The sequence below is a fragment of the Pantherophis guttatus genome, chromosome 6, assembly GCF_059756535.1.
Source record: "Pantherophis guttatus breed Tessera chromosome 6, ASM5975653v1, whole genome shotgun sequence".
NCBI lineage: Eukaryota > Metazoa > Chordata > Lepidosauria > Squamata > Colubridae > Pantherophis > Pantherophis guttatus.
The window spans coordinates 74,403,261-74,475,349 of NC_142068.1; the positions used below are offsets into that span (position 1 = coordinate 74,403,261).

Sequence of the window (72,089 nt, forward strand, 5' to 3'; positions counted from 1 at the left end):
AGGGGGAGCCTGTTCCCGGTGCACGCATGCACAGAGCTTTCAGAAGGCGAGAACAGTTAAGACAAAAGGGGCAACTTGGGAGTAAGGCTTGGAGATGATTGGCCCCTCCCATAAGACATAAAGGTGGAGCAAAGGGACATGAGCCTTTGCAGGAAGCAACTTTGTTCGTTTTGGTCGGTTTAATTTCTGAAGCTCTGCTTTGACTCTGTGCTCCATGTGGCCTTGCAAAGCTAATTGGCAATTTGGCAGCGTGTCAAGGGAGATAAAGGTGGTGCTTATCAGCCTTATCCCGAAGAACTGTAGCAGACTTCTGCCGGACTCTTTACAAACTATTTGTGACTCATTACGGGCTGTGAATGAACATAATTCACAGCCGTTGAAATAAAAAGAGGGATTTGGGACTAATTGTGTGCTTTTTACTGTTTCAGGAAGCCTAGGTCAGAATAGAACTATGAGGTGTGATGGCAGATTGAGACACACAGAGAGCACAAATTTAGAGACTTCAGTCAATGGAAACGGGCATTGTTCAATGCAACCAAACTTGGAAGAAATGGCTGAGGTTTGGGAGCAAACAGAAGTGATTAGCTTAGTGAGGAGTTAAAATGAGGAGAAAGTTTTCCAATAGGAAGAAAAATAAGAGAAGTCATCTGTGAGTAAGAGGTAAAGAAAGAACACATTCTGCATGACCTCATGATTCAGGACTGCTGGTATAGCAACTATGCTTGGATAAGTTCAAAATGAGCAATAATTGAAACAGGATTGAGAATTCCCACGATGCACCGTAGCAAAAAATAGAAGCGAGGTCTGAGTTCTAGAAGATGATAACTGCATGAATAGCACTCATTGTGTTTTGCACAAGCTTGTAAATTGTTTTACCAAGTGGGTGTCAATGATGCCAACAAGGAGTACTGGGAGTAGATCAGGTTTGGCAGAGACAAGAAGTTGACTGAAACTGGAGGATCAGAAAAGGATGTCTATGAAGCTGCAACAGTAAGACTTTCTGCAAGGTAGAAATATTTGCCAAGGAAAGAGTTGGGTTGAAAGTACTTGGCCCTTTAAGGAAATTGCTGGAATGGGTAAGTGAAATGCTGAATAATTCTCCAGATACTCAGAGTCCAAGTCATTGAATCAGTGGTGAAATTTGAATCAGTTTACTATCAGTTCGCTGGCTGCACACCACACACCAAATGCGAGGTGCGCGCATATGCAGTGCATGCCAAAAGGAGGCATGGGGTAAGTAGAACAGTGCACAGGGGTGTGGGTGGGGTGTGTATTAGCTGTGGCATGCAATCTTTTTTTTTACTTTTAAAAGCATTTTTATTTACAACCTATTCGGCTGAATAGGTTGTAAAAAATGCTTTTAAAAGTTAAAAAAAAGGCTCTGATGATCACGCAGCTCAGCATTTTTTAAAAGAAGTGGCATGCGGGCGACCGGGTGATTGGGTGGGCATCGGCGGGGGTGGAGGGATTTTTGCTACCAGTTCTCCGAATCACCCGCTGCCATCACTACCGGATGGGCCATCCGGTCCAAACTGGGAGCATTTCACCCCTGCATTGAATTCAATGGTTATTGTTGCATCAGGTGATTCTTGCAAATTCTTGATTCTTGATTCTTCTTGATTCAAAGTAAGGAACAAACTAATGCTGTTCCCGAAAATAAAATTGCATTGTTTGTTCACTACTAGAAGTGCCTTGGGAACTGGGTTCAGAGAAATGCTGCTTAGTGCTCCCTGTCGGTTGGAGAATTAATAGCAGGCTTGGTTGAAGAGATTTGGATAGGAATTAGAGAAGAAATTGAAGAGTTCCTTCATGAATGGGGATCCATAGGGAGGGGGTAAAAAAATCAAGATAGCCACAACCATGCAGTCCAACCTGATTCCTTTTTAAATGTAGGTCACAACAGATTCAGGGGAACTTTGGGGCAATTTTTCAAAAGAATATCTAAGCAAGAGCTGCTGTGAAAAAAATACTGTATATGCCCGCAATATATTTCAGTCTTTTCTTTACCTCAACTTACTTTCTGTGGAGAAATGTCTGCTTTGACTGAAAACTGGATTTTGTAAGTATATGGTGGAATATGCAATTTTCCTGGGATTTTTATATTAAGAATATATGAAACTGATATTTGTTCCAGATCATTAGCTGCAAGCTACAGGAGGGTTAGTTAAGATGGGTGAAATGTAAAACTCACACATGCATCTGGAATTAAAATTACACGGCTGTATTACTGCTTATTGAGATATCATCATGCAAATAGTGTTCCAACCAAAAGTTCAGTGGTTAGTGATTAAAACATAACCAGCTCTCTAATAAGACATGGTTTCAGAAATTTAGCAAGAGTTTTACTCTAATCACAGTCCTCAAATTACCTGTAAAGAAATCCCATCAAATTCAGTGGGACTTACTCAGACAGGCATGTTTAAGATTGCACAAAAAAAGGTGTATGCACAAAATGGAAGCTTATGACAGCTACTGAGGACTAAAATAAACACAATGTGAATTGAGTTCAGTTCACGCAATATAGGCTTGCTTTTTAAGGAAGCTCATAGATTGTTGGTCTGTCACAAATGGTATCTCTCCCAATCATGGCACTTATTGGTTCTGAATTTGGGTTTGCGTGATGGATGGCATGATGGTAACCAAAATGGGGAAGAAGTTCCCATTGCTGATTTGTTATGAAAGATTCCCATCTGTTAGAATCCTGCTTCTTGGGAGTTGGTACATCTGCAAAGGAGTGGTTAAAATGATCTTTCTGAGAAAGCAGATGGATCTGGAAGGTTTCTTGGTGGCTTTTCATGCTGGTGCAATTGATGGACAACACCGAAGCCCAGATTGATCTTTGGAATGGGGAAAGGGTTTGGATAAACGACAAGCTCCTTTTGAGTGCTCTTTCCAAGGACGTAGAGGCAAATGGGTTCCCTGGTTATTCAAGGGCACTCCCCAAAAGAAGATGAGGAGATGAGTGACATGGGCTAAAAATAGTTCTTCTCTGTCCCCATTACATCTGCACAGATTTGTCCAGATGAATTAGAATGGTGAAAAGCATGTGAAGAAAAATTTCAGTCTAAGTGATCGTTTATGTGGCCCAATCTGCATGACAGCCTGCCAATAAAATCTCTCTGAAAAGTTTGCAAGTAGTCCAAAACGTCACAGCCAGATCCATGACAAGAATTGTTTTGAGGCATCACATGAATCTTTAATAAAATAGCTCTATAGGACTCAACTCCCAAAGGACATCTGGAACAGTCCTGTTTAAAAATGATCAGTGTCCCACAAAGCCAGGCCTTCAGTTAAAGGACGTGAAGTGTCTCTGGCCAGGATGTTTTTTACATGGTTTCCAAACCCTCTTTTGCTGGGCATCCATACTTTTTGCTTTTCATGATTGTAGTTTCCTAAGGATGATCCTAAGAATTACAATAGGTTTTTAAAAGGAAAAGGCACAATTCAGACATAAACAATTTTTTTTTTTAAAAAAGGGTACAGCAACAATTACACTGATTAGTGTGACAAAAGAACCCAAATGATTTCCTTAAAAGAACAAAAATAAAGCGCAATTTAAACTCCTTCAGAGTATTATGTCAGTGCCCGAGGTTATACAATTACAAGTGCACCTAAAATAAATTATAGTTAATGGAAAAAAAGGAACAAAAATTTCTTGTTAGATATAATTGATAGCAGAAATCTTATCAGAAAGGTTAACAAGCTCTTGAAAATTGTTGAATCAAGGATATGTACTGAAGTCGTTAATATAATTACATACAGCTTAGCATATGGCAAAGTCCATTTTATTATACAATTTAATATAAGTATGGGTGGGGGGGTAACAACAAATTACAAATTATAGTAACAAACTATTCTTAGGCTGAAAAAATGTTAAATTTGCTCTACACAAATGATAGGAGACCAACTTCTGATAAAGTTTGGGGAACTGTTGAACTCTTTCAAGTGCTATATAATACTTAACTTTTCATTCCAGTTCAGGAAGTTCAAAAGCTCCCATATCCATTATCATCAGAAGACCTTCATTTTGAGTTTTGGTAATTTTCCATGTTCATGGATTCAGACTGGGGCTGATGTGAAGTTCTCGTCTGTTGAAGGCCTCTGGTCACAACAGGGGAGCTTCTCTCACAGGTTATTTTGGAGGGCATCTTGCCTTTTCAACAGCTCCTGGAGTGGAGTTCTGCTACCATCCTCTGCTACCATTCTGTGGAATTGGGATCGTAGAAAACACCCAGGAGCATAGAAGAGTTCAGAGGCAGATGCATAAATAAATGTCTTAAACGTATTTATTCATATGATAAATCATATTAACTATGTACAACAGAGATCAAGTCTCATGAGGAACAAACATGAAAAGAGAGAGATGGAGAGAGCAAGGTGGAAAAGGTTGGAGGGGGTTTTATACTCAGGGTAAGCCCCTCCTTTCCACACAGGGGTGGAGACACTCTCTGCCTTCACTGGTATCTAAATGACACATGTGCCAATGGCTTGCAAATACTTGACAGTTCTCCTTCAAACATTATTTTTTTAAAAAAAAAACACCTTATTCTCTTAGAAAAAATTTCCAGATGTTAACTGCAAGGGTTATACTTTTGAAGCTGCAACAAAAGTGGATTAAATTTGTACCATTCATAGCTCGCTCTTGTTACAACCACACCTGCAAGATTGGATTTATGCTGTGCTATTTTTCTGCCCTTGTAACAATTTTTGTCACTAGAATGATGTATTAGAATTTTATAGCCTCCTATGTTCTTTGAAAGATAACAATATAATGCCTGCTTTTGATCTTTTCTACGTCCTGTAACTTCTCAAAATGGTCATTTTTTTACTCTTCCCTTTGTAACCTCACTCATTTACAGGGGGTGGGGAATTGGTAGGGTGTGGAGGGAAAGCCTTACACACCTTGTTTATTTTTTTAAAAAATCTCCCTTGTCCCCAGCTCCATTAGTACCAGAGGTGGGTTTCAGCAGGTTCTGACCAGTTCTGGAGAACCGGTAGCGGAAATTTTGAGTAGTCCGGAGAACTGGTAAATACCACCTCTGACTGGCCCCGCCCCCATCTATGCTCTGCCTCCCGAGTCCCAGCTGATCGGGAGGAAATGGGGATTTTGCAGTAACCTTCCCCTGGAGTGGTGTGGGAATGGAGATTTTACAGTATCCTTTCCCTGGAGTGGGGTGGGAATGGAGATTTTACAGTATCCTTCCCTTGCCATGCCCACCAAGCCACGCCCACCAAGCCATGCCATGCACACAAAGCCACACCCACAGAACCAGTAGTAAAAAAATTTGAAACCCACCACTGATCAGCACTGCCATGATTTTAAGTAACATGAGGAGCTGGACTACACCTGTCCACCTTTGCATCTGGGCATGGGTATGTATATGTATATCAAGAGGGGACATTGCAGTCTTGTAGATTGCAGTAATGTAGATATTGAGAAATGGAAGAGGGGAAAGATGAAGAACCGCAAGAGAACACCAGTTGGCTTATTGCAACATGCAATGAGTATAGATAGTTCTTGACTTACAACAGTTTGCTTAGTGACAGTTAGAAGTTACAATAGCACTGAAAAAAAGCGACTTATTTTTCACACTTATGACCATTGCAGCATCTCCATGGTTGCATGATTTGTATTTGGATGCTTGACCACTGACTCATATTTATGATGGTTGCAGTGTCCAGGGGTCATGTGATCCCCTTTTGCAACCTTCTGACAAGCAAAATCAATGGGGGAAGCCAGATTCACTTAACAACCATGTTACTAACTTAACAACTGCAGCCATTCACTTAACAAGCATGGCAAGAAAAGTCGTAAAATGGGGCAAAGCTCACTTAACAAATATCTCACTTAGCAACATAAATTTTAGGTCAGTTGTGGCTGTAAATTGTAACTGCTGGCATGAGAAAAGCAGGTGGGGACTTCAGATGCTTAAATAGAATGCCCCAGTCCAGCAGCCATAGCAACTTCTCCTGAAATATCAACAATCAAAATGTGACTGGCAAACGAAGGCTTCTCTCTTGCTTCCCAAAGACTGAAGGACTGTGGGATACTAAAGTCTCTGCAGTAGTTCAGGATGGCAGCAACCAAACTGTGCTGGATATATTAAAATACTAGCCAGCAATCAAACTAGTGAAACCTGTGGTAGCTAAAGGGTGGCTAAAATTTAGTTCAGAAATGGCTATAACTACCCATGTTTCCCCAAAAATAAGACCAGGTCCTATTTTATTTTGGGCCCAAAAATAAGCATTAGGGCTTATTTTTGGGGATGTCTTATTCGCTCACTCCCCCCATGTACAGGAGGCCCACTTCTTCTGCTTGCTTATGGTGGTGCAGGAGGCCATGTGGACCTCCAGTGCCACCACTGTGGAGCTGCCCCATGTGCCCCACACTGGTTTACCTCAGGGCCCCTGCAGCAAGGCCACCCGTGCTCTGATGACTGCCTCACCTCATGGCGGCAGCTGCATCAGTTCTGTCCAACAGTTCTGTCCAACAGAACCCTGCCTGTTCTGCCACAGCTACGGACCCCATAGAACGCACCACACACAAAGTCTGTATAAATCTTAGTTTACTAAATTAAATCAGTCTTTTTCAAACAAAGGCTGTTAATTAACTTTCTTAACAGCCTACAAGAATCCAAAGAATAAATAATCATAATCTTACTAGGATTGGCAGAAAGCCCAGAAGCAATTTGCAGGACACTGATAAAAGAACTAAAATCCTGACACGAAGGAGAGTGAACGAAGTTGTTCCCTGCAAATTGCCTCAGTCTTCCTTAAATACGCTAAGGGAGTGGCCAGTTAGCCCCAAGCCTTACTCTTGAGGAGACCTCCTCCTGAGGAGCCACTCCTGCCTTTTGGCAGTTCTGTGCACCCGTGCATCGAGAAGAGGCTCCTCCTCTTCTTCCTCTTCACTTATGGAAGTTTCTGGAGGTTCTGAAGGTCCTGGCTGAATCCCCGCCTCTGGCACCACATCTTCTCTAGCGTCCTCATTGTCCGACTCGAGTGCCAGCTGCACACGCTGCTGGCGCAGCACCACACCAGTCTCCTCACTGTCGGAATCAGCTACTAACTGCACAGGCCACTGACAGGCCGCAACACTGCCTAGCCACCAGCCCACTTCTGCTTGCTCGGGCCCGCAATGGAGCCGGAGGGTAAGTAATGCACCAGTGCCAGTGCTATGAGGTGAGGTGAGGTGGGTTGAGCTGTCTCACATGCCCCGTACTGGCTTACCCCAGGGCCCCTGCAGCCAGGCCATTTATGCCCCAACACCTGCCTCGCCTTGCAGCTGAGGCACCAGCAAACCACTTGGCCTTCTACTCCATTGCGGCCACAAGCAAGCAGTAGAAATGGTCCAGTGGCCATATGGGCTGTTGCTGTACATGTTTGCCTATGCTGCCACTATGAGGCAGGTGTCAGGGCTTGGAAGGCTACGTTGCAGGGGCCGAGGTAAGCCAGTACAGGGCACGTGGGGCAGCTCCATTCTCCCACCTTGCCTTGTGGCCACAGTACCATGAGCAACCAGATGGAATGGGTGGGTGGCCAGCTGAGCAGGCTCTTAAGTATGGCTTATTTTGGGGATAGAGCTTATAGTAATGATATTATGTGCACACATAAAAAAACATGCTAGGGCTTATTTTCTGGACAGGTCTTATTTTCAGGAAAACATATGGGCCGAGAAGTTTCCCACACGATCCACAGCTGAGATGGGAGCCAACGACAGGTTAACTAAATCTGGTGCTTAGGCAGATGTCAGCAAATCAAGCCTGCTTGTAAAGGAGAAAGAGAGGAAAACAGAAAAGGGAGTTTATGAAAACTCAATAGAAACTGTAGATAAGTATTTTTAGAAATAGGTACAGAGCAAATAGTTTGTAGTGAAAACAATATTGAAAGGTAGGCATCATACAAGAATTGACATTTTGGTATATTAAAATCTCCCTAGCAACAGAGGAAAGAAACTCCTTGTCAATGCCTTGTACGAATGACAACAACAATCACAAGTATGCTCTATAAATAGTATAAGGTCTGTTTATAATTCAAAACTGTGTTGTTGACTTTGTCTCTGTCTCATTACAAAAAGGCTCTAGATCAGTGGTGGGATTCAGCCAGTTCGCACCACTTCGGGAGAACTGGTTGTTAACTTTTTGAGCAGTTTAGCAAACTGGTTGTTGGAAGAAATCATTAGGGCAGAGAACCAGTTGTTAAATTGCTTGAATCCCACCACTGCTCTACATCTATATCAAGGCATCATTTGTGTTCCATGGATTTCAACAAGTACGGCACCATGGAATTGTTGAGTTCTCAGTAGGAAAACAGTAATCAAAATCAGTGGATTATGGATACTCAGTGAGAGAAACTGAATACGCTCTTGATTTCATGTAAACTGGAAGCCAGCTTGATGACTTTGGTCCAATCACTCTCAGCCCTTAAACTGGTATTTGAAGAACATCTATCTAGCAACGAGCCCTGGACCAAAATGGTAATTTATGATCCCAAACCTTGAATGAAGATGCTTTTATTCCAGAGTAAATTAATTCAGGGAAAAGAGGAGGAGGAGTGATATTTGAATTTCAAGAAATTCACCTATGTAGCTTTGTAACTTGCAAAATGTAAGTTCAAGATGTACAGAGAAGATGTACTGCTATTTACGGAGGTGTCCTTTAACCTCATCAAGCTGACTCTGTCTTGCTGACATTTTCTTTCTACCTGAACTCTGACTCCTCAATCTAACGTGAAACATTTCCCCCTGAGAATACAGCATTTTAAACACATGCCGATTTGGATAACTGAATGCAGCTCACATTTCGAATATTCAGCATCTTTATAAAGGTTTTTTTTATCCCACATTGTTCACTGTTGCAGGGATGGAGTGAAAATGAGATGTGACATTGGTTAAAAGGCTCTGAACCAGTAGTTAAAAATTTGTATATATACCAATTATGTAAAAACTGCCACTGTTTTCCAACTACTATACTCTCACAGTTTTTTTTAAATTTTATTTTTATTTGACCAAAAGATTTCAAACTATGGCTGAATTCAGAAGTTAAATTTAACTGATTCCTAATTTACTTTAACCAAGGTATGGGAAAAAAATGTAAAGGTAACCAAACTTTCTAGAAGTTCTCCAGAGTCCCACTGCTTATCTGAAAAATGTATACATTTTTTTAATGTTTATGAATATAAAAATAATATGCTTTGAGGGGCATTTCTGAGAGATAAATAGAATAATTAAATATGATTAGATGCATTAATTTGTAATTAGTTCTATATATGTTTAACTGCTTTGGGGAAACATTTTTCTATGTAAAGTACTGTATATTTTTGTTCTCAATCTGATGGAAGGAAAAATCTTTTAAAATGATCATCAAAGAAAATTAAAACGTGAAATTCTTATTAGTATAGAGCAGTGGTTCACGCGTTAGCTCTGAGGGAGATGAGTGGTTCATGTGTTAGCTCTGAGGGAGATGAGTGGTTCAAAAATGAGAAAAAATAAATAAGTAGGGTACAAAGATAAAGTAATGGCAAGATGGCTGAGGAAAGTATGAATGTGTAGCCTTTCTGTGTACATTTGTCAATCTAGTTCTTGGTAGTTTTCCTGATTTCCCACATTTTGATTAAATCCCACAATAATTTCTTTTACCCCACTTGTCTTCCTTGGGGAGGTATCCCTCTCAAATGTTTCTGTCTTATAAATGGCCATTCAGACTGGATTCATTGCAGTCCATGTTCTCCTTAGAGCTCTCTCTCTCTCTCTCTCTCTCTCTCTCTCTCTCTCTCTCTCTCTCTCTCTCTCTCCCCCTCCCTCCCTCCCTCCCTCCCTTCCCTCTCTCTCTCTCTCTCTCTCCCCATACGTAAGTCAAATTAATGGGCACATATATCCATTTGATACATAGATAGATAGATAGATCCAATACATCGGCCATGACACACAAGCTATTTTATTCAAATGTCTGGAATCCCTACTTTTATTTTTCCCTACACATATTGCATGCTAATTTAAACAAATTTAATTGGCTCCTAGTTTACTTCACCAAAGTATGAAAGAATGTAAAGACTGCTAGGTTGACATCTCTGGAAAGAGGGAAGTGGAGTTTTAGTCCCCTTTAAAACACACACACACACACACACACACAAATATGTTAACCCTTTGGAAACTCAACCACCTAATTTAGTTTGTCTATACCAAGGGTTAGGGTTAGGGTTCCTCCTCCTTAGGAGTGGTCAAACTAAACTAGGAGGTTGGGTTTCCAAAAGGGTTAACATATTTGATTTTTTTTTAAAGGGGAGGACTGAAAATTCCATCTCCATCTCCATCTTTCCAGAGATGCCAATTTGATCTCCATGCTCTCTGCAGTCTTGAACTATCCAGAAACTTTAAAAAATGGCTGCAAAAAAATGAATTTATCGCTTTGCCTTATAATTGCATTCAATGTTTAGTTTAATTCTTTAATGTATGTATTTATGTAGAGTTTAGCAACATCATTGTATATTTGTATTCTGCTGCATAAAGTTGTGTCTGAGGAGTGTGGATTTTTCTTGTGCGCGAATGCTGTTTATTTGGAGTGATCTAGGCTTTAAAAAGGGACACGATGGCTCAGTGGCTAAGACGCTGAGCTTGTCGATCGAAAGGTCAGCAGTTCAGTGGTTCGAATCCCTAGTGCCACGTAATGGAGTGAGCTCCCATTACAAGTCCCAGCTTCTGCCAACCTAGCAGTTTGAAAGCATATAAAAAATACAAGTAGAAAAATAGGGACCACCTTTGGTAGGAAGGTAACAGCGTTACGTGTGCCTTTGGTGTTTAGTCAGGCTGGCCACATGACCATGGAGACATCTTTGGCTTTGAAACAGAGATGAGCACCACCCCCTAGAGTCAGGAACGATTAGCACATATGTGCAAGGGGAACCTTTACCTTTACCTTTTTAGGCTTTTTAAAAATGTTATTCTGTGATTAGAGAGTAGAAGGGTACAAATGTCATCTTCCTTTCACTTCCTGCATAATGACTTATAAAGCCATTATGCTGTGGCTCTAGGCAGTTATAGAAGGCAACAGAGCATCATCATTAAGGGCTTAAATCAACTTTTTTGTTTTTGGCCTCAGCAGGAAGGGCAGCGGAAGAGAGAAGCCAACTTTTGCAAGTTTGTTCTTTGCAGGCAAAATCTGCAAAGAATGGAAAAGACATTACAGTTTCATCCCAATTCAAAGCTGCTTACAGAAGTCAGATCTCTCTCAAAGCAAGAAAGTTCTTTGTAATGAAAAAGTGCCAGCAGTTGCAGCGAGCTCTTGGCCTGGTCATTGAAAAAAGCCAAAAGGCTTTTTGCTCTGGAAGATCTCAGCATATGCAGCATATGATGAAAAAAAAAAAAAAATCCAGACCAAAGAATTCTAAGAATGCTCACCCGAGATAGATCTCAGAATACAATGTGTACCATAGAAACTGGATGAATTGATAGTATTCATGGAAAAGAAGGGATGAGAAGGATGGAAGTGGCCAAGTCTTGTAGGAATGGTAGTACCTGGAAGCCATCTCATAGAATTTGTGGGTTTCCTGCCTGAGTTTTTCTGGAGTTAAAATCAACTCTATTGTTAAATTAAGTCAATGTACTGTATATGGTGGAGGTGAACCTTATAATCCGTGAGTGCTGAACAGGTACACGCTTTGAATGCTTTGCGCATGCTATCCACGCTAATGCACGGCTTCTCCCCTGTGCACTCTGCATGCAACTGCACCATCTGCGCATGCGCATGGCTTTCACACGTGCTCCCATCACTGCGCAAGCAAATACATGGAGCCTGGGTGGCGCAGTGGATGACGTGCACTGCAATTACTGCAAGTTCAAATCTCACCAGGCTCAAGGTTGACTCAGCCTTCCATCCTTTCGAGGTAGGTAAAATGAGGACCCAGATTGTGGGGGCAATAAGCTGACTTTGTATAAAACAGAACACCGTTTAGGGGGGGCTGAAAGCCCTACTAAGCAGGTATATACAAAAGTATGAAGGCTATTGCTTAATGCATTGTAAGCCGCCCTGAGTCTCCGGAAAAGGGCGACATATAAATAAAACTAATAAATAAATAAATAAATAAATAAATAAATAAATAAATAAATAAATAAATAATACATCATCTGCGCATGCACACAATTCCCCCCATGTGCAGCACATGCAATAGCACCATCTGCACATGCACACAGGTTTTGTGTGGCTTCCCCGTGTGCTCTGCGCACAATTGCACCACCTGCGCATGCATGTGGTTTTCATGTGCACAATGCATGTGCATGAACACTGTCTATGCATGCTTGCGCTGCACAAAAGTACTCTCATGCGCATGCGCAAATGCGTGTGCATGCACAGGAGAGCTCCAAAGACCCGCTGGGTCCCCTGAATTGCATGCATGCGCACCAGAGGCCCGAACACCAGATGGGGTGCGCACGCATGCGCAGCTGCAGGTGAGTTGGGCAACAGCTCACGTGCCTAGAAAGATGGCTCTTCGTGCCACCTCGGGCACGCGTGCCATAGGTTTGCCATCACGGGAATATGATATGAGCAAATGTGAGTGTTATTTGAACAATGAAGGAACCAACATTTCTTTCTAACAAGAATCTCTTATGTTGAGAGATAATAAATAAAAACAGGTAGAACTAGAGATATCAATGTACTGTATATGATATGAGCAAGTGTTTGTATAATTTGAATAGTAAAGGAACCAACATTTGTTTTTAACAAGAATATCTTATGTTGGGAAATAGTGAACTAGAACTAGAGAGAGTAAAAAAAAAAATTCTTTACAGATATTTGTATGAATGAAAATGCCATTTGATCTGCTTTGCAGTCAAAATGTTCAAGGAAGAGGAAATTCCTGAATATTGTCTCTGTGTTTGGGAAAGTGATAGCCATCATTAAATTCAAAGCAGAGAAACCATATGGCAAGGATAAGAATAAAGTTTCTGTCAGATATTAGGAATCTCAAAGGTGGGTGTTTTTTTTTTTTAAAGCACCTGTACTGATTTTTTAAGAAAAAAAAAAAAAGAAAAATCCAGGAAGCTTCATCATTTATATTGGATATCTGATCAGTTATCAACTTCAGTTATAGGAACAGTTATAGTTATAAGTTTAGTTCAGTTGTAGGATCAGCTGTACTTGAAGCAAAACTTATTTTTCTTCCTCTTCCTCAAAAAATCAGTGTCAGGCCTGGAAGCCATCTTTTGCATTGGATCTTCAGGCCTGCCACATTTAGTGCTGTGAGGGGGAATTGTATGGAGCTGGGGAAATATATAGTCATAATAACATTCCTTTCTCTGGGAGTCAAGAATATCCTGCCCTGCACCTGGAGGGGTATGACTGAGAGGCATCTCCAGTTGGGACGGTGCATTGATTGTGCCGTCCCAACTGTGTTGGACAAGTGGGTGCAGGAGAATGGACTTGGACTTTCTTTTGGGTGGGGAAAACCTGGAAGCTTTCAGATTCGGGTTTTCCCAGATGTGCCAATATGACATCTCTAATAAAATGGAACTTTGAGGAACTTCTAGCCTCAGAGTCTTCTTTCGTTGGGGGTGTTACTTGGTTCCCTTACAATCAGTCCAGTTACCTTTTCAAAAAAAAAAAAAAACCCACCACCTTTGAGACAACTATGACCTGGATGACTGAGAATATTCATAGACATCGGAATATCAAGAGTTTTCTGTCTCATCTACATTCTAAAACCAATCACTTAGAATGATGAGAATAAAATAGAATATTCTTCCAGGCAAATATATCTAGCTACAGAATGTGATTCATATGCATGTATGAGTATTTATTCATTAATGTATCATTTCCCAAAAACAGTTTATATGCACCAAATAAGCCCTCAATGGCATCAAAGGAAAACACTACTTTATTTAATCTGGGAGGTATTGATAAAATATGTGAAACAAAAAAGTTGATTTCTTAAAGCGCCAATCATTTCTCTTTTTTAAAATAGGACAATATTTGTCTTAATAAGCGTGAATCCCAAAATGGATCAAACATTTATTTGATGAGCATTGTAGTTAGTACATGCATTCATTGTACTTTTTAAACTTATTTTGCTGTACTTCGTATGGTAATCCTGGAGGATCTATTGTGCTTCTCTATTCATACTTAGATTTTGCAATGCAAAACAAAACAAAAACAGCATAATTGCTTCATCTACAATTCTGTTTTCTTAATTGTTCCTTTCATGTTTCAAGAACAAAGATTCGAAGGAGAAGAAGCACAATCTTCAGATCTCCTTCTGTCCTGCTGTGTAAAAGTACCAGGCTTTGTTACAGATGCTTCTCAGTTGTTGATGCATTGCAGCAAATGACAGGATGTATTGTCCTCACAAGGGAATGAGATGCCTCTCGAACAGGGGTCCCAAACCCCTGTTCTGTGTACTGGCACTGGCCTGTGGCATGCCAGAAACTGGCATGCCACATAAGCAAGTGAACCCAGTGGTGAAATGTAAAATTTGTTACTACCGGTTCTGTGGGCGTGGCTTGCTGGGGGGGGTGTAATGTGACTGGGTGGGCATGGCCAATTTTTTTTTTACTTTTTTAAACCCTTTTTTTTACAACCTATTCGGGTGAATAGGTTATATGAAAATGCTTTTGAAAGGTTAAAAAAAGGCTCTGACGATCACAACTGTGGCGCGCTCCATGCATGCCATAAATTTTGGGCTCAATTGTGGTTGTAAGTGGAGGACTACCTGGAAACAGATGAGTCACTAGGATATCCTTTAATTTTTTTCCCATTCCTCTTCTTCCACACGATACCCAGGTTGAAACGCTGGTCTGGAGAAGTACTGAGATGATTGAGAGAATACAAGAGACTATAGGACTGTGATGGCGAACCTATGGCACGCATGCCAGGTGGCACACAGCACCCTCTCTGTGGGCATGTGAGGCGTCTCCCAAGTTGAGCTCTGCCACGCATGCGAGCGCACCTCCTGCTGGCCAGCTGGTCATCGGGTCTCTGCTACAGATGCGTGGGGAATGTGGGGCATGGGGGCATGCACACATGCACGGGGGGCGGGACATGTGGGGGCTGGGTGTGCATGCATGGGGCGGGGTGTGTGCAGGGGGAGGCATGTGCCCATATGCAGGGGGTGGGTACATGTGGGGGGGCTGTGTGTGCATTACATTTGGGGGGGTTGGCCACATCCATTCATGTGCAGCACTTGCGCTTTGAGCACTCGATCCGGAAAAAATTTGCCATCACAGCTATAGGAGAAAGCGAAAATGCCCCGTACCAATTTTCTTTCTGAAAGGAGTAGGCTTTAGGGCAGTTCTTATCCTGCTTCCTTCAATGATCAAAGTGAGATAGAGAAAGAGTTAGATAGACAAACAGCTCTTTGTAAGGACTCCTTATATTCTAGAGATAACACCTGACTAATCTTGCAAAAACACAAGTCAGCTTGAAGAGCTGAAAGCCTGCTAAACAATCAAGAAAGTAAAGAAGTAAAACGCAGGGCAATTTTTTCTTCTTCTTTGGGACAAAGAATGCCTCAAATGTGACATTCTGTGGCATTGTGCCTCCTAATCTGGGGGCAGGTTGGAAAAAAAATCCTGTAGGGTAAAAAACAAAACAAAACGAAGAACGGTTCAGGAAAAAACTGTGGTGCTGCCTGATTGGCTGAATGCAGCCATAACATAATACAATGACATGAATATTCTGATAATATACTGATTTAGTAGCATCCAGTAGTTTAAGAAGCTGTAAGGAAACCAATTTTACCTCTTGTCTCTTAAGTGCAGTCATCCATTATTGTCTACAGCAGTCATGGCACACCCCCTCCGGAGGTCCCTTTTTGTCCTCTCAATCCACTTTTCCTCTAATGTGGCTAATTTGCGACAACAATAAAGTGTATTTAAGTAGTGAATGGGGGGGTATTGTAGATTTCTTTAGCAAGTGTGAAAAGAATAACAAGGGGAAAATGGCTTTCATGGGTTCCCAACTCAAAGAATCATGTCAGTAGTAGATTGGTAATTATTACAGGCAAGTGTCTTTTTTTTTTTTACGTTTCCATTTTATTTGCAGCATCCTTCAGAGAAGTGGAAAGTGGTACAAAGGTAGGACTATTTTTTAAAAAGTACAAGAAAAAGAAGACATAGAAGTTTTTTATGTATGGATTCTCTAAAAAGGGGTTTTCCCTTGGATTAAAAATGGGTTTTCCTCTGGAGAATAACTTTGATTCTTTCCTCACTATTCAAAATACATTTAGATCCCCTCCCCCCATCTTAAATTCTATCTTAATTAGTTTTTCCTCTGCTGCTGGATTTTGGTAACCTTTTTGCCATGAGGAGAAGCCATTTTTCAACATTATATATTGACAAAACAAGACCATTCAGTGAATTTGTTTTGTGACACAAATCTGGTCCCCGTTTTGTCTTAGGATCTCATCTTTGTCCATTTTCCATTTCATCAGTTTGCGCTTCAGTGAAATGGGTGTTTTAAGAATGGCAGCCATGTTGTGATTAGACATCCTCATTGCAAGGACAATGCTGTAAGAAAAAATGTGCGATTTTGAAAAGTGGAAAAAATACACTCAGGACTTTTAAATCTTTCCTTATATTTAAATATATAAATGCAAGTAATCCTTGATTTACAACCATTTATTTAGTGACCGTTCGAAGTTACAACGGCAAAAATGACTTATGACTGGTTTTCACACTTATGGCCATTGCAGCATCCTCATGGTCATGTGATCAAAATTCAGATGCTTGGCAACTGACTCATTTTTATGACAGTTGCAGTGTCCTGAGGTCATGTGATCACAATTTGCAACATTATAGAGCATAGATTCATTTAACAACTATGTTTCTCACTCAACAAGTCAGATTCACTTAACAACTATGTTAGTCATTTAACAAGTTAATTCACTTAACAGCTGAGGCAAGAAAGATCATAAAATGAGGACAAAGCTCACTTAGCATTATGCTTAGCGAAAGAAATTTGGGGCTCAATTCTGGTCATAAATCAAGGTCTACCTGTAACTACCGTATATAACTATATTTGGCTGTAGTAGAAACTGTTAAGATAACTCTCATATTGAAAAACTTTCCTTTTGTCTCTTAAACTGTTATGCTTACCTAGCATATAAAATGGACTATAGTTAAATGCTCTAACAACACCACTTTAAAGGACAGATGTCTTAAGTTTAAATCTGGCTGACTTCTTTTTTTATTTGTCTGCAATCTCCTACCTCATTGCCTTTGAGTGCAATAAAATCCTATATTTATTACCTTGAGTGGCTGTTTTCCAAGTCTGCCTCACAATAGGAATATAGGTCTAAAGCTATTTTTTTCTACAGATCTGTGCAAACCTTCTGCCTTATATTTATCTAATGAATATTATTTTTAAAGCATCTAATTCATGTATAAACATCCAATTTATATTTTGATAAGCTGTTCCAAGTTTCTTTTATATGTACTTTTCATAAAGGAGATTATGTTACCTCATAAAAATCATACCTTCATAACATTCATTAGGGAGAAAATAGAAAAAGCTAAAGACTTAAGTTACTTCAGCAAAACTTAATCATTTCTTTCTGTTTATTTTAGCTGACTTAATGACCACAAAAGACAATTACAATTATGGTGTAGACTTAATCTCCATTTCTTCTCTTTAAAGTTGATGGCCAAGGCTACATTTTACTGTAAAATAATGTATCTGAAGCATAGGATGATAGCTTGTGGGGAATGTGTGGAGTGCCCCAGCTGTTTTGTATCATTGTTGGTTTTTTAAGTACAATGGTTTTAAAACTGGATAAAATTACAGTCAAAGGGAATGCATTTCCTACAGTGACATTCACTTTTGCCGTTGTCCTTTTCACATATGCACAAGAGCACACATAGCTGAAAAAAAGATTGGGAGTCAATGCACCATCTCTTCTATTGCCAACCTTGAACTTTTTGTAAAAGTCCCACTTACCTTAACTGGTAGTTGCTGCATCCCTATTGAGTTGGACAAGACACAAGACACCCTTATCTTGTGTCTTGTCCAACTATGCTATGCTTTTGTACAGAGTTTGTACATTTGCCAAGTGAGAAGGTTTCCGCTGTTTTATTATTGAAGGCTCTGAAGTCAACACCCAGAGGAGCAGTTGGGTTGATGTTAGTGCTGTTGATAATTTCTAAGATGCTCTACATTTCTTGCCATCACGCTTCTTATTATAAAAGTCTATGGAGCATATGTCAAATACTAGCAATAAAGAAAAGCCGGTTGCCTCAATCACCAAGTTGTAAACATTTTGAGAGAGAACAAGGTTGGCTTGTAAGGTTGTATGTGTGTGGATGAACACACACATATACACACTTGACAAATTCTCTCTCACCTAGTCTTTTGTTTAATAGATGCCCAGCAATGACTATCATTGTTTGCAAAATATTGTATCATAATTTTAAAAGCAGAATCTATATCTATCTATCTATCTATCTATCTATCTATCTATCTATCTATCTATCTATCTATCTATCTATCTAACTAACTAACTAACTAACTATTATGAACTATTTATCATCTGTCTACTTAAATACATCTTTTTTTTTGTCTGACCACAGACAAAATCTGGCATTTTATATAAAACAGATTCTTGCATGAGACCAGTGAAAATAACAAAATGTATTCTATGATTTCTTTGCTGATGATCCAATTCTTGGTGATACAGTCTCAACTATGTATTGGATTAATCTCAACTATCTGACTCTTTAACTTTTCTTTACCAAGAGTGCATGGGAAGCAGTTCTGTCATAGCAGCAATATTTTACTTGGCATTCCAACTTCATTCGACTTGGGAAAAATCCATCAAAACTGGTTGGTGAGCTGAGTACCGTTGCAAACCTTGCCATAGTTTTGAGATTTTTGTTTGGATTATACGTGGCTATACTCTGACAAGAATCCTGCAGGCGAAACAGGATTTCGTTATTTATAGGAGAGAGAGTTCTGGGCTGAATGGAGATGTTTTTCTGCTCAGTTGCCAGGCAGTAATAATAGCAAAGACATGTCCTGTAGTGGTCTAGGAGCCTCTGATTATCCAGTGTGGGAACCAGATTGAACTAGACAGTGTTTTGCTACTTGGGCTTCTAGGTGGTCAGATTTGGCAGGTATGAGTCTCTCTCTCTCTCTCTCTCTCTCTCTCTCTCTCTCTCTCTCTCTCTCTCTCTCTCTCTCTCTCTCTGTGTGTGTGTGTGTGTGTGTGTGTGTGTGTGTGTGTGCGCGTGTGTGTGTATGTGATCACAATGCTGGGGATCACCCTTAATGCTTTACATAGCATGGTGCTAGGGTTACTTGAAGGACCACTAGTTTCCAGTAACTTCTGCCCACACTATCAGGTTTGGCAGGGAAGACATGCTCCAGGTCCCTTCTAAGAACAACACAGTGTTTTAAGATTTAGGAGGACATTCTTCTCTGTCACATCACATTGTCCTACAGAACAGCTACCTGTCTGAAGTTTGAATGAATCTGATCCTGTTTGATTTTTAGAAAGACTAAACGACCAACCCCTTACCACAGACTTTAGGGTTATGAAATTGTTTTCTGTGTTTTACTCTATGGGAATGGATGGCTTTTAACTTTGTACCTTCTATCATTGTTTTGATTTTTTTATTGCTTCTTTTACTGTTTTTATCTGCATGTTTTGTTTTTAATCCTACGTTAACAACTAGAATGATTTGCTTAAAATGGATGGCTATGTAAAGTTACTAAACAATTAAAAAAGCAAGCAAGCAAGCAAATAAATAAATAAATAAATAACTGAAAAGTAAATTCTTTCCCAATTTTCAAGCATATTAGAAGTGTTGTAATTTTTTTTAAAAAAACACAAGTTCAAATATGTTATTCAATCTGAATTACTCACAGAAAATGTAGGACTTAAGTAGTCATGTCCAAGAAAGGCCCTGCAGTAATGGGAACATATTAGCAACTTATTCTTATGCATTGAGCATCTGAAAAGAGTTTGATTAATTAGGTCTTTGCATTTATATCCCATCATTTCTCATGGAGGTCTCCTCCAATTTTATCTGCACAACAATCAAATAGGACTAATTATTTGATAGGAAAACATACAAGTACAGCCATCTCTCTTTCATACACAGTCAGATGGACAGATAACTTCCCTCTCCTTTCAGAAGGAGCAGGGAAAAAGAGTAAGAGAAAAATGTCACAGAAATGGAGTAAGGCAGGGCTGTCAAACTCCAGGGCTGTGTGCCTGATGCGTCATGCGCTGGCCATGCCCACGCCTGGTTTAATGAAGGGGGGGAAAGTCCCAATAAGTCATGTGATACTGCCATGACAATGTGGTTTGACACTCCTGGAGTAAGATAAAAGAGCAACTATGCTACAAAGACAAAGAAAAGGTAAAGAGGGGACAAAATGGACTGGAGATGAGAGGAAAGTAAATGATAACTAGACAAGGAAGAAAATAACCATTCGTGCTTAAGTGTAACCAAAGGGGAAGAAGTCACTGGAGAATTCATCTATACCAAATAACAGAATAATAGAATTGGAAGGGACCTTGGAGATCTTCTAGTCCAATCCCCTGCTCAAACGACCCAGTAGAATTTCAGACAAATGATTGTCTAATCTCTTCTTAAAAACCTCCAGTGATGGAGCATTCACAAGTTCTGAAGGCAAGTCATTTTAGCAATTAATTATTCTCACAGTCAGAAAATTTCTCCTTATTTCAAAGTTGCTTCTCTCCTTGATTAGTTTCCATCCATTGTTTCTTGTTCTGCTTTCAGGTGCTTTGGAGAATAGCTTGACCCCCACTTCTTTGTGGCAGCCTTAAATCCTGGAAAACTGCTATTACATCACCCCTAGTTCTTCTTTTCATTAAATTAGACATACCCAATTCCTGCAACCATTGTTCATACTGTATGTTTAGCCTCCAGTCTCCTAATTATTTTTGTTGCTCTTCTCTGCAGTCTTTCTAGAGACTCAACATCTCTTTTATATCGTAGCGACCAAAACTGGATGTATTATTCTAAGTGTGGTCTTACTGTTCAAATCAAATTTCAAGCCAACCTTCTTTGTAGTCTTGAAATATGCAGCTAGCTTCATCTAAACAGCTTCGTTTAAACAGCAAAAATCGGTTGACCATCACCAAATCTGATCATTATGATTTACAATAAATAAATAAATAAATAAATGCAGCATTTCAATTTTATATATTTGATAACTGATTTTCACAAAACTGCAACAAAAATGTTCTTTTGGCTTACAATTGGAAGCAAACCAGGAGGTGAAAATAAGAATGGAATTATAAGACCAAATATAGTTTTTCTTTTTTTTTTTCCCTGTTTGCAGAACTGCATTGTAATGCATTCACTGAAGCATCATTACATTTGGTGCATTATAGAATCTTTATGCTAAAACCATTCTTGGAATAAAACACAGTAGTATTTTGAAACAGTGGGAGGTTAAAACCTTTTGCATTTTTTTCAACAGATGTTCTATGACTATCATTACTTTTATTTTTGTGCTAAAACTAAATCTCACTAATTAAAAGGAAATCTGCAATAAAGCATCTAAAACCACTTTTAAAAGAGTAAATCATATGGATATATACTTGAAGCTAAAAAATGATATTATTGGCTGAGTCTTCTGTTCATTGTAATCCAGATGTTTCTAAATTGAGATCTCTAAATAGCCAGTTTTCTAAACTTGCAGAAAATATGGCAGAATTGTTAATGGAAATGTCTTCCAATTGTCTTCTTTTCCTTCTTTCTACCTCTGTGATTCTCACCAAGATTTATTTCTTCTTTGGCAATGTTATTTCAATAGATAACTTCTGGAATGACAGATGTACAAATTGTCCACCATGATAGCATCTGCCAGTGGAGAGCATTTTAAATAACCTCCATACAACCATCTCATCTAAAAAAAAATCCTAAATTGTTCAATTTATGCATTGAAAAACCATTCAATTAATATGCTGCTAGAATTCCATGCTCATTAAAAAAAAATCATACAATAAAAAGTAAAGTAGTTATTCCAACTATGATATAATCAGAAGTGCTTTGCTGATGATATTGTTTGGTAAAAGGGCTTGCAAACAATTACTGGTACCTATCAAAACAAACAAAAATATTTCCATGATTTAGAGTTAAAAGTTCAGAATTTATCCATGCAGAATTAACATTTCTAACTAGTTTGAAAATAAGATAATTCAGAACCCAAGTTTATACAATTCTTGTTAAGTTTATTTAATAAAATCAACTAATATTAAGTTTATTATGGTCTTCTGCATTGGAAAAAAAGATAGCATTTTTGTAAACGAATTGGTTTCAAACCTAGGAGAAATCAGAAAAATAATGCAATACAATAGAACCTCTGGTCATGACCATAATTCGTTCCATAACTTTGGTCACAAACCAATTTGGTCATGACCCAAACCTAATTTTGGAAATTTGGCGCTTATAAAAAAATTGGCTTGGAAGGGGAAATCAGCCATGAAAAAAAATTGCGAATTTCTTGGATGGAACCCAATTTGGTCATGGTCAGAAGCGTTCATGACCAGAGGTTCTACTGTAGATGGCATGCCACTAAAGGCTTAAGTTAGACAATGATTAACAAGCCCTACCAGTTTAACTTAAACAGTGTTACTCATACGCATCTGTGCATATGTGCACAAAGAATGTGAGAAATAGCACTTTGTCTATTAAATGGCCAACAATTCTAATTCCTTTATTTCATCTATAGATTTGTTACTTACATATCTTATTTATTTGCTTATGACATTCCATCTTAGCTTCACAACAATGCAGTGAGATAAGTTAATTAGGTAAGAGAGAGGGACCCTATCAAAACACCAGGAAACTGAATTGATATTTTATTTCCTGCATTACACAAGTTGTCTTCACTCATGCTGTCATTGAATTAAAGATAAAAACAAACACCAGGACTAGAAAACACTCTAGTTTACTATTGGGCACGGTGAACCCAATTTAGTTTGTTAGATTGCTTCAGCATAAAGAATTTTCTTGGCCTTCAAAAGGCATGATATTTTCTCAGAAAACCAGCTTCATGTCCATTTGCTCTGGATCTTATGGCTCATTAAAATTAATTATGAAAAGGTGCCCTTAACTTGAAAACAAATGAAAGAACCTTGGAACAAATACTATTTTATTCATATTTTTCCAAGAGTGGAATAATTGTTGAACCAAAATATAAAGAGAGGGGAGAGAGAGTGGTGACCGGTGGTGATTCTTAAGGGTTATGTATCTAGGTATATATGTACGATCCAGAGGTGGGTTTCAGCAGGTTCTGACCAGATCTGGAGAACCAGTAGCAAAAATTTTGAGTAGTTTGGAGAATTGGTAGTAAATATTATGACTGGCCCCGCCCCCATCTATTCTCTGCCTCCCAAGACCCTGCTGATCCGGAGGAAATGGGGATTTTGCAGTATCCTTCGCCTGTCACGCCCACTAAGCCATGCCACGCCCACCAAGCCACACCCACAGCCACAGTAAAAAAAATTGAAACCTACCACCGGTACGATCCCAAGATGATCTATCCCCCTACTTGGCCTTCAGGTTCCAATAGTGCATCCATTGTGGTTACAATCAAATCCACCAACTTTGCTTCCCTCTTTCTTTCTTTCTTTCTTTCTTTCTTTCTTTCTTTCTTTCTTTCTTTCTTTCTTTCTTTCTTTCTTTCTTTCTTTTAATATATTTTTATTGTTTACATATAAATATATTGAATAGAGTGTAACTGTCCTGGCATTCCACTTGCCATGAAACAAAGGTAAAAACAAATAACATATATACTATTTTAAACAGTGCTATTGTTGTACATTTATTTTTCACCATCATATTCTAGAATGTCAATTTATCTATCATTCTAATATCTATATTCTAATACCTACATAATATCTCTATGTCCACCTAACCTGATTCTTTCGCATTCCAATTTCTACCTCGTGTTTCTAACCATTTATAGAATCTATTCCATGTGGCATATTATCTCTTTTATCTTTTATTTTTAGCATTTCTGCACAGACTAGTATCTTCCTTATTGTCTCCTCCTCTAAGGAGATATTTTCACTCTTCCACTGCTGCACATACACAATTCTTGCTGCTGGCAAGATGTGTAATATTAGGTATATTATGCTTCCCTCTTTCTTTCTACTTCTCTCAGCTTCCCAGTAGAGTTGTATCTCTTTATCATAGTTCTTGACTTCTGGCCAGAAATGAGACTGAAAAATTCATCTTTAAGTGGTGCAGTCATCAAGTAAGGCATCACATGATATCTCCCGATTTCATCACATTTTGATGTGAATCACTGCAGTCTTTAAATGAGAAATTACATGACCGTGACTTGTAAGAAGTCTATGAGGAAGGTTGCAAGTGGCAACCACATGACCCTTGGATGTTGCAACTGTTGTAAATGTGAGTCAGTTTCCAAATGTGCAGGTCATTATAATGAGATCACATGAATGGTGAGACAGTTTGTGGACCGATTATCTGTCCCTTCGTTGCTGTTGTTACTTCACCCAGTTGTAAGACTTTATGTGAACTCCCTTCTTATAGAACGGCTGATCTTCCTTCTCCCACCCTTTTTCAAAAGTGTTTTGAGATCTTGTTAACTTGGAAGGTCTTTGGGGGCTAACTTGGCAGATGTCAATACTATGAATCTTGGAATATACAATATTCAATATACAATTATATAATATCATAACAATATAATTGTGATTAGTCTAGGATACGTTGTGTTATTAAATGGCGCACAAAATTGATTTCCCCCACCAATATGATTGTGCTGGTAAGGTTACGTTTTGGATTGCTCAGCATTTTCTTTATTAGAATTAGCACTATTGATTTTAGGCCAAATTTGTCAGAAGATAACCAGTTCCATGAATCAGTTTTAATAAAAAACCTAGACATTATTTCAGAGTGTTTTATATTAGCTTTATTATTTGTATTAAAATATATTTAGTTTTCCATTTTCTTTTCATGTTCATTTGTTTTTGACCTTTCTTTTAGATTTTTCTATTTATGTTTTTAAGGGCTTTTTAAAAAGATGTGTAATGTTATTTTTGTATTTTTTTAATGTTTTTTTTTTTTAAAAAAAATCCTCCTTATGGCTGGTCTTTAACCATAATGGAGGTTGATTTGATTTGAAATCTATCTTTGGCACACATGCCAAAAATATAATGAAAGTTTTAGGGCCTTGGTGTTTATTTTAAAGCAATAGCATTTACCTCATTGTGAAGTTATGTTCTCCTAGTTATAGTGGCACACAATACTTGAAATAAACTCCTGGTTTGTGTATCCAGAGTGTTTCTGCAAAACCTCTTCAGATGTCAAATAGAGGGAGCGCTCCATTTGTCGCAACAGCAGGAGATTGGAAACATTTATCTACTGACCAAATGCAAGTTTGGCTGCTTTCAGAATGTGTGATGAAAGCAAAACAGGGCATCTCTTGTGTATGAAGACCTGTTTTGACCTAGGCTTCCCAGAAGCATAAAGCCAACTTCTCGTCCCGATAAAACCCCTTTTATTTAGGTTAAAGGGAAATTCCTCTCCGGCAAAGTCCCGGCCAACAGACTTTCAAGAGATTTCACAACTACAGACCTTTATCAGGCTTGGAGAGCTGCAAAGCCGATTTCTTCCAAAGGCCACTCTGTAGCAGACAATACTTGGCAAGAAGTCAGGAACAAATCTTCACTCTAATGAATTGAACTAATTGTCTCCTGCAAAGTCTCCTCCCCTTTTGTTCCTCTTCATTCCCTATGGAAGAGGCCATTCACTGTCCACCTGTGGCTTTACTCCTGAGTTGACCCTTGTTCATTAGCTTTTCCCTTCTCCTGGCAGCTCTGCGCATGCGCACACTGCGAACAGGCCCCACTGATGTCCGACTCCGAAGGCAGCTGACAACTGTCAGACGGTCCTGGCCCCATCTCTGCCTCCGACACAGAGCACTCATCAGAGCCTTCCCCAGACTCCAGGACTGGCCCATGTTCCTCCCCAATCTCCTTACTGTCTGAGTCTGCCACCAGCTCTGCTGGCGGGGCACAACAAGACCATAGAAAAAGAAAACAGCTGAACTCTGTCGTAAACAAAAAAAGGGAACCAGTCTCCTTGGAACAATAGACCAGAATTTTTCCCTGGAGCTACATTCTTGCAGTGGAGAACTCTTTGTATGCACATTTTGATGACAACTTCATTACACTAAACAAAGGATTGGTAAATTGAATTTTGTAGGGGAGGAAGGTGAGCAACATCCTAATTAGAGTAAATAGTCAATTGTACTGATTTGAAGTCATCCCAATTGAATTGCTTAGAACTATGTGACTTCTTAAGCAATGCCTTTCAGAACTCAAGTGGAGAAAAATTGGTTATCAGAACAGCACCAACTTTCCTATAATGTGAGAACCATTGTGAATGTAGAAGAATTAACAACCTCACCACTGTTTAAAATCAAGGGAAAAAAATATAATAAAGGTATAAAACCCTGTTTGAATTTGCAAGGCAGCTTTTCAGTCAGATCAATCATGGATAATAAATATGACATTACGATTTCTACAAAACCCACATAAACTCTTCCCAGTTTTGCAACCGTAACATTTAATCCCCAGCTGATTTTGTTTGTTCTGTGAAACAAGACACACCCCTGTAGAGATCAGTGTCAAGAAGAATGTCAGGTTTGTTTGATATTCCATGATAGAATTTCTACCTTGATGTACCAACAACCTGTCACACTGAAGAAGAGGAACACAGAATAGATTCCTTTATGTTGGATCAAGCTTCAGTCTAAATGTTTATCTGATCTTCAGTAACTAAGCTGGGATGGACTTGGTTTGATGGGAGACTGCAGGAAGTCTGAGATATTGAAAAAGATCCCAGGAAAAAGGCAATAGTAAACACAGTCCATAATATCTCTAAGAAATAGGTTGTCACCAGGAGTCAAACTTGACTTGTGGGCATCTTTAGCCTTTCCTGTATATACTTTACAAATTAAGAACTACATTTTTTAAAAAAAACAAATGCATATAATTGTATATTGGTCCAAGAAACATTAAAAGAAAGGTGAATTGCATAGATGCTTATTGATTGTTCTTGGTGAAAGAATAACATAAAGATTGAGAAATATATTTTTTTAAAAATACTGATTAATTGCATGGACTTGCCCAGTGGTGGGACTCAAGTAATTTAACAACCAGTTCTCTGCCCTAATGATTTCTTCCAACAACCAATTTGCAAAACTGCTCAGAAAGTTAACAACTGGTTCTCCCGAAGTGGTGCGAACTGGCTGAATCCCACCACTGGACTTGCCCAAAAAGTCATCTGGTTTAAGTTTGACACAAGGAACGTGTCTATGGAGATTCTCAGTCATTCGGGTCATGGTTGTCCCAAAGATACCTTTTCAAAAGGCAACTGGACTTTGTTTTTTTCTTGAAGACATTTCACTTCTCATCCAAGAAGCTTCTTCAGTTCTGACCTTCTTTAGTCAGAACTGAAGAAGCTTCTTGAATGAGAAGTGAAATGTCTTCAAGGAAAAACAAAGTCCAATTGCCTTTTGAAAAAGCACATTTGCGACACACGGAAAACTTTAACTTAACTGTACTACATGCAGTCTTTTTTTTTTAATTTTTAATTTTTAAACACGAACAAACATACAATGTAAATACATGTAAAAGCATGTACATATACATTAATACAATACACACACACAAAAAGGAAGTCTATAGACTAATTCCTAAGAAGCTATCGCATCGGTGGTTGTTTTCTAATTTACCTGTTATTTCTTTATTTAGAAGTTTGCATTTCTGCTTGTTTGTGCCTTAACGTAATTATGCATTTCTAAGCATAGCTTTCTGCAAATCGTACTAACCATTCGTAAATACCATCCTACTATTTTCCTCATGTGCCAATTTCTGTACTCTTATTTAAGTTTTCCTAACATCTTATTTTACTGGCCCTATCCTTCCCTCCAGCCATGAGTACCATCTTTGCCAAACTATATAGTAATCGGTATCTTCCTTCTCTTGGAGCTCTTTAGTGAGTCTATCCATTTCTGCACATTTGGTTATTTTTGCAATTATTTTTGCTTCTGTTGGTAGTAGTTCAGATTTGCAATTTTGGGCATACAATATGCGTGCCGCTGTCAAGATGTGGATGATAAGGTATTTTATCTCTTTAGTATATTGTGGTGTAGTCATTCCAAATAGAAAAAATTCTGGTTTCATTTTGACTTTTTGCTTAGTTATTTTTTCAATCATTCTCTTAATTTCTTGCCGGTAGTGTTGTGCCTTTCTACAAGACCACCAGAGATGGTAGTATGACCCCTTTTGCGACTTGCTTTTCCAACACATTGGTGATACTACATACAGTCTTTGTGACCATCATAATAATTTACATCATAAATATTTATATCATCATCATTTCATAATATCATCTAAGTTATTTCTCACAACATCAGCCCTACGTAACAGTAGAAACAAATTAGGAGTCAGTAGAGGCTGAGTTTCTGAATTAAGTTCAAAGATTTACCCACCCGACTTGTAGGGTGGGCAAGATTTGAGGCCCAAATCTTAATCTCAGTTTATAAATCCAAATCTCTGTGTCTCTTAATGATTATGATTGGAAACCAATAGATCTTTCTATTTCCTGTTTGGTAGGGGGAATGTAATTTTTTGAAACTGTAAACTTTTAGGGCAGGATGAAGTGTACCAAATTGCAGAGATATAGATATAAACAGTTTCATTCTATATGTCTTTTAACTGTTAGTGTTTTAGTTTATTTTTTTAAAAAAAAACATTGCTGATTAAGTTTTTATTTCTAAGCAGAACTGAAATCCATTTTCATGAAAAGTTGACACATCTGGTACCTGCCAAGATTTGGATGAATATGTTCAGAAGAAGTGCAAGAACTTCTTTTGGAAGTTTCCAAAAATGTATCCCTTCCTTGTCCTTATGGTTTTGTGGCCCTTTGTCATGAAATATGACACCGACCCTCTTAAAATATCTGTAGAATTTCAGAAGCTTTTGAAAGAGAATCTACACATTTTAGTATGTATTCATTGAGAGGAATTTATTCAATCCTCCAACCCTTTGGGGGGAAAATTTAATATAATTTGGATTTCTGTCTTCTAGAACTATATTTGCACACCCCGATGAAAGCATTATCTAGAACCCCTAAGGTGCTTTTCAAAAGGCAACTGGACTTTATTGGTTTTTTTCCCCCCTTCAAAACATTCATTTCTCATCCAAGAATCTTCTTCAGTTCTGACTGAAGAAGGTCAGAAGTGAAGAAGCTTCTTGGATGAGAAATGAAACATTATCAAGAAAAACAAACAAGAAAGAAAGCCTAGTTTCTTTTGAAAAGCACAACCATGATCTGGATGATTGAAAATCTCCATAGACATTCTCTAGAACATTCAGTCACAGTACTACAATTGTTACCATAAATCCCCTACCTTTGGGGTGCCTTACATGGAGCATCCTGGGAGAAATCAACTATATTTACAGATTAGTAGATATTACCTCAGTGACTCTTAATTTCCAATTCACTCTTGAAGCTTTATAGGGTTCCAACTTAGATTTAGTCTTCTTCAGAGGAGCCTGTTTGATTTGGGTAGCTCCAAAAATTTCCTTGATTTGATTCCAGTTAAAATGTTTCATTACAATGCCAAAACATACCAATTAATTGATGCTTCCACATTTTCCTCAGTCTGCCTTGATTCCTAGAGGCATTGACCAGCAGAGAACCGTCCTCATATAAACTATTTCAATCTTCTTAAGAAACTCCATCTCTCTACTACAAGTAGGCTGTATACATGTGTTATCTTCTTCTGAACAATACTTGGAGGATAATAATCTGAAATTGCAATGAATTATATCAGAGGAAGGGCATTTTTCATCTGGCTGTTTCTTATGTATTTACATTGACAAATACCCATTTTGCCTCTGTGTTGTTAGTGTCAGCACTAAGAGGTAGATTGGACCAAGAAATGAACTCCATTTGATTTAGATTGGCTGGCATAATCTTTCAACTCTGTTTGTGCTCCTTCCTTCTTCTTTTATGAATGTGTGAATTAAGGAGCTGTCTGTTAGAAATGTTTGCACACATTCTACATCAGTGGGCCGCAGGCTGCCGATGGACCACAACAGCAGGAGGCTCTGCCCACCTGCCACGATGTCATCATGGGTGTTCTGCGCATGTGCACACTCCCACTGCGAACCAGTAGTAAAGGTAAGTAGAACCCACCCCTGTTCTACATGTCCATGTCCATGATTTAATCTATGCTTTCCTTTTCATCTCTTTGATAACAGTTTTCTCCTCTATTTCTAAATATCTTCCTCTATATTTTCAATTATTGTACAAACCCTAATCTGAATGAAACTTTACTGCATTTTTAAATATTTTTTTAAAAAAAGATTCTTAATATACTGCAGTATTTAAGATAGTCCTTCTCTTTAATGGATAGTTCAAAGGTATAAGAAATTACTTTTGAAGAAAAGAATCCTTTTCAAGGAAACTCATGAATCCCAATTTTTCTTATTTCCAAAAGCAACAACAACAAAAAAAGACTAAACACTTTATTGAAGTTCTGGTTTTAGAAACACTAAATTTGAAATATTTTGAGAAGAAGTTTAAGAACTTTTTTGATATTTAGATAATATCTTGTGAACATTACTATGCTTACAAATAATACACATTTTTAAAGGGGGGCACTAGAAGATTTACTCATTGTGTCCTGTTGTAATTTATTATATAATCAGAGCAAGTCAGAGTATGCTCAATTTCAGTTCTTTAGATTATTTTTGCAGTGACATACAAAGGCATCAGCTAACATTAGACACACTGATAGAGTAAATGTCTAATGTAATTGCTTGGTAGAGAAGGGTGAGTTTTGTTAGATGGCAAAGATGTTAGATGGGTGAGAAACAAAAGATTCAGATAAAAACCTTCAACCCATGTCAGGAATTTAATTTTGAAAGCTAGTGCTATTGCTAATAAAATTTATATCAAAGGTTATAATTTCTCCCTCCCTCCCTCCCTCTCTCTTTCTCTCTCTCTCTCTGTTGTACTATGCTTATACTCAATTTTAACTGATTTTGTGATTGTTTGGTGCCTAGAGTCACTTGTCTGAGATGGATGGCTATAGAAATTAAATATATATAACCAAAATAAAGAATAGGAACTATTAATACTTTGTTGACTCAATTATCCCTCCAACCATAAGTTCAGGATCCACAGAAGAGTTAGCTGTTGCAAAGAAAGAAATTTATTATTGTGAGGCTATTGTGTGTTTTATTTCTTTTTATTACACCTCTCTCCATTGCCTAATTGCCACATGATCTGCCTGCACTTCCCAGTCTGAAAATGCCTCATGGGATATGTTGTCTCCTAAATTCTTTCCTTCATCATTAATTTGATAGAGGAAATGTATCTACTTGATTGATTATTTTGCCCTGAGTTTTAGAATAGTCCGATGAACTCTTATTGGTCCCTTGTAACAAATATGAACGCAAGAATTCACATTTCTCCCACAATCTTTCAGTGAAATGGTTTTCTCTGTTGGTTTTTGCCTCAGTTTTTTTTTCTTACCAAATTATATAAGAATCTTCACCAAACAAAACTGCCCACAAATAGGATTGGTAGATTTTTCTTATTATCGTACTATAGAAAGCATCAAAGGAATGGGTGGCAGGGGAGAAAATGAGGGAATAGAAAGCAGAAACAATATTGCCAGACTACACTAATCAGAATGATTCATTCTTAACTTTGTGCTTGTTGATGGCTTTAGCAGCCATATTGTTTGATCAGGCAAGCAAGCAGTTATTTCTTCCTCTGGTTCTTCCACATTTTTAGTAGGTCACTTAACTTTTCTCTAATGTTGTTTCTTTGCATTGCCATTTTCTTACCCATTTTCTTTTCTCTTTACATTCTGTTTCAAGAAACTGGGGAATTGTGAGGAAAACTTTTCCTAGTGTTTCCATTCTGTTATTTTATTTTGAGAAAAAGTTTAAAACCTTTCTGTTGCCTCTAAAAAGACGACAGAGCTGGAAGAGATCTGTCAAGTTACCTAGTTCAACTTCATGTGCAGGGCCAAAATCTGCTAAAACATTTCAGATAGATGGGTATCCAGCCTCTAATTCAGTGATGGAGAACCTTTTTGGCACCGAGTGCTGAAACTTGAACGCGCACACACCAGAGATGGGTTTCAGCAGGTTCTGACCGGTTCTGGAGAACCGGTAGCGGAAATTTTGAGTAAACACCAGTAAATACCACCTCTGACTGGCCCTGCCCCCATCTATTCTCTGCCTCCTGAGTCCCAGCTGATCGGGAGGAAATGGGGATTTTGCAGTAACCTTCCCCTGGAGTGGGGAGGGAATGGAGATTTTACAGTATCCTTCCCCTGCCATGCCTATCAAGCCACGCCCACCAAGCCACACCCACAGAACCAGTAGTAAAAAAATTTGAATCCCACCACTGGCACACACGCTGGAAACCCGAAGACCAGCTGGCCAGCGTGTATGCCCACACATGCTATAGGTTCGCCATCATGGCTCTAGTTTTACGACCTCTAGTGAAACCTCTCCATCTTCATTAGGCTTCATTATCATGTTATGAAACAGCTGATTCTTATTCCATTGGTTGAGAGTCTGTGTTGTCAGGACAAAATCACCTAGTATTTAATTTTAAACTACTTTCATATAATTCCAATCTATTGGTTTTGGTTTTGCCCTCCAGAGTAAGAGAGAAGAAGTCAACTCCCTCCTGTGTCTAATAATTCTTTAGATATCAGAAAACTTTGATCAACTGTTTTTGTGGTATCTTCAGCAGAATAAACTTACCCTATTGTTTAAACCTTTCTGCATAGGATTTGATTTCCAGTCCCCTCAGCATTTGGGTAGCTTTCTTCTGAACTCAGTTCAGTGTGTCACTGCTTGTGTCGCTCAAATCGGTTTTAGGCAGGGGTGAAATCCAGCAGGTTCTGACAGGTTCTGGAGAACCAGTAGCAGAAATTTTGAGCAGTTCATAGAACTGGCAGCGGAAATTTTGAGTAGTTCAGAGAACCGGAAAATACCACATCTGGCTGGCCCCAGAGTGGGGTGGGAATGGAGATTTTGCAATATCCGTCCCCCCAGGAGTGGGGAGGGAATGAGGATTTTGCAGTATCCTTCCCTTGGAGTGGGGTGGGAATCGAGAACTTGCAGTATCCTTCCCCTGCCACGCCCATCAAGCCACACCCACCAAGCCACACCCACAGAACCGGTATTAAAAAAATTTGGATTTCACCACTGGTTTTAGACTCATCTTCAAGATGTGATCTGTTAGAACATCTTGAACATTGCTATATGTACTGTTGCTAGGTTTAGTCTCCGCCCTCTTATATTTATGTCTGTCCTTTTTTCTCACAAATCTTATACACTGTTCGAACTTGTGGATATATTTCTTAATCTTTTATTTCTTTTATAAAGTGGCAGTCTTTCCTTCTAGTTTCCCCTCCCCCCCGTTATCTGCAATTCTGATAATCATCTTTATCCAGATCATTAATAAAAATGTTGAAGAATACAGAGCCTAGGACAGTGTCCTGTGACACACCACTTATTATCACCATTCAAGATGATGTGGAACCATTTATGAGTATTCTCTGAGTGAGATCATCAAGCCAAATAGCAATCTGTATCATTGTTGTATCATCTAGCCTCTTTTTACCATTTTATTAATGATGTTATCATGAGATACTATGCTGAATGTTTTGATGAGGTCAAGCTACATTAGGTCCATTGTCATTGCCCAATCTATTAATTTAGTAGCATTTATTAACTAATGCATTTTTATCCAAATGCTAACAAACATGCTGTTTTATAATCAAATCACAGACTTTTCCCAGTATAGATGTCAAAATGACAAATCTATAACTTGCCAAGTCCTCCTCTCTCTCTCTTTCCTTCCTTCCTTCCTTCCTTCCTTCCTTCCTTCCTTCCTTCCTTCCTTCCTTCCTTCCTTCTTTCTTTCTTTCTTTCTTTCTTTCTTTCTTTCTTTCTTTCTTTCTTTTTGAGATAGGGATAACATTTCATCTTACCCAGTTTCTAGGACCACACATATCTCCCGAAACGCTGAATGAATACACTTAATAGTTCTGTGATCATCTCAGATAGTTCATTCAGTTCCTACAACACACTTTATCCAGCTGTGGAAACTTGAATTAATTGGATTTGTCTAAGTATTCTATAAAGTATGAGTAGGGAAGCAATGAGGCTGAAAATCAGTTGCTTTTTATCTAGAATCTGCTCTAGATCAGATCAGCAACCAGCATCACATTCAAACCATCAGATTTCCAATAGAACTGAGAAAAAGTTTTCAATTGTTCAGTAAATTATATAGAACATAGAGTGATAGAGTTGGAAGAGACCTTGGAGGTCTTCTAGTCCAACCCTCTGCTCAAGCAGGAGACACTATACAATTTTAGACAAATGGTTGTCCAGTCTCTTTGAAAGCCTCCAGTGTTGGAGGCAAGAAGTTGTTGGAGGCCACAACTTCTGAAGGCAAGTTGTTCCATTGGTTGATTGTTCTCACTGTTAGGAATTTTCTCCTTAGTTCTAGGTTCCTTCTCTCCTTGGTTACTTTCCATCCATTGTTTCTTGTCTTGCCTTTTAGTGCTTTGAAAAATAGTTTATCCCCTCGTCATTGTAGGAGCCCCTCAAATATTGGAACACTAGAATATCATTTTAGAGTCAGGAAATCCTGGTTCTTGGATTCACCTTCCCCCATAAACACATATGATTGGGATGAAATATTACAAACACTTTTTAAAAAAAAAATTAATTTATATGCCGCCCTTCTCTGGAGACTCAGGGCATCTTACAATGCGTTAAGCAATAGCCTTCATACTTTTGTATATTTATACAAAGTCAGCTTATTGCCCCCCCAAACTGGGTCCTCATTTTACCTACCTTAGAAAGGATGGAAGGCTGAGTCAACCTTGAGCCTGGTGAGATTCGAACATACAGTAATTGCAGACAGCTGGTGTTAATCACAATGCTTTTAGTCTGCTGAGCCACCAGGCCCTTTTTTGAGTTGTTGGCAGCCAGAAGATATCTCACTCAGTTCTCAAAATCTGATTTTTAACAGAGTGAAAAGTTTGTTTCCAACTAATAAGATTTGGGTGTATTCCCCAGGCTGTTAGGTATAGCTTCTTGCTTTATCTGCATCAGCATACAACCAAGAGGGTATCACAACAACCGAATCGTATCATTAAAGCCATTGTATTTTCCTCACAACAGAATGATAACAGAAAGTCCTTTGCTACACTGGAAGTCTTGATGATAACCTGTATTATCAAGAACAGAAACTTAAAAAAAGAGGAAGTTCTTAAAAAAAAGACTCTAAGGGAAAAGATCGTATCAAAATAGTTATTTTGCTCAATGCATGTCAAGCAGAAACAAAAATAAAAATTGGAGAGAGGATAACTCCAGCAATGTGAATTGACATCAAATATTACTTTATAGTTTACAGTTTGGGAAGGTAGTAAAGACCAACAATAACAAAACAGAAAATAGGGAAAAGTTTCCAAAGCATTAAAAATGGGGCCATTTAAATCCTCCCCTACCATTGGCCAGAAGGAAATCACTACAAGCAGTAGATTTTCAGTATCATGAAAAGGATGCCAATAAATTGTTATTTAATTAATAGACATGCATAGAAAAGTTTTTGCCAACATGAAAATAATTTGGATGACTTTGGTCTGAGTGCACCTTGATTTGAGAAATGTCACCTTTCCTCAGGAAGGAAGTACCTTAGATTAAGTCTGTGCACATCTAAGCATGCATGCTGTAATAAATAAAGTTGACAGTATTGGGAGTCCAGAACAGAAACATGATGTTATGCACAAGAAGAAACATTATAGGTTAGTTCAGTGAAAAGAATAAAGCTGAGAAAACAGAGTTCCTTTGATCAGGATATAAAAAATACACAGACTCAGCAGCTGACAGTAGACCTACTGCAAGAGATGTTGTAGAGCAGAGGTGTCAAACTCGATTTCATTGAGGGCTGCATCAGGGTTATGTTTTACCTCAGGGGGCCGGGTGGGCGTGGCCAGGGTGGCCATGGCCAGCTCAATGTCACTCATGTTGGGAGTGCCTGTGGTGGCCCAAGAGCACTGCCAACGAAAACAGAGCTCAGGAGCATCCCTGAGCTCCGTTTTTGCTAGCAGAGAGTTGCAGGAAGTGACCGCAGCCACAAATGGAGCTTGGGGGGACCCATGCAGCCCTCCTAAGCTATGTTTTCACTGGCAGAGGCACCATGGGCCGGTCCTTTGCTGTTTCCAGTGTGGCTCCGCAGGCCAGATCTAAGCACCCCGCAGGCTGGATCCAGTCTGGATCCAGCCTTGAGTTTGACACCCCTGTTGTAGGGGAAAGGATTAATCCAAATTAAATTTACTAAATACTATGAAAAAAAATTGGGTAGGTCAAGAAAGGGAAAGAGGAGATGGTCAAAGCATTGCCCAGATACATTCCAGGTTCTTTTTTCCACTCTTCACTTTAGGTTAGTGTACCCTTCATCTGTTCCTTTTTACTTCCCTTTTTTTAAATCCAATCTTTTCCTTGTTCCTGTTGTGCTTCTTAACATTAATATCCAGAGGAGGGAATCAAGTGGGCCCAGAGTGACACAAACAGCAACCCTTGTGTTGTGAACTCTCCCCTCCATTTTCTTTTTTTGGGATGCTCCAGAGAAGCAAGGCTTGCATGCAATGTTTGAACGCTCCTTTTGTCAGTTTGATAAAAGCACCGAGGGCCTGTGGACATCAGTATGTCTTAATAAACTAAATGTCATTCTAAATAGACATTAATTTTGTCAGGTTGTTCCTGAAGGATTGTAATGTGGTAACACAGCACAGATGACCTAGGCCTCTGCAGGCTGACTATAATTTCCTTGCTTAAATTGTCTTTGTGATTATTATTTTTTAGTCAGTATGAAATAAAGACATTCTCTTTTAGCTTTGTCCTGATATTCCTGAGAAAGGAAAGGAAAAACAGAATAATAGAATTAGAAGGGACTTTGGTGGTTTTATAGCAGGTTTCCTACCTGCTCAAGAAGGAGACCCTATACTATTTTATATAATGGTTGTCCAGGCCTTTCTTAAGGGCCTCCAGTGTTGTAGCATCCACAGCTTCTGAAGGCAAGCTGTTTCACTGGTTGATGGTTCTAACTGTCAGAAAATTTCTCCTTAGTTCTAGATTGAGAATAGAATGGCTCCCATTCTAGCCACTCTTCGAGAAGATGCTGAAGACATGGTTCTGCCAGCGGGTCTAGGGAACTCAGAGAGGAATGGAGCCCATTAAATGGCTACTGTGAAGTGCTGTCACCAGAGTGGGGGATGGGGGTGGTTTTAGTATATTAATTTTATTATATGACTCTACTTTTATTAGTTTTATTGTTTTTATATTTTGTAAGCCGCCTTGAGTTGCCATGTGCAAATAGGCAACAATTTAAATTCCCTAAAATAAATAAATTAATAAATAATAAATAATACCAGGTTAACTGGGAAGGAAGAAAAATCATTGGCCATGCCAGCACCCACCACCCATGTGAATTTATTGAAGCCTGGTATTCTACCAAAGAAACAATTAACAAGCATATTGATATAAATCCAGCATATGAATATTTAAGATACCAGACCATTTGAACAACCAATCAACAAGAGAACCAATCAGCTGCTCAGAATTTAAATATAGCCCCAAACGAACAACCAATAACACGACCAACTGACCAAACTGGCACACAAGACATTTATAAGCTAAGGAGAATAAGGCAAGACAATCATGCTGATGATGTTACCTAGTCTGGTAACAAAATGTTCAGAAACTAATTTGAAACAAGCTTGGAAAGCAAACCACTGTCAAAATTTAAAACCCAAGCTACAAGTATTTTCTATTATTTCAATGCTTCTCTCTTTGTTCAGTTTCCATCCATTGCTTCTTGTCATGTGTTCTGGGGCTTTGGAAAATAGGTTGACACCGTCATCTTTCTGGCAGCCCCTCAAATATTGGAACAAATGTTGGAACTATATTGGAAAACTGCTATTTAGTATAGAAGGCGGTAGTGCCAATATCACTATTGTTGTTTAGATTTAGAGGCCACCCAACTTCTAAACAATTCCAAGACAAAGGAAACAATAAAAAGTAAATCTTAGGCATTCAGAACAATCATACTCCACATACTACAAAACACAATTGGCAAGGGTTCTACAAGCACCCAAAGATGTGAGAGAACAAGTTTTTAAGACTTCTAAAACATTGAGAGTGTGGGTGGGAGAAGACAGAGGAGCTCCTGAGATTTTTGTGTACAGCATATGTGTAAAAGTGTAAAGCAGTTCCAGATGTACTGTGTCACCAGGATTTGTTCTGATGAGGCAATCTGCTAAGGCAAGTGAGACCCTTTACAGCTTGTCATAATCTTGATCATCTCTTATAGAATAGTTAAATAACAAACTACTGACATATATACATTACAGAGTTGGAAGAAACCTTGTAGGTCTTCTAGTCCAACCTCCACCCAAGCAGGAGACCCTACACAATTTCTGACAAATGACACTCCAATCTCTTCCAGTGATCAAGCTCCCACAACTTCTGAAAACAAGCTGTTCCATTGGTTGATTGTTCTCACTGTCAGAAAATTACTCCTTATTTCTAGGATGAATCTTTCCTTGATCAGGTTCCATTCATTATTCCTTGTCTGGTCTTCGGGTCCTTTGGAAAATAACTGTGGCAGCCCCTCAAATATTGGAACTCTGCTATCATGTCTGCCCTGGTCCTTCTTTTCACTAGACTAGCCATGGCCAGTTCCTGCAGCCGTTCGTCGTATGTTTTAGCCTCCAGTCCCCTAATCATCTTGGTTGGTCTTCTCTGCACTTTTTACATTAGGTAAAGGAGTCCCTGTGGATTTTACTCTGCTAGTCTTGCGAAGTAAGGGGGCGGTGCTCATCTCCATTTCAAGATCATTGAGCCAGTGCTATCCAAATATGTTTCCATAGTCATGTGGCCAGCTTGATGTCACAGAGCACTGTTATCTTCTCGCCAAAGTGGTACCTCTTTATCTGCTTGCATTTGCATGCTTTCGAACTGGTAGATTGGAGGCAGCTGGAGCAAGAACAGGAACTAATCCTGTTGAAAGGTGCTCAGGTCTTTTATTTTTTTTAATTTTTTTTTAATTTTTTTTTAAAAAAAAATATTTGATTTATATGTCGCCCTTCTCCGGAGACTCAGGGCAGCTTACAATGCATTAAGCAATAGCCTTCATACTTTTGTATATTTATACAAAGTCAGCTTATTACCCCCACAAACTGGGTCCTCATTTCACCTACCTTAGAAAGGATGGAAGGCTGAGTCAACCTTGAGCCTTGGAGAGATTCGAACCAGCAGTAATTGCAGGCAGCTGTGTTAATAACAGGGTGCTTAGACCACTGTACTATCAAGGCTCTTGAACCTGTGTTGCCAGCTGGAAAGCTGACAAGCCCAGTATCTTAATCACTGAGCCACCACGTCACCAATATACATTAGGCAATATGGTATTTTTTCCTTCTGTAAAAATATTTCTTGGTTATTGGTCTGATAGTAAGAACTTTCCCTAAAAATATTACCATCAAAATTTCCAGGCTTACTGGCTTAATGATTTATAATATTTCTTTTGGGTCTCACAATCACTGCATTTACATCTCACATTTAAAAGCAATTGAATAGAACCCTGACTGGGTTAGCATATCAGGCGTATCAGCAGCATAAAGTTCAGAGTCACTTTGGATAGTGAGAAAGGTGGCATATAAACTAAATAAATAAATTAAAATGAGAAAGTACAGCTTCAGTAATTAAATTACAATGCCTGATGTCAAGATTTCAAAATTTGGAAGTTTTGTTTTCCTTGGATGATAAATGGCACTCTGGCTGGGAGTGGTAGCATACAGTAGTTGGATATATCTGGTGGGACACCAATTTAGTATAGAGTGTATTTTGCTACTTAATGACAAAATCCACATCTTCACTTTTTATGCTGCATTCATTTTCTGTGAAAACAGCCTGTTATGGGAAACAGGGGCAACGACTTTGACTAGAAATTTGAAAGAAATATGCCTTTGTTTTCTTTTTTAAAAGCAATTATTTATAATCATCATCATTATCGTCACCTTGTATGTCAATTGACTTTGAACAAGACTTTAAAAAATGCATTTTTTAAAAAAGTCATTTATCTATAAATGGACAGGTACCGGTAATTACTGAAGTTTCTCTTTTCTACAGATGGACAAGTAGTTACTGAAGTTACAATTATGTTCCATCTAGAGACATCAAATGCAACCCACATACAACAGTGTGAATTGGGGTCATTGGTAAATAAAAATACTAAAATACTAAGACAATGGCAAATAAGAATATGTACTGATCTAAGGCATATCTAATATGTATAGTATATATAAGTGTGTGTGTGTGAGAGAGAGAGAGAGAGAGTGTGTGTGTGTGTGTGTGTGTGTGTGTGTGTGAGAGAGAGAGAGAGAGAGAGAGAGAGAGAGAGAGAGAGAGAGAGAGAGAGAGAGAGAGAGAGAGAGAGAGTGAGTGCTGTGGCCTAGAGGTGGAGCTCTCAGCTCACAATCAGGAGGCTGTGAGTTCGATCCTAGGTAGAGACAGATATTTCTCTCTCTGGGCACACTGAGAATATATCTGCTGAACAAAACTCCTCATTGGCGACAGGAAGGGTATCCGGCCATTAAAATTCTCTCCTAGCTCCATTCAGTCACCCAGACTCCACCCTGTAAAGGATTATGGGGTCGTTAAATGAAGATGATGATTTAAGTGTGTGTATGTGTGTCATATGGAGACTATACAAACTATAGCAAAATCAAAGCAATTCTTGGGAAGAGTTAAATAAGGGAACTAAAATCAGCACTTTATTTGCAAAACTGTACAGTATTACTGTACGGCCTTTTCCTGACTACAAAGATGAAAGTTGTTTGTGCAGGATTAGAAGGATTAAGAAAGAACAAAAATGCTATGGCATGAACAGGTTTATTCTTCAACAATTGGGGTCATAACCTTCTTGCATTATTTGGCTATAATAGTAAGCAAGTGTAAGCAGTCAGGAGTTTTATTATCCACATATAATAGAGTGCAAAACGATTTGACATAGGCAGAGCCTTTTTGAATGTTCAGCGCTCGAAACAAAATATACTTGTTCTGAGGTCCTCTCTTGTTCTTGGAACAGCCATGATTCCCCCCCCCAATTATTTTGAGTGTTCCAGCTGTTCTGAGTATTGGGATTGGATTGTTGCTTTGTGATTTATGGCTGGATTTTTCAAACATCTTTCTGGTCTCAAGTTAAAATTTTGCAGTGGATGGGGAAGTCAGTTGCAAGTACAGTACAGCAGTGTCCAAAATTGTGGAAACCTTTTGGGAAAAGTGTATTTTCTAGACCTAGTTAATTACACCACTTTTTTTTTAAAATAGTAGTACCATAAAATTATATATCAATGGAAAGATAGTTTAATCAAGAATGTAATGCAGTAACTTTTATGAAGGATTTGCTGTTAGAATATTTATTTTATTATTATTTATTTATTAATCAAATTTTTATACTGCCCTACTCCCGGAGGACTCAGGGCGGTGAACAGCCAAGATAAAATACAGATAATACAAATATTAAAAGTCCCTTAAAATTATTAAATATTTTGGTCGAAACACAGATTAAAACACCCAATTTATAAAATCAAACGAATTAAAAATTTAAAAGAGGAAAGTTAGGCCAGGCCAGCCTGCTGAAATAAAAAAGTTTTGAGAGCACGACGAAACGTGCGCAGGTCCGGGATCCTCCATATCTCCGGGGGGAGCTCATTCCAAATGGTAGGTGCCCCCACAGAGAAGGCTCTCCCCCTGGGGGCTGCCAGTTGACACTGTTTGGCTGACGGCACCTTGAGAAGCCCCTCTATGGGAGCGTACTGGTCGGTGAGAGGCTATTGGTAGCAGAAGGCGGTCTCGTAAATACCCCGGTCCGATGCCATGGAGCGCTCTAAAGGTGGTAACCAAAACCTTGAAGCGCACCCGGAAGACCACCGGGAGCCAGTGCAGCTCGAGCAGGAGGGGGATCACATGGGAGCGCCACGTCGCTCCCATAACGACCCGCGTGGCCGCGTTCTGGACCAGCTGGAGCCTCCGGGTGCTCCTCAAGGGGAGCCCCATGTAGAGAGCATTGCAGTAGTCCAGGCGGGAAGTAACGAGAGCATGAGTGACTGTATTTAATGAGTCCCGATCCAGAAAGGGACGCAACTGGCGAATCAGGCGGACCTGATAAAAAGTCCCCCTGGCCATGGCCGTCATGTGCTCTTCCAAAGACAGCCGTGAGTCCAGGAGGACACCCAAGCTGCGAACCCTCTCCATGGGGGCCAATGACTCGCCCCCAATAGTCAGTGATGGCACCAACTGACTATATCGGGATGTCGGAAACCACAGCCACTCGGTCTTGGATGGGTTGAGCCTGAGTCTGTCCTCCCCATCCAGATGTGCACGGACTCCAGGCATCGGGACATCACTTCAAGGGCATCGTTAGGGTGGTCCGGGGTGGAGATGTACAGCTGAGTGTCGTCAGCGTACTGATGGTACTTCACCCCGAAACCATGGATGATCTCACCCAGAATAGCAGTTACAATATAAAGAAGAAAAGTGAAACACGTAGAAAAAATGAGCTATACAAAAAATATCACCATAGAAAAAACAAGTTATACAAAAAATATCACCATAGAAAGAACAAGATATACAAAAATTATCAACGTGTCACTTAATAGTTGGGTAACCTTTAGCATGAATTACGGCCTTACAATGTCTCCCCATGGAGTGAACCAAGTCTTTTAGTTCTGCAGCTGTTATGAGATGAAACCAAGATTGAATAATGGCTTTTATTAACTGGGTTTTATTGCTGGATCGCTTCTGCCTAACAAGTTTCTTTAGTCGGCTCCATAGATTTTCAATTGGGTTAAGGTCTGGACTATTACCAGGCCATTCCAGCAGTGGAATATGATTATCTTAAAACTCAAAAAAAAAAAGTGCTTTATTAGCCATCAAACAATATACTTTTCCCAAAAGTTTTCCACAATTTTGGCCAATTCTGTATACTGTTTTCTGTTATTTCAAGGCAGGCAGCTAGCCTCAGCTGAAAAGCTGATGATTGCAGGTTGAGCAAAAGTAAGCAAGTCAAGACAAAAACAATGTGCATGAAATAGGATGCTTAACATACAAGTGCTGCTGGTGCTGTTGAAATGATCAATGTAAAGAGTGCTACTGCATGTTGAATCTTCAGAGTGCACTTAACTCTATGCTGGTTTATGCTGGGCTGGGAAGGGAAATGTTAGTAAGGGGAAACTTTGCACTCTGTTGAACGTGTGAGTCCAGAAAAAAAATTAAAAATACTACAACTCTATGTTTATTTTGGGGCATTGTTTATTGATTATGTGCCATCAAGTCCTTGTTGACTCTTAGCTGCCACATAGTTAGAATCGAGGGATAATACCTGAATCTTTTGTTCTGTTGATGCTGCTAAGTTCTAACTGTAAAAAACAAACAAACACTTGAACATGTGTACACAAAGCTTATTTGCTGTCGGTACAGGCTGAAACATTAAGTATCCACATTGCTTTTTGTTGTTTTATCTTGCTACTCTGCTGTAATATTCAGTTCATTCATGAACTAATTGCGAGCCCAGCTACATAGTGGCATTCGGTCAGATGTGGCTGATCTTGCAAAGGTAAGTATGAATAGACCTAGTCTGTATTTAATTAGGATTTAATTCATAACAAGAAATATGAAAATTGTAAGCTAAAAAAAGAATTGGGGTTGGTGGAGAAAGCATATCTGAAAAAGCAAGTATTGGCAAATTACTTCCATATCCTTGCAAAAGAGGACTAGCTAGACATATAATCATCAGGAGCTCAGTGCAGCTTACAGAAGACTAATTTTTAATTAGGCAACAGCATTTGACTGCAAAAGAAAAAAAAAGGAAAAGGAAAATTCATTAGTTGAACTTGCAAAGTAGATGATATGGTACCTAATGCTGTCTGCTAACAATCTACAAATAATTGACAAAAGGGATTTAAACACACACACACAAGAACAACGTGAAAAAAACACAGTACGATTTGTACTTTCCTCTCTGGTTTATTTAGCAATAGTACAAAAGAGATACTAATTGAAAAGAAAATGGATCGGATTAGCCCTTTTAATCAGTTAGTGTGCTGATTGGATTTTCCAGTTTACATTAAAACATTAAAAAAAGAAAGGAAGAAAGTGCTTCTGAAAACAGATTTTTATTTATTTATTTTTCATTGCTGTTTCCAGCATTTTCTATTAGGATTATGTTTTCTTCAATATCTTCAATAATCTTTTTGTGGGAAGAAATATCCACATGGTTCCGTTCCAAACCTGGAGAAAGGCACTGGAGATAAAATGGAGGCTGATTGAAAAGGGGGTCCATTTATTGATGAACAGAACCACCAGGGATTGTGGTTCTGGTGCAGCTGACCAAATGGAGTTGTGGGGGGGGTATATACCTTCTTTGGGCTTTGCACTTGAGTTTCCTGTTCCTGCGCAATATATATACTGCACAGAAAGAAGGATATATACCTTATTTGGGCTTTGCACTTGAGTTTCCTGTTCCTGTGCAAGAACATGCATTCTATTGGTTGTTGTCAAATTCCCATGGGCCATGTAGGGGTTATATAGGGGTCATAGCTGGCTCTATAGGCAAAGTACATATCCTAGGTGTTTGTCTGAGCTAAGTTTGGTTGAAGTTTCTGAGGGTGATGCAATGAAGGGGCTTGTGTTCTGAAAGGGTGTTGGGTAATTCCTATTGTGGCTTAATGGCTTTCGTCCTGTTTTGGCTTTTGGGTGAGGGTATTTGCTTATGAATAGAGCTACCTAGATTCTTGTCTTCTTTCAATAAGTTCTTTATTTCTTAAGTGCTGATATCTGCTGTGGGCTATTAAGGAAAGTGGGGATTGCTTTCTGACTCTAAAAAATCATGTTTCTGCATTTCTCCCTTTGCCCTTTTTTGATCCTCAAAATCTTTTATTCTTCTGGGGCGGGGGGTGGTGGCTTCCCATATTTTCAGAAAAAAATATCTATGGCTATTTGTTATTAAGTAACCATAGCCATAAATCACTATTCCATGTATTCTTGTGCCTTTGAGGTATGTCCCAATGCCATTGTTTCCTATGAGTTGAATGTTTAAGCACATTTTTGTCAAGGATCTCCAAATGTCTTGATGTGGTATTTTTAGGGGGCTATTTTGTTCCAAGCTTGAACAAAATCATGTTTTCTGCTATGTGTATACATACCCCCACTCTCTCACTCAGGAACTCAAGCAGTGGTGAAATCTAAAATTTGTTACTACTGGTTCTGTGGGCGTGGCTTGGTGGGGGGGGGTAATGTGACTGGGTGGGTCACATTTTTTTTTAAACTTTTAAAACCATTTTTTCAACAACCTCTTCAGTGAAGAGGTTGTAAAAAAATGCTTTCAAAAGGCTCTTACGATCCCAGCTGAGTTGCCTGATTGGCAGAGACTTTTTTCTTTTAAATGCCTGTGACGATCCAAGCTGAGTTGCCTGATCTTCAGAGGCATTTAAAAGAAAAAAAGTCTCTGCCGATCAGGAAACTCAGCTTGGATCGTCAGAGGCATTTAAAAGAAAAAAAAAGGGGGGGGTTTGCTTTTAAAAGCCTTTGATGATCCCAGCTGAGCTGTGCGATCATCAGAGGCTTTTTTTTTTTTTTTAACTTTTAAAAGCATTTTTTCGGCTGAAGAGGTTGTAGAAAAAATGCTTTTAAAAGTAAAAAAAAAAAGCCTCTGATGATTGAGCGGCTCAGTTGGGCATGGGGGGTGGGCAGGGATTTTTGCTACCAGTTCTCTGAACCACCTGCCTCCGTCGCTACCGGATCGGGCGATCCAGTCCAAACCGGGAGCATTTCACCCCTGAACTCAAGTATAAGGTATGCCAAAGGAATAGCAGAATGTTGATTAGTTCTGTACAATTTTCTCTTTTCCTATGCCTTCATCTATCATTCTGGTCTTTGCTGCGTGAAGTTCTGAAGATGGACTTCAATGATGCTTTGAGGAAAGTAGCCCTTTTTTTATTTGTAAAACAGTGTATTCTCCTTATTTTTCTAAAGAAGGAAGCAAAGCAGTCACATTGCTCATGTTACTTTCACTGCTTTTTATGACATTGTCTGTTTACTAGATCTCTGACTAGTGGATAAATTTGAGCAACTCATTGTTCCTCCGCAGAGTGCATAGAATTCCCTTGCACTGCATAAACTCTGTTGATGATAAGCCATATTGTGATTAGTTCACTCAGGCCTGATGGAAAATATCTTAGTTTGTAGCACAACATATAGAGCTATTTTGTTATTAAGACACTTCCTCCGATGGGACTCCTAATAATAAAACATAATCATAAAACTCAGCAGAAAACAAATTTAAGATCCATGACGAGAGCATCTAAAACTAATTATGGTAGGAACAACAGCTATTTAGCAAAACATATTTATACACATACCGCTGTCAACAAATCTACGTTAGATATTGTAATGGGAGAAAGTTGCTGGCTCTAAAAAAAGAATAGCTCAGAGTTTTTCAGACTTAGACTGTTTTGCTCTTTAGTCTGAGTTTTTCCTCATGCTGGAAAATCTGTCTGACCCCCAACAATTCTTGGTAGTTCACAAAAACACAGAAAATAAGAATAAATATTACAAGACAAGGAAGAAACATGGCAAAAATCAACCATCCATCGATCTATCTATCTATCTATCTATCTATCTATCTATCTATCTATCATCTATCCATCCATCCATCCATCCATCCATCCATCCATCCATCCATCCATCCATCCATCTATCTATCTATCTATCTATCTATCTATCTATCTATCTATCTATCTATCTATCCATCCATCCATCTATCCATCTATCTATCTATCCATCTATCTATCCATCTATCTATCCATCTATCTATCCATCTATCCATGCATCTATCTATGCATCCATACATCCATCTGGCTGGCCAACCAACCAACTAACTGACCAACCAACCAACCAACCAACCAACCAAGCCAGGTAGTAACAAATACCCATCCATTCCTTAGAAGGGGCTACAAAAGGCCTTTGCAAAGGGCCAAATCTTCAAGGCCCTCCAAAACCACAGCAGGATGAGAACCACCCAGATTTCAGGAGGGACCTAATTTCATGAGGCAGGCACTACGACAGAGAAAGTGCATGTTCAGGGACCTAATCAAGGGTATTGATCTACACCAACCCTGCTAGATCAAATCAGCCATGCAGATACTAATGGAGATCCATTTCCTTATTATGCTATATGTTAACTGAAGTTATTAAAAAAAGGGGACAACTCTTAAAGAAGAGGTGGAAGAGTTGAAATAAGTTCTGTATAAAGTTTTCTGAAGCAGAAACTCATTAAAGTGATGGGTGCTGGTTTCAAATGGCAGCTGTAATTAATGATACAAGCCTGAGCCGGATTTGCCTTCCAGACAAATAACCTTTGAATAAAACAATACAGTGTGATATTCTTGCAATTTTATCACTCTCCAGGACAAGATCTACCATAAAGCACCAAGCCTCCCTTTATTGCTATTAAGCTCTGAAGCTGGCTATTTAGATGGAATGATAAATACAATGATAGTTTGGGGAATCCGGCCTGTTATTCCAGCTGCAGTTATGCTGTTCTGCAAATTCTTACTCCATTTGAATTACAACTCGTAGCAGTCCCAACCAGAATGACAATGATAAAGGACACTGGGATCTAGAGTTCAGCAGTATTTGGATAACCATTAGATTCACCTTTCCTTACATTGCCTTCTAATTCTCTTTATGTTGGGTTGTCAAAGTCCAGAATCAAAGGTCCAGTCACACAGCGAAATCCTCAAAGATTTGGTCTTTCCTAAAGACCAAAAGAAATTCTGAATTAATGAAAAATGAAATTATTCAGCACGATGCACAACATTATCTAGTCTAAAAACAGGTGTAATGTTGCAAATAAGATCAAACTGAGCAAGACTTTAAACCAGCTGTCCAAATCATCATAGGAGTAGATACACCCATAAATATGAAAGTTAATGAGAATCTGGAAAAACTCAGCACGAAGTATGGATGAGAAAGCATGGACTACAAAAAAAAAATTGTATCGGTTAGCACTGTTTTTATATTTGATATTGAAATATGCTGGCATTCTTAGCATTTGATATCAGCATGTGTGAGTTATTTTAATCTGTTTGCATCAAGCCATTTCTTTACATTTATTATACACTCAATTGCTTATTGCAGAAAATTCTGTTAATAATAAAAATAATTCCATATATAGGGATTAAGTTTTGGAGGGGGGGGATGTCTAGGTATATGGGGGGGAAATGGACTTAAGCCAATATATGAATTTGTGTTTTGGTGCCAAATGGAATATTTTTTTCTTTCACATTGGTGGATTTAAGACCTCCTATGAATTTAAAGCAATGCCAGCTGCTATTTAAAGTGTAAATAGTAATCTATTTTATGTTTTGAAGACTTTAAAAAAAATGCATAACATTCTATTCCTTCTGTTTTCACGGATGACTGAACAATAGAATTGCTGGTGCTGACAGAACAGAAAGGAACAGAAAGATTGCAGACTAGCTGATTTCAGAAAAGTGAAACAAAAGCTGATTTTATTTCACTTTTTAAAGTGAAGTTAGGAGCCGGGGAGGCACAGTGGTTGGAATGGAGTGTTGCAGGCTAACTCTGCCCACAGTCAGTAGTTCCCACAGTCAGTAGTTCAATTCTGACAGGTTCACTCAGCCTTCCATCTTTCCGAGGTCGGTAAAATGTGGACCCAAATTTTGGGGGCAATATGCTGGTTCTGTAAACCACTTAGATGGTGCTGTAAAACACTATGAAGCTGTATATAAGTCTAAATGTTATTGCTATTTACACTTGGATGGAAAACCATGAGAAAGCATCCCAGAAACTATTGGTAAACAAATTCTATTTTGTTACCAGGAAAACTGTATGAATACATCCATGTCATCAGGAGTTGAGTGTACAAACATCATTCTTCATTCTGCCTATTGTCTAAACCAGGGGTGGGCAACTGTGGCCCTTTTACAACCTGTGGACTTCAACTCCCAGGATTCCTGAGACAAGCTGTCTCAGGAATTCTGGGAGTTGAAGTCCACAGGTTGTAAAAGGACCGCAGTTGCCCACCCCTGGTCTAAACAGTACAGGATAACTTAGAACAAATCTTCAGGTATTAAAACATTCCTGTGTAATAAAAATGCAGGATTAGTGATTGAACACATTTAATAATATGTAATATCGTAATGCCATAGTTTTTGTTAAACCCAGGTTCTTGAAATCTAACAACTCAAAATTGTTTACATTTGCTTTAAAATATATCACCATAATATTGGATTTCAGATCAAAGGTCTTGGATAAGATATTTTCCAATGCATATCTTCAAAAATAAAGAAGTATTAAATATTAATAATTAGACTATTTATTCTTGGGGAAAATATTTCTAGCAGTGGATACCCAGTACTTGTTCTATTGCCTTAAAATACATGTGTGTGTGTACATATCTATCTATCTATCTATCTATCTATCTATCTATCTATCTATCTATCTATCTATCTATCTATCTACAAAGTGTTTTCTCTGTGAATCTTCATCATTCTACAACACCACATCCTTTTATCATTATCCTTCCTCATTCTATTTGTCAAACCTTTAACATGGTCCTTGTTATTCTCTGCATCCAGCCTGTTTGAAACTCTAAAGGCTTTTCAACCCCTCCCTCTATTTTCATTTTCATCCACTCTCTTGAACACACATACACACACACACAAACTATTGATCTTAAATCTTTTCTTGTGTAGTGAGCATTTTTTATATTTCCTATTTTATTTGCAGTTACATAGTTGCCTATATTATAGCATTCACACTATTTCTTTATATCATGATGATATGTAGCAGGGATAACATACTGTATATACTAATTAGGCTTTCTTTTGTTAAAAAAAGAAAAGATGTTGCACATCCAGATCATTATGCATCATTCCCCAAAGAAAGTAACCTAGCAAGCCATTGATTGATTGATTGATTTGTGCCACCAAGTTGGTGTCAATTCTTAGATTTTCCCCATGACAACCTGCCCCTAACCTGGTTGCTTAAGTACACCAATAGTATAGCCACCACTACTATTACCCAATCTATCCACCATGCTTCTGGTTATCCTCTTCTTCTTTCTTTTCACCTTTCCCAGCATTAGAGTCTTCTCCAGCTCAGTCTTCCCATTGTGTCCAAAGTAGAGTAATTTGATCCTGATCATTTGAACTTTGAGTAACAACTCTGGCTTAATTTGTTCAGTGATCCATTTGTTTGTTTGTTTGTTTGTTTGTTTGTTTGTTTGTTTGGCTATCCACAGAGTCTTCTCCAATAACAGAATTCAAAGGTATACTTTTCCTATTCTGCTCCTTCAAAGTCCAGTTTTTGTATCCATAGAGTGTCATATGAAATACCATTGCTTGCAATATTCTGATCTTGTATACAAATAAACACATCATAGCATCTGAGTTAAGCTAAGGCTGCTAAATGCCAATCTGCCAAGTATTCCTTGAGTTCTTGCTCTTTTACTGTTGATGATTGATCTTACAAGGCAGAAGCTGTCTACAGTACCAGTTTGATATCTTCATTGTCAGTTATAAGGCTGATGTTTGTACCTGTTGCATTTAGACTTCCTTATATTTAAGTTTAGTCCTATTTTTCACTGTTCATTGACTTTTATTATTTGCAGATATTTTACATTTTCGGCTATCAGAGTAGTGTCATTAGCATAATATGCATCACTGACATTTCTTCCTCCAAATTTAAAGCCATGTTCTCATTCATTCATTCATTCATTCATTCATTCATTCATTCATTCATTCATTCATTCTCTAAAACTGCCCATCTCAGTCAATTTTGTTTCAACCCAGCTGCCTGAAAATATATTATTTTTAGCATATACTGTAAATTGAACTAATAAAGTATATGGTCGGTATAGGGCGGTATAGAAATTCAATAAATAATAAATAATAAATAATCTCTCAAAGACCTAATATGGAGCCAGTCCTGTTTCCTCCTGTTCTGTCTCTACTGAGGCTTCCTGATCTGTATACATGACAAAAATGAGACATTTAAGGAATATTATTTTTCAGGACACATTTCACAACTTGTCATGAATAACACAATCAAAGGCCTTTCCATAATCTATAAAGTACACGCTGAATTGTTTATGTTTTTTGGATTTCTCAATTACCCAGTGTGCATCAACAATATGTTGATATTTCTCATCCTTTCCAGACTGAACATGTCTTTTCCATGTAGGACTTTAATCTGCATTAGGTAAAAGGTAAAGGTTCCCTTCGCACATATGTGTTAGTTGTTCCTGACTCTAGTGGGTGGTGCTCATCTCCGTTTCAAAGCTGAAGAGCCAGCGCTGTTCGAAGACGTCTCCGTGGTCATGTGGCCAGCATGACTAAATGCCAAAGGTGCATGGAACGCTGTTACCTTCCCACCAAAGATGGTCCCTATTTTTCTACTTGCATTTTTTACGTGCTTTCAAACTGCTAGGTTGGCAGAAGCTGGGACAAGTAATGGGAGCTCACCCCATTACACGGCACTAGGGATTCGAACTGCTGAACTGCTGACCTTTGGATCAACAAGCTCAGCATCTTAGCCATTGAGCCGCCAGATCTCTCTATTTTGGTAGCATTATTTTGCTAGCATGTGAAGTTAAAGATACGTCACACTCTGTTAAATCTTCTTCTTCTTCTTCTTCTTCTTCTTCTTCTTCTTCTTCTTCTTCTTCTTCTTCTTCTTCTTCTTCTTCTTCTTCTTCTTCTCCTCCTCCTCCTCCTCCTCCTCCTCCTCCTCCTCCTCCTCCTCCTCCTCCTCACTACTGACACTCTCTAGATTTGCTTCCATAGTTTGGTTAGACTGATTCTTCCACTTGGTAATGACGGGTTTGCCAATCTAAATTCATTTTCTTCCACTAGAGGTTCTTGTAGGTAGGGAATATCTTCTATTTTACATGTTGACATCTCTATTGTACAGTACTTCAATATATTCCTTCCATCTTTCTTTTACCTTTTTTGAGTTGGTTACTATCTGTCCATAGGTGTCCTGTAGTGTGTATCAGTTTGAGAATAGTACCTCCTTCTGATTTCAGACTACAAGCCATATAGCACAGAAAGCAGATTATATCCTTTGAGTTTTAAATAAGAGCAAACTTTTCTTAATCTTTGAACATTTCTAATTTTAAATTGAAATAGGACATTTTCTGCATAGGTTCAAGAAAGGTCTTTTAAAGCTGTTTGTTGGATAGATTGCAGGCTGCTTATATCTTTTCTTCATTTTTGTTTAAAAGAGGTGCTGGAGAATATTTTTTAAGCTTTATTGCAATACAATCTTTGAAGTTGTCTTTCTGAAATTTGTCAGGGTTAATGTCCTTGCTATTCCTGTCCCTTTTGTGCCAAAAAAATTATACAGCTGTGGGGATTTTGATACTTTTCCACTATAGCCTATGGCAAATCTTTTAATAATCTGAACATTGAATCTGTTTGCTTTTGATTCCTGCCATCTTCAAAAAAAAAAATATATATCTCAATTTTAAATCAGATCTAGGTTGCTTTCTAAACATGAGCACACATACACATGTCTCTGCATGTACACACATATGTAGCAGAATCATTACAACGCTGACAGCAATCTATTATTTATAGTTGTTCCTGGACTTGTTTAAAAGACAAAATGCATCTTCACTACTTCAGATCAGCCACTTTCTCCTCAGAGAGGTTTTGGTTAGTGGAGTAAAAAAATCATGACTACGCAAAGAAGTAAGCGGATTTTAATCAAGTTTGTTTTGATTAACTTAATGTGAGTTTTTGTCTTTGAAAAAATAAGAAAACAATAATTTAATATACTCTTTACTGCTACCATTTTGTAAAGTTGTCATTTTGATGGGAGCAGTAAAAATATGTCCAGCAAAGTAATGATTAAACAGTAGAGCATAGTCATTGTCATACAAAATAATTTGTAACTGAAATGACCTTTACTGATAGAATAAATTGCAGGAACATATAAGATGATCCAGATCAAGGAAATGATGCCTCCATAACTTTAATTTTGACGAAAGAATAGTCATAACTGGTGGTTTTCCTTATGGCAAGCTGCATCTGTGAAAAATCATGTCTTCTTAAAGGCATCCATAATTTTTATTCAGTTTGATCATTTGCCTTTATATAGTTCATGAAGAGATGTAGCATTTACTGATGAAGCAGAACAAGTTTCTTTATAGAACTTCAGAAACACAATCTAGAATCTCTTTAGTCAAATAACATGTTGATTATTAGATTTTAGTTTAAATTTTTGTTAGATTCCTGTTCCTGGGGAAACTTTTAAATATCTGACATGTGATTTTCTTCCAACTACTTAGACTAGACCTGTATAGAAGCCTCTCTATCTCTATTTCTCTATCTCTGTGTCTTTGTATCTCTACAGAATACAGAATAACAGAGTTGGAATGGATCTTGGAAGTCTTCTATTCCAAGCTCCTGCCCAAGCAGGAAACCCTGTACCATTCTGAACAAATGGCTGTCCAATCTCTCCATAAAAACCTGAAGTGATGGAGCAACTACAACAATATGGATGCATATTGTTCTACTGGTTAATTGTTCTCACTGTCAGGAAATTTCTCCTTAATTCTAAGTTGAATTTCTCCCTGATAACTTTCCATCTATTATTTCATGTCCTGCCCTCAGGTGCCTTGGAGAATAGATTTTTCTTTGTGACATCCCCTCAAATATTAGAATACTAGCTGGATACCCATGCTTCGCTACAAAACTACATGATTGGGCTTGATAAATCGACACTTACAGCTTGAAAATTAATGAGTAGTTACGATCAGCCTCTCCTCTCCCCTTCTCTCCCTCAGCCTTGTCCCAGAATTCCTATCTCCTTCTCTCCCTCAGCCTTGTCCCAAAATTCCTATCTCCTTCTCTCCCTCCGCCTTGCCCGACAGAAGCCTCCCCTATCCTATCCCCTGGTTGCTGCTGTGAAAGTAAAACTGAAAGTGAAACTCCTGTCCTCTGCTTGTGTTTTGCATTTGGAACAGATTTCTTTTCAGGTGGGAAGGGGGAGTAGAACTCCTTAGCATCAGAGGGCTGTTTGGAAAGTGAAACAGTATTTGCTGTGTGAGCAAGGAGACAGGAAGGAGCCTGGCCGTGGCTTAGCTCAAGTGTTGTGTATCAAAGCTGCTTCCTGCTGTGAAAGTAAAACTGAAAGTGAAAGTCCTCTCCTCTGCTTGTGTTTTGCATATGGAACAGATTTCTTTTCAGGTGGGGAGAGGGAATAGAACTCCTTATTATCAGAGCGTGTTAATCACAATATAGGAAATACTAATGCTCTGATGGTCATTTAAAAAAAAAAAAAAATCCTTTCTTATTGAGCACCTAGAAGCCAAGAGTGGCAAATTTCAAGTTTGTAGGCTTTATGGTTCTGGAAATTTCATTATTACAGCATAAGTGGTTTTCACATTTACATATATATATAGATTATTATCATGTCAGTTCCATAGAGGACCTCTTGATGTTCTAATATGATTCAGGAACCCAATAGTATTTGACCATAAGTCTACCAGTCTGGCCTTGCCATCATTTCTTTTCTGAAAAAAAGCTTCCTTGGTGACACACAAAGGGACATCTTCATAGCGAATCCTATCTATATTATATGTATTCCAAACTCTTATGATGGCACCTCTAACAAAGTGGTTGTTGAAGTCAACATTTATTTTAAACTTATTTCGTTTCTACTTGGAAACCACTTTTGGATTTTATGCTTGAAGCAGAAAAGAAATGAAACTTTGATTTTAGGTTTTGCTGATAGCATAGGTTTGTTGTTATAGAAGTGGCTAGTATATATTATTATGTAAAATTAAAAATTTGAGGTTGTATGTTATTTTGCTGCGCCAAAGGAGTCTTTGCTTTTTTTCTTCTTTTCTCCTTTACCCTACACTTTTTCCTCTTTCCCTTCTCTTTCCCTATTTTCTCATTATTTTCATTTTTCTTTCTATTTCTGTATTTTATATTTTGAAAAATGAATATAGATATGAACACATAGAAATGTAATGTAATGGCATTACATGTTATGTAATAGTAGTTCTTTTTTCAGATTTACATAGTAACCTTACATATGAAGTTTATCAGAAAAAGAAAAAGTGGGTTGAAAGTGGATTTCTTTATGTAGAAATTTGAAAATCACTGCAAAAATATCTCTCCAAATATATATAGTACATGGATATCATGGGTGCTATTCAGCACGTTCTGACAGGTTCTGGAGAACCGGTAGCAGAAATTTTGAGTAGTTCAGAGAACCGGCAAATACCACCTCTGGCTGGCCCCAGAGTGGGGTGGGAATGGAGATTTTGCAATATCCTTCCCCCAGGAGTGGGGAGGGAATGGGGATTTTGCAGTATCCTTCTTCTGCCATGTCCACCAAGCCATGCCCACCAAGCTACGCCCACAGAACCCGTAGTAAAAATATTTGCATTCCACCACTGATGGATATGTTATGGAAATGAACTCAAATTTGAACCTGCCTTCCTTTAATTTCATAGCCTACCATTTGCCAAACAACCTTGAGGGCAATAGAGGATTTACACGCATTAAACTATAAGATATGATGGGGCAAATAACTAACTTACTATACAGTAGTAGCCAAAATTGTGGTAATCTTTTGGGAAAAGTGTAGTTTTGAGGTTTGATGGCTAATATCCCCACTTTTTTTTTTTTTTGAGTTTTAAGATAATCATATTCCACTGCTGGAATGGCCTGGGAATAGCCCAGACCTTAACCCAATAGAAAATCTATGGAGCCAACTAAAGAAACTTGTTAGTCAGAAGCGACCCAGCAATAAAACTAAGTTAATAGAAGCAATCATTCAATCTTGGTTTCATCTCATAACAGCTACAGAACTAAAAGACTTGGTTCACTCCATGGGAAGACATTGTAAGGCCGTAATTCATGCTAAAGTTTACCCAACTAAGTATTAACTGACATTAATTTTTGTATATTTCATTTTTTCTACGGTAATAATTTTTGTATATATGTATGTCACTGCTATTCTAATAGCAAATACTTCATAAAGGTTATTGCATTACATTCTTGATTAAATTATCTTTCCATTGATATATAATTTTATGGTACTACTCCCCAAAAAAGTGGTATTATTAGCTAGTTTTAGAAAATACACTTTTCCCAAAAGGTTTCCACAATTTTGGCCACTATTGTACACTAAATGGGATCACATGATAGGCAATCATAGTAAAGTTCTATTAATTCCAGGTGAAGATTTTTTGGCAGCTGTGTTTCTGGATCCTGAAAAAGCATATTGCATGGAAGATCGGTTTAGTTTATAAATTAATCCATCCATTTTATAGTGTAGAATATTATGATGGTTTTAGGATTCCTTAATTGACAGAATGTTTCAAGCTTCAGTGAATAAAACATTACCCTGAATTGAAAACTATGCTGAATAGAATCCCTCAGGGAAGTGTAGTTAGTCCCACCCTCTTTAATATAATGATAAATTATTTGCATTACATTTTCTCACCAGATGTGAAACTAAATTTATATGTAGATGGTTGTGATATATAATAAGAATTAGAAAAATAGAGAAAACAGAATTAAGCTTTAATTAAATTGGAAGAACGGCAAGATGCATGGGATATCCAGCTTTCTGTGATTAAGACGAACATGGTATTTACAAAAAGGAAGTGCCGGAGGAAAATAAAAAAAATATTTATTTTAAAAAAAGTAAGCATATTAAATTGTTATCTAGCTTTAGGTTTTGGGGTATATGTATTGATTGAAAGTAGGTTAGAAGTATTACAGCTATTCATTATAGCAAGACAACTTCTTTTCCTGAGTGGATGTAGACAGTGGTGGGCTGCTACTAGTTCAGACCAGTTTGGAATTGGTAGTTCCAACGATCAACTGGTCTCGCCCACCCACTCCTGCTCTATCCTGACTGGCTCAGCTGATTTGCGTGGCACAGCTGATTTCCGTGCCATTCTACTTACTGTGACTGCCTTAGAAGGTAAGCAGCTGAGCTTCAAATTGTTGTATTTTGAACACTGCACGCAAGCATGTTAGGCACGTGCACACCCAAAGCATGCACTCATAGAGTTGTTAAACCAGTTGCAGCCACCACTGGATGTAGATCTTTTCTGTAATGGATGTGAATTACATGGAGGAACAGAAAAACAAGCCTATGACCTTTAAAATTTGAAACTGAGGCTCTTGAGTACCTATCCAATCACTGGAATCAATGCTGTTTAATTTATAGGAAGAGGTCAAAGGAAGCAATATTTGAGGTCAATGTTTAACGTTCTTGTCTTTATCATTTGTAAGAGTATTGGTTACTCATATTGGCTTTTAATTATGTCAGCTAAGTTATTGTTAAGATTGTGAGTTTAGGAATGGACTATACTATGGATATCTAAGTTTCAATATATTTGTCACAAGTGATGGTAATCCATAACGGAGGAGTGGGAGGTAAGGATGATTTAGTCAGTTAGCTTTGATTTGATTTAAATTGCAGACATTGGGTGTTTTTATTCACTTTTGTTGGATACTAACATATGTGGGTGTTTGGAAGCAGATGAAGAAGAGTTTGTATCATGCCCATGCAGATATTTCTTTGCTTTTATCTCCATTGGAGATAAAATGAAGGCATAAATGGGAAATCAGAGCTCAAAGGCAGAGATGTGGCAATTGAGATGATCTGAGAAGAGAGCTTATTCTATCTCTCCTGAGTTGGTTGGCTGCTTTTTTGAGGTTTTACCTGTTTAAGGTGTGTCTATAGGTTATCCTTTCCTGAGTCTTGTTGGGTCATAATACAATAAAAAGGATTCTCTTCAGAACTGCAAAAGATTTAACAGGATTTTTTTATATTTGTGGACTGGCAGAAACAGTAGATTTCATTCACATAATGTAGCTTTTCAGAGCTTCTATTTATTGTGAAATGACTTCTGAATAATGACTAACAAAATATCAATACATATTCATTTTCTCACATTATCTGGAAATCATTTTACCAGTCGATCATATTATTTAAGACAGCCATGCTACTATATGGACTCTCTAGGACTTAGCTTGGTCTAGAACGCTCACTTTCCCAATTAAAGCTATGATTAAGTTTACTCATGTGTTATGAAATTAGGTTGTTAGCAATCAGCACCCAGATAAACAGGGATTAACACCAGGATTAATACTAGAGCAACAATCAAGCAGTAAGCAACAGCTTAATCAAGGAACTACCAAGAAGAAAACAAGTCCCACCAACATCAACAGGGCAAGCAATTACATATAAACAGAAAGCAATTGTACGTCATTTCCATGATCCTGGACTGGTAGAAGCCAAAATCTTTGACAATGTCCTTTCCCAACAACCCTTTCCTGGAGGGGTTCAAATAATTATCTTGATTGGCACACAATTTACTTCAAGAAGCATGTGCTGTGAAGAGCAGATCATAGTAGTAGAACTCTTCCCTCTGTCAGCTTTGGAAGCCATATTAGGCCGGAAGCTTCAATGCTGCCACCTTCTCATGTGTGGGAAAGTAGGAGGGGGGATTAAGGAGAGGGGTTGTTAGTAGACATAATAGCATTCTTCCTGTCGGTCAAGGTCAGGGCGATCCAGCATCTGGAGGAGTGGTCAGGGGGCTGGGTCGAGATGGAACGGATGTTGATTGGAGCATGTGATCGACTGGGGAGAAAGGGGATGGTTTTGGGGGTTTTGACTTACTGAGGGAAAACCTGGGCTTTTCAGATTCGGGTTTTCCCAGATGTGCCAGTTTGCCTATTCTAGTAAAGAGAACTTTGGAAAATGCTTGCTTCCGCGTCTTTACTTGGAGTTGGGGTTTTTCTGGAACGCTGACACTCTCTTTCTTTCACTCTTATATGAGACCTCATCTTAAACTCACATCTGATTATTATTACATGGATGAAGAATATGACTCATTGTTCCCCTTAAGAAAGCTAATTATTCTAGGATGTAATATACTTTTTCTAGCGGTGATTATGGATATTGCCTCAATGTTCATTATCTTTGTTATGAATGCTGAAAATGGCCTGCTATATTATTTTTCCAGTTGGCCATGATTCTTTTTACTTGCATCTCTGCATCCTGTTTCCATTTTAAAGTGTTTTCCTTTTTTTATTTATAAACTATCCAGAGTCAAGGAGTAATATGGTCCCTAAATTGGGAAATTACCATAATGCACAGATAGTGTGTGCAATAAATGCATGATACAATATATTCTTTTGGGTACTCTTTGCATTATCAGTGTATATTTTAGGTAATAATAAGTCTTAAGCTTTACCCATGCTGTCAAAAATAATGTATTGCTAGTACTATTAACATCTGAAACCTACAGTGCTAGTTTGGGTGAAAATTATTGAAATTGTAATTAAGCACGTATGATGACACCAATGCCAGATTGCTACGGTATAATATATCAAAGTATATTTTGCTATCTGCTTGCAGTTCAGCAGTTCGATTCTCACCGGCTCAAGGTTGACTCAGCCTTCCATCTTTCTGTGGTCGATAAAATGAGGACCCAGATTGTTGGGGGCAATATGTTGACTCTGTAAACTGCTTAGAGAGGGCTGTAAAAGCACTATGAAGCGGTATATAAGCCTAAGTGTTATTGCTTATACCTTTCTCTGTCTCTCATATATATATATAGACACACACAGACTCTTAGTATGAGATGTCTATTTGTAGATTTGTAGATTTGGGTGGATTCCTGGTTTTTTCTTCAGTTGCTAAGCTTATAAATTGAATTTATAGAAGAAGAATAAAACTTTTAAACAGTGACTAAATACAAAACCCCTATTCATTTTGTTTATCAGTATAATAGAGTACAGATTAAACAATATCACTGCCAGGACATACTAAAGATTCATGCACTAATTTATGTGCATCATTTCAGATTAGTTGCTTTCATTAATGGAAATGTTGTTTGAAGCATAACTTGCCTTAGAAGATGGTTCTCAGGTATCAGAGCCATCTGGATAATTTGATTAGCATCCTAAGAAGAAGCCAAGTTAAACTATCTTTCAATCTTTTGGTCATTGCATCTTAAAACAATGTGTCACTGAAGTTGTATTTTCCCTAGATCCATTTGATGGGAAAAGCCTAGAGCAATTAGATGCAATACTGGCCATAATGGTCTCTGGTGTATTATTGGCATAATGACCTGGGGTGCCATCTTTTTCCTGTCCCAGATGTGCATTTAGGCCTATAGGCCACTCTGGCTGCCATCCAGTAGCAGACATATGGAAGGACATGCAGCTAAAAACATGGATCAGTTTGTGGTATAATCACAATCAGTTGTCCTAAATGATAACCTCTTTTGAAATGACCCTCAGGCGTTTTGTCCTCTGCGAATTTTCTTTTTTAAAAACAAAAACAACAACAACAACAAAAAATGTAGCAGAGAAGAATATGAAACAGCATCCTTGTGAAATTCAGAATCTAAAAGGCAGAGAGACTCTAACAACCACGTTAAAACAGATGACAGAGAATGGAACAAAATGTTAAGTGCTTAGTGTCCCTATGTAACTGCACTCTGCCAGCTGCTTGAATTATTTACAGGCAGTTTGGCACACACTCCCTCTGTTGTTTTTGCGATATCCATTTTTGCGAGCATGGCAAACAAACAAGACATCTAATGCAGAATATATCATAATGCAAATTTGTCTCAGCTAGCTTCTTCATACAAAACATCGCTTTCTCTCAAGTATTTTTAGTTTTCTGGGCTTAGGGAAGTAACCAGTATGATAATTATCTTTCACTTAAAAACAGCAGGCTACAAGCCTCTTCCGATATTACCATAACTTGCTACTGTCAGGCCATCATGATAAGATAAGATAAGATAAGATAAGATAAGATAAGATAAGATAAGATAAGATAAGATAAGATAAGATAAGATAAGCTTTGTTGTCATTTTTTCCCTCTGTGGGCACTCTGACACACATTAAAAATAAATTCTGTTGCCTGCTCCCAAAAGCGTACACATACATAGCACACATATAGATATGCTATATACACACATGTGTATATATCTACACCCTAACATAGCAATACATATAAATATTAATCACTGTCCATCTTGAATACAAAACGGAAAGAGGAAGCTTGAAAGTTCACAAGGTTGATACTATATGGAACAAAACTGTAGCTGAACATCTGGATGTTCTGCTTTGGGCATCACAAAGTCTCCTCCCAGAAAGGAACAAGGAAAGCACACCATGAAGAGGATGTGTAGCATCCCAGACAATCCTGCGAACCCTGCTCAAGCATCACTTATGTGCTATGTCCCGAACAGAAGGAAGGGAACTACCAATAATCTTTTCTGCCGTCCTCACCACTCTCGCACCTCCTTCCTATGCCTTTCCCAATGTTGTTTCAGTAATGGCCGACAGTCCTTTTCAATTGGCTGTCTATGGATACACAGCAGTGGTGGGTTGCCCCTGATTTGGACCGGTTCTATAGAACCGGTAGTAAAACTCTGCCCACTGACTCTGACGTTATCAGAAGCAATCTGCTCATGCACGCGCGATCCCGTTGCGAACCGGTAGTAAAGATAAGTAGAACCTACCCCTGATACACAGGGTTACCTTGCTTGTGTAATAATATTCAGACCTTAATTCAAATATATGGAAAACTCCGGCAAGCTGGTGATGTAAATATTTTCTCAGTATTAGATTACTATTTTCTCAGAGTAGATTAGAATAATTCTCAGTATTAGAACAGTTTCATTATCAGTTTCTCAGGGTGTTTATTAAGAGTCTTCCTACCCTATGCAATCAAATTATGACTATAAAAGGAAGTCTATATTGTTGTTCTATGCAAAGGAAGCACTAACCGATCTTCATTTTTGGCTTAATTCTTTAGCACTCCCGACATTTTGTCTTATTAAAGCTCATTACAGGAGGATCTAAATGACTCCTGGAAAAATAAACATTCAAACTGCCCTATTTGAATCAAATGTTATTTCTCCCAATTTCAGTGCCTCCTCAACTATCCTCCTCCTGAAAAGACTCTTGAGAATACCAGGGATAGCCAAGAAAACAAACAAATAGGTCATTGGATAAATCAACCGACATTTCTCACTCGAGGCACAAATGATCAGGCTCAAATTATCCCACTTCAGGCACATGACGCAAAGGCCTAGCTCTCTGAGGAAAGCTCTAGTGCTGGGAAAGGTGGAAGGAAAGAAAAGAACAGCAGTAGCCATATGGTGAACCTATAGTACAGTGATGGCGAACAAATTCTTTGTAAGCATTACTTTGGTTTATTTCAGCCTGGGTCTTAATCTTAATCTTAATCTTAATCTTAATCTTAAAGCTTCACAACCTCTGTAACTTCTCTAATCCTAGTTCTCCCTTTATCAGATCCATTTGTTATTTTCACTAAATTCTTAAATGTTCTGTTACCTTAAAGGTAACAGTAAAGGTTCCCTCGCACATATGTGCTAGTCCCCTAGTTCCCAACTCTAGGGGGCAGTGCTCATCTCTGTTTCAAAGCTGAAGAGCCAGTGCTGTCCGAAGACATCTCCGTGGTCATGTGGCCAGCATGACTAAACGCCAAAGGCACATGGAACACTGTTACCTTCACACCAAAGATGGTCCCTATTTTTCTATTTGCATTTTTTACGTGCTTTCGAACTGCTAGGTTGGCAGAAGCTGGGACAAGTAACGGGAGCTCACCCCGTTATGCAGCACTAGGGATTCGACCCGCTGAACTGCCGACCTTTCGAACGACAAACTCCGTGTCTTAGCCACTGAGCCACCGTGTCCCTTACCTTAGCTTGACCTAATTAGCTTCCTTTGGTGATGCTTGTTTGATTGAATAATAGCCCCAGTCAAGCTTGGTTTACTCCAACCCTCTTCATGCATGTACGTAGCTTTCCGTTTGCTATTGTAATTTCTGCTGATGGCATTTTGTCATGTTTCTTATTCTTTCAAATACATTTTAATATTTATTCTGTACGAGCAAATTAAGTCCATGATGATTTGCTTAAAAGCATTCAGCTGGACAATTTGATTTTTGTGTATGTGTTAATAGATTGCACATTGTTGGAAAGTATTTGTTGTATGCATGGTTACTGGATAAATTTACCATCAAGGATTAATCCCCAGGGGAACATGTGAAAAACAAGCATCTTTATTGTTAGCTAGAATTAAATAAAGTTTTTGTAACAGGATTATAGTATATTGCATCAAATAAAATTCTAAATAAATTGGAAATAAGATAGCGCAAACTAAAATACATTAAAACGTGTTGTAAATAGAACTAGAATTAGAATTAGAATAGAGCTGGAAGGGATCTTGGAGGTCTTCCAGTCCAGCCCCCAGCAGGAGAACCTATAAAATCTCAGACAAGTGGCTGTCCAGTCTCTTCTTAAAAACCTCCAGTGATGGAGCACCCATGATTTCTGGTGGCAAGCCGTTCCACTGGTTAATTGTCCTCACTGTTAGGAAGCTTCTCCTTAATTCCAGGTTGCTTCTCTTCCTGATCAGTTCCAACCATTATTTCTTGTCCTGCCCTCTTTGGAAAATAATTCGACCCCCTCTTCTTTGTGGCAGCCCCTCAAATACTCTTATCATGTCACCCCTAATTCTTCTTTTCTTTAGACTAGCCAGACCCAAAATCTACAGCCATTTTTCATATGGCTTAGTTTTCAGGCCTTTGATCAAGAAATACTGGAATACTGAAAAGTTTAAATATCTAAAACTAAATTGCTAAATTATATATATATATATATATATATATATATATATATATATATATATATATATATATATATATATATATATATAAACATTTATAGTATTTTTGATCATTGTAATACAATATTTGTGAATGAAATACTAAATGGTTAAAATGCTAAGTGAATAATGTGCTTTCACATTGTAATGTATACACATATAATGCATTTCGTCCTGTAAGATTACATCACTAAATGTTAAAGCCCTCCTTTATAACAGCAGCATCTTCAGCACACCACCAAACAATTTTTACTACTTGCCACAGGATTTTCAGCTCTTTACCTGCCAATAACCCTTTATATTAATTTTATCTGGCATTTCTGAAATGTTTTTGCCCTGGGGCAATCAGAATTCTATGAGCATTTTTTTTTTACAGAGTGAAGTGTAAAGAAAGCTATGGGCCATTGTCTGTAATACACTCAATCCTCATGGGCAAAGTCTTTCATTATCAGGATATTTTTTTTTTCAAGAATTGCTGAAGGGATTGTAGGAAAGTAGACTAGGATTAGCATTCTGCAGAATTTTGGAAAAATAAGTTAGTCAATGGGCTGCTTGAAGGGTTCTCCTACCAATTTCTACCTACCGCACTTATAGAATCCTGTCTTGATCTTCTCAGTGGCTTCCATCTGTAAAATCTCTGTTTCGGTATATTAGTAGTCCTTGACTTACAGCTATTAATTTAGTGACCATTCAAAATTAAATGGTATAGAAAAAAGTGACATGAGCATTTTGCACATTCATGACTGTGGCAGCATCCCCAGGACCGCAGGTTTAAACTTCGGGTGCTTGACCACCAACTCGTATTTATGATGGTTGCAATGTCCCAGGGTCATGCGATCACTTTTTGCAACCCTCTGACAAGCAAAGTCAATTGGGAACCTTGTTCCTAATTTAGCAATTGAGGTATTTTACTAAACAATTGTGGCAAGAAAGGTCATTAAATGGGGAAAAAAACCTCACTTAACAACTTTTTTGTTTAGCAACAGAAATGTTGAGCTCAACTGCGGTCATAGGTTGTACCATATTGGCATGTTTCTTGCATGGTTATGTGTTGTTCCCTATAATATCTTGGGAGAAAGTCTTTTCACACGGCAGAACCTTTTGTTTGCCTCTGGTGGAAAAAGATTGCACTAGTGCCAATGAAAAAAAAAAGCTTTAATTAAAAATTGAACTAAGCTGGGACCTAGTTTCAATCTTGCATACCCTGTTTCCCTGAAAATAAGACATCTCCTGATAATAAGCCCAATCGGGCTTTGGAGAGCATGGCAATAAGGCCAAGTGCTTATTTCAGGGTTCAAAAAAATATAAGACAGGGTTTTATTTTCGGGAAAACACGGTAAGTCTATCAGCAAGTGGAGTGCTGCTATTAGTATGCAATATGTCATCTGCAAGATGTTCCTTAAGAGTTTCAACTAACTCTCAAGTAAAAATAAATCTTGCTTCTTAGCCCTACTTCTACTCAATAATGAGCTGAACTTTGGATTTGGTCATAAGGAGATTGATGGAAGCTGGAATACATTATGATTCTCATGATAACAGAAATATCTTCTGGGTATTAGGTGAAGAGTGAGTTTCCCAATTCCTAGTGAATTAAAAAAAAATTATCCTGAGATAGTTCCAATGTCCTCTGCTCAAACAACTTCCCATTCATAACCGTCTTTGGTCTTTTGGACCTTTTAAAAAAACCCATCATCTTCATTTAACTGGAGTTGAACAGTGTTCACAAAAGAGGTGAAAATAAAACTGAAGCATTCTCTTCAGTCCTATTTCACAACTGTGATGAAATCATTGTATTATCACACAGAGAAACCATGATCAACCTGCTTAGAATATTCAGTAGATGATTTTTTTTCCCATTTAATCAACCATGAAATTAATGTAGAGGCTGAATAATAATGGGGGAATAGTGCAATCTTGTTTGATTTCTTTTGGTAGGAGAACACGTACTACATCAGAACATGGAAAGAGTTATAGAATAGAGTACAGTGGAGTGGAGTGGAGTGGAGTGGAGTGGAGTGGAGTGGAGTGGAGTGGAATGGAATGGAATAGAATAGAATAGAATAGAATAGAATAGAATAGAATAGAATGGAATGGAATGGAATGGAATGGAATGGAATGGAATGGAATGGAATGGAATGGAATGGAAGGGAAGGGAATGGAATGGAATGGAATGGAATGGAATGGAATAGATCTTGGAGGTCTTCTAGTCTAGCCCCCAGCTCAAGTAGGAGAACTTATACCATTTAAGGTAAGTGACTGCCTAGTCTCTTTTTAAAAACATCCAGTAAAAGAGCGCCCATGATTTCAGAAGGCAACCTGTTCCATGTTAATTGTTCTAACTGTCAGGAAATTTCTCCTTAATTCCAGGTTGCTTCTCTCCTTGATTAGTTTCCAACCATTGTTTCTTGTCCTGCCCTCTGGTGCTTTGGAGAATAATTTGACCCCTTCTTCTTTGTGGCAAATACTGAAATACTGCTATCATGACACCCCTAATTCTTCATTTCTTTAGACTAGCCAAATCCAAGTCCTACAGCCGTTCTTTGTATGCTTGCTTCTGGAACGTAAGAGGTAGCAACAGGAATTCATTGCCAAAACCTATTGTGGGAACTCTTTCAGATCGAAGTCCAAGAATGAGAACATGTAGTTCAGCTAATTCTGAAAGTTTCAGTGCCATGGTTCAAATCAGAATAAATGTATTTGTTTATTACTGATTTACACATTCATCAAAAAGATAGTCTCTGATTGGAGAAGGATGCTTTTTCCAACAGAGAAATGTTTTGTTCACTTATCTGCAGGGGAGTTTAATAGTCTCCTGTAAATCAAATGCAAATTGGAAGGCAGTTTAAAGAATAAACATTCTGGCTGAAAACAACATTTCTATCACAATGGAAGAAATAACATGCAAAACAACAAATATCTATTATAGTATACAGTACTTCATCTGTTGTGAAATGCTTTTGTCCTGTCCCAGTTTAAAAAATATATATTAATGTTGTATGCCATTTTTTCTATACTATGCTGCCATTATCTTTTAGAAGCATTAACCCATCTCATGATACATTTTTTTATTAGGTTCAGAAAGTTATATACACACTTTAATTTTTCCTATTGCTTTTGTTTTAATTGTCTAACCTGCCCCAATATAGATTAATGGTAAAGGTAAAGGTTCCCCTCGCACATATGTGCTAGTTGTTCCTGACTCTAGGGAGTGATGCTCATCTCCGTTTCAAAGCTGAAGAGCCAGCGCTGTCCAAAAACATCTCTGTAGTCATGTGGCCAGCATGACTAAACGCCAAAGGTGCACGGAACACTGTTACCTTCCCACCAAAGGTGGTCCCTATTTTTCTACTTGCATTTTTACGTGCTTTCGAACTGCTAGGTTGACAGAAGCTGAGACAAGTAATGGGAGCTCACCCTGTTATGCGGCAGTAGGGATTTGAACTGCTAAACTGCCGACCTTTCGATCAACAAGCTCAGCATCTTAGCCATTGAGCCACTGTGTCCCTGTAGATTAATGGTAAGAATGGATAATTACTTATGTTTTCTTTACAGTTGCATTGGGAAAAAATGAACAAAATACGATTTTAGACTCATGATTCTAGATTCTCATTTGGGGAAAGACCAATTTTGCTTCTCAAGAGAGGGAAGTTCCTGATCCCATCACTAAGCATGAGGTTCGGGGGGAGGTTCGAGAAAAGTTAGCTTTGAATTTTAAAGGGAGGCTGAGAAGAAATTGGGAGTAATTTTATGCTTTCAACTACTTGTAGATTCTCTTTTTCACAGTTGATTTTAGATTCCCAGGAAGAAAACTTCAGTCATTAACAGTAGGTGTGCAGTTTCAGAGTATCAGGAAAACTTCAATCAAAATCCAAAAGTGGAGGTCAGGGTGAAATTTTCTGCTTAGAGAATATAGAATAACAGCATTGGAAGGCATCTTGGAGGTCTTTTAGTCCAACCCCTTGTTTAAGCAGGAGAACCTATACCATTTTAGACAAATTGTTGTCTAGTCCCTTCTTAAAAGCCTCCAGTATTGAAGCATCCACAACTTTTGAAGGGAAGTTGTTCCACTGGTTGAGTGTTCTTACCGTCAAGAAATTTCTTCTTACCGTATTTTCCGGCATATAAGACGATTGGGCGTATAAGACGACCCCCGACTTTTCCTGTTAAAATATAGGGTTTGGGCTATACTCGCCGTATAAGACTACCCCTCTTCCAACGCACACCAAATAAAAATTAAAAAATATCAACTGGCTCACCCACAATGTAAAAGCAGCTGTGCTAGACCCAAAATGGCCCCTGCAACAAGCAGGAACCTCACAAAGCCACAAAAAGCCCAAAAAACAACTTTCACACTTTACACACACACAACACAACACAACACAACACAACTGGCTCACCCACAATGTAAAAGCAGCTGTGCTAGACCCAAAATGGCCCCTGAAACAAGCAGGAACCTCACACAGCCACAAAAAGCCCAAAACCCAACTTTCACACTTTACACACACAAAATTCCACATACATCTTTGTGAGATTTTGTGTGTTTGTGTAGTTAGAGTGAAACACTACAAAAACACACTAAATCTCAGAAAGCTGCACAAATATTATTTTATTTTATTTTTATTTTTATATGAAAGCTAAATTTAAAACTTCCTAAACTTTAAATGGCTAGGTCTAAAAAAGAACAACTAAAAAAAAACCCAATTAACTATTTTTTTTAAAGATCCCAAAGGGGAAAAAAACTTACCCAATAGAACAGGGGTCTCCAACCTTGGCAACTTTAAGACTTGTAGACTTCAACTCCCATAATTCCTCAGCCAGCTTTGTTTTGCTGGCTGAGTAATTCTGGGAGTTGAAGTCCACAACTCCCTGCCTGCTTGATTGCAGGCAGGGAGTTGCTTGCTGATTGAATGGATTCAGGCAAGCGAAGCAAGGCAAGCGAAGCAAGGCAAGCAGCTAAGGTAAACAAGCTGGAGGGGGAAACTTTTTTCCTTCTCCATGGCTCTGGCGATCCCAGCTGAGTTGCCTGATTAGCAGATCGTCAGAGCTTGGATCGCCAGAGCCATGTGAAAGGAGAAAAGTTTTTCCCTTCTCCATGGCTCTGGCGATCCCAGCTGAGTTGCCTGATTAGCAGATCGTCAGGGCTTGGATCGTCAGAGCCATTTAAGGCTCATCAGAGCCTTTCGGGCTGGTCTGCCTGGTTACAGGAGAACGACACCCAGCGTATAAAACGACCCCCGACTTTTGAGAAGATTTTCATGTGTTAAAAAGTCATCTTATATGCCGGAAAATACAGTAGTTCTAGGTTGCTTCTCTCTTTGTTCAGTTTCCATCCATTGCTTCTTGTCTTGCCTTCAGGTGCTTTGGAAAATAGGTTGACCCCCCCACTTCTTTGTGGCAGCCCCTTAAATAATGGAACACTATCAGTGGTGAAATGTAAAATTTGTTACTACCAGTTCTGTGGGCATGGCTTGGTGGTGGTGGTGGTGGGAGGGTAATATGATTGAGTGGGCGTGGCCAATTTTTTTTTTCCTTTTAAAACCTCTTCGGTTGAAGAGGTTGTAAAAAAAAATGCTTTTAAAGCCTCTGACGATCCCAGCTGACTTGCCTGATTGGCAGAGGCTTTCTTTTCTTTTTTTAAGCCTCTGACGATCCCAGCTGACTTGCCTGATTGGCAGAGGCTTTTTTTCCTTTTAAAAACATTTTTTTCTATAACCTCTTCGGCCGAGGAGGTTGTAGAAAAAATGCTTTTAAAAGCCTCTGATGATCCCAGCTGAGCTGCGCGATCATCAGAGGCTTTTTTTTTTTTTTTACTTTTAAAAGCATTTTTTCGGCCAAAGAGGTTGTAGAAAAAATGCTTTTAAAGCCTCTGACGATCCCAGCTGAGCTGCGCGATCATCAGAGGCTTTTTTTTTTTTTTAACTTTTAAAAGCATTTTTTCGGCCAAAGAGGTTGTAGAAAAAATGCTTTTAAAAATAATAAAAAAAGCCTCTGATGATTGCACGGCTCAGCTGGGCAATGCGGGGGGGGGGCAGGGATTTTTGCTACCGGTTCTCGGAACTACCTGCCTCCATCGCTATCGGATAGGGCGATCCGGTCCGAAACGGGAGCATTTCACCCCTGAACACTACTATCATTTTACCCCTAATTCTTCATTTCACTAGACCAGATATACCCAATTCCTGCAACCATTCTTCATATATTTTAGCCTCCAGCCCCCCATTCATCTTTGTTGCTTAGAACTGAGTGTGGATTTTCTTTGGGAGAAGAGCTGGGGGGTTTTGTCTGCAGAGAGATGAAAATGCCTGAAGCAAAGCAGACCTGGTTCTAAGCATAATTCCATCTTGAACCTCATCCTGGCTTTTGCATTCAGACTGAATTTCTCCTGAGCTTCCAGACTATGTCCCTACCATCAGCATCAGGTATTTTCTGCTCTGGGTACCATAAACCCCCAAAGAGAATCCAGAACTAGTTCTTAGCATAACATCCCACCAGTGGTGGGATTCAGCCAGTTCACACCATTTCAGGAGAACTGGTTGTTAACTTTCTGAGCAGTTTGGCAAACTGGTTTTTGGAAGAAATTATTAGGGCAGAGAACCAGTTGTTAAATTACTTGAATCCCACTACTGCATCCCACCCTCCCTTTGGCTTCTGCATATATTGTGGCAAAGTAAATATACATATATATATCACATGCTGGGGTAGACCAGGTGTCTCGATAGAAAAATACTTAATCTCTCCCCTGGCTCAAGCTGATGAAGGAAGAGAACTTGTGGCTCAGAGGTTAATACAACTGCCTAACATGCAGGCAGCCCAAGTCTGAATCCAAGTAAGGGTATGGCTAGCTGATCAGAGCTAAATAGCTTGAAATAGATCTATACTTGATATAGATCACCCTTTATTTCTTTATCAGTGAAATATAAATTATATATTTATATATTTATATATTTATATATTTATATATATATATATATATATATATATATACACACACACACACACACACACACACACACACACACATGTTTGTTGTTTGTATATATACACATAAACATATATGTATGTGTATAGCTAAATATATATAAAAGCGACAAGCAATTTTCTGTCTCTCTTTCTCTGTCTCTCTGTCCCTACCTACCTACCTATGAAATTGCTTGTCTTTTTTATATATCTATATTCAAATGTAAAACATATATAGATACACACATGTCTGAGCTGTCTGTCTGTCTCTCTAGCTGTCTGTCTGTCTATCTATCTATCTATCTATCTATCTATCTATCTATCTATCTATCTATCTATCATCTATCGAAATGTATGAATACGTGCATGCAGATTTTTATTTCAATTCACAAAGTAATAAGCAAATGAGACTGAATCAGATTTGTGGTCAGCAAAAAGGAGAAACTGTCAGAAAGTAGAAAATGACAGATTTGTTCACCCTAAGTGAACGGGCTGTGCTCTGTTTGCCAATGACCAGATGCTTCATTAGATGTAGCAAGACAGTTTTATGCTTCTGGTACTGTGGCTGTAACATCAACATTTCTTTTTCATATGACTGACGCATTCAACAAAGCAACAGATGTACTGCGGATGTGTTAACTAAAGAAAAAAATCCTGGATTCTGAACTAATAGGATTTTTTTAGTCCCCAAAGGAGGCTAATTGATTTGACAAACAACAACATGTCCAAAAGAGATACCCTGTAATTATATTTTCAGAACTGAAATTCAAACCTTTACTTACAACGGCTTGCTACTTTTGAACTGAAGCTTTATTTTTCACCATAGTTTAGATGCTAAAATGTCACTTAATCTAATGTACAAGGAAGAAGAAAATGTGATTTAAGCAGGTCTTTTAGGGAATGTAAATGAAGGAAAATACATTTCCAATATGGTCTCCAACAATGTCTGGAATATGGATCTGAATATGTGTGTGGAATTTATCTTTTCTGTCTTTCTTTCTCTCTCTCTCTCTCTCTCTCTCTCTCTCTTTTTTTTTTTTTTGGCTTCTTCAATTTGAAGATACAGAACAATTAAAACTTGGACCACACATTTTCTGAACAGTTTTTATCCCAGAGCTATAATTGCACTCAACAATGAACTAAAGGGCCACCATCAGTGAGCTGTTGGACAGCATTACTTGATTGTTGTGTGGATGTTTGGGTGGTTTAGGGGTGGGGAATTGTGGTGAGTGGGAATGTGTTTGGGGA

The 72,089-nt window shown here is 38.4% G+C and overlaps 1 long non-coding RNA gene across 3 annotated transcripts; it reads right to left on the reverse strand.

Moving 5' to 3' along the window:
* Positions 1 to 16,011: 16,011 nt before the first annotated feature.
* On the reverse strand, positions 16,012 to 37,133 carry LOC117670629 (uncharacterized). Of its 3 annotated transcripts, none has more exons than XR_009620251.2 (4): positions 37,031 to 37,133; positions 29,632 to 29,809; positions 19,849 to 19,888; positions 16,012 to 16,495 (listed from the first exon to the last, which is right to left on the reverse strand). It is a non-coding gene; the product is annotated as an uncharacterized LOC117670629 (long non-coding RNA). The 3 variants fall into 3 exon arrangements; XR_009620250.2 differs by having other exon boundaries at positions 29,476 to 29,809; XR_009620252.2 differs by lacking the exon at positions 16,012 to 16,495 and adding an exon at positions 17,764 to 17,848 and having other exon boundaries at positions 29,476 to 29,809.
* Positions 37,134 to 72,089: the final 34,956 nt, after the last annotated feature.